Source organism: Cololabis saira, chromosome 2, assembly GCF_033807715.1.
Source record: "Cololabis saira isolate AMF1-May2022 chromosome 2, fColSai1.1, whole genome shotgun sequence".
NCBI classification, from domain to species: domain Eukaryota; kingdom Metazoa; phylum Chordata; class Actinopteri; order Beloniformes; family Belonidae; genus Cololabis; species Cololabis saira.
In genome coordinates this window covers 13,362,922-13,434,716 of record NC_084588.1, presented here as the reverse complement: position 1 = coordinate 13,434,716, position 71,795 = coordinate 13,362,922, and the positions used below count along the sequence as shown (strand labels likewise).

The following is a 71,795-nucleotide window of genomic DNA, read 5'->3' as shown; positions in this document are numbered from 1 at the left end:
TGTCTATAAATCACAGTAAATCACAGACTTCACTTATCCAGCACAAATCTGTGGAACTAATTTCAGATGTCACAGTGTAAATTCAGAATAACTGCAGTTCCAGGGGGCATTTTAGTCCAGTGCAAATAGTACATATGACTGCGTTTGTGTGTCCACATGGACGAGCGGTGGATGAAGCTGTGAAGATGAGGACTGTTTTACTTCTCTTCAGGTACGGGAAGTTACAGATCAGCTGCATTTGAAGCAGCAATATGTTGACTGGTAGTTTCAGTAACTAGTCCAGAAATGCATGTTCCCCTCCTTGCCCCCTCCTGAGTGCCAGTGGTAGGAAACAACGTGGATGTGTCTCCTGGCAGCTCAAGTTTTCATGTAAACAAAGTCACATATGTGACCTGTTGGCTACTGCCGCAGTTGCACTATAAATACAGCGTGGTGGACGAAGTTCAGTCTCAGGATCTGACTGACCTGTGTGACTGACTATCATCCAGGGACTCTCAGAACCATAGGTACTGTTAGGATTTCATGAAATTCTTAAGAGTTCGAAGGGTTTCTAACACTGGTGGTTTTCTCTATATATGCAAAGTAATCTCCTATTCAGCAGTTCAGCTATAGGTCAGCTGCTTTTATCTAGTCACAGAGTCAGCCTCTGTTTATGGCTCTACTGTTTCCTTTAGATGCAAGGGTCAGATAGTTCAAATACACACCATTTGTTAAGAGAACACAATGGGGAGAAACAGATGCTTAGCATTGGGGGGTCTTATCTGTGATCTGGGTTGACACCCCAGGTGGGAGACAATCAAAGGAGATGTGGGGCTGGAGGTGACATGTCCGGGTGTCTTTCTCGTAGCTGGCTCCACCAATGGGGTTCAGGTACAAAGAACACCTCCCTTTTTAGTATACATTCAACTGGATTGATGACGACGGTGTGCATTTCCTCTCTTACTTGCTGTGGTCTGAGAAAAGTGTACCTCTGGCCGGATATATATATATATATATATATATATATATATATATATATATATATATATATATATATATATAATAAAAGCTTGTATTAACTTTGATTCTATTTCACTGGTTTTCTTGTGGTTCGCCAGACAAACGAACATAGGAGCTTTCAGTACCAACATAACTTCTGATCAGTGATTAGATTATTACATGTCTGGACAAGTAAAGAAACAGCAGAAGCCTGTAGATTGCTGTTAAAACTGAAATCTTATTTCCAGGTCGGTACAGTGAGGAATCAGACTGAATCCTGCCTTCAATACAAGATAGTGTCAAATATTTCTGGTGTTGCTGCAATCAAGCCTCTTCTGAGACATGCAAGGTGTTTGTGGAAACTGATATTATAGATGTTTAGGTTTGTAGTGATTTGTTCTATTTCTTCAGCTGCAGTGATGTGCTCTTCTCAATAATGTTTGCTATCGACACATCTGGACAACTGATGAACCAGGGGCTGACGCGAAGCTGTAGATAAACCAAGATAACTGTAATCTGGTTTATGGGATTTCTAACAGGATCCCATAAACATGGGAAGAATCTAAACTTGTTGCAAAATACTGGATACCTTCCCCTGCCTCATCATCATCTCGTCTTGCCTCGACGCGGGGCCCCACGGCTGCTTGAGACCCGGTCGGATCGGAGATTTTTGTAACAAATTTATCAAACGAGCCTTTCAGAGAGGCATTAAACTCTTCCATTTTCTTTAGTTTTTCTTCTTTTTTCATCCCCTGATGGAAATTTCCTAAATCTGTCTCGTTCTCTCGACATTGTGTGACAGTTTGTTCCACACTCCACCCGTCTGGATCAGAGCAGCTTGTGTCAATGTGCTTGGTCAGACACGCGCATCATTGCACATATATTTAATGATATGCACAGACTAGTACACATTTAGGTCTGTAATGAAAAAAAAAAAAAAAAAAAAACGGCCCATAGCGCGAGGCCCCTTGGGGCGCGAGGCCCCGTGCGGTCGCACGGCGGCCCTGCTGGTAGGTAACCATCCTCTTACCTTAACAGAAAACACCCAGAAAATTATCACCGCACTTTGAACATGACCTTTAAAGGAGCTTGAGGCTCCTTTTAAGAAATGAGACTCTCTAGCGCCACCCTTCACCACGACGGCTGTTGGGGGTACTGCAGCCAACAGCGAAGCCGGCACGGGAGAATGGGGAGAACGCACATGCAGCGTCATGTGACGTCACATCCGCAGGACAGCGCGGGAAATTCGGGACCGAATTGCAGCACATTTTGCAGCACACAGCCTGTTCAAGGCAAAGGAGAGATACACTAGAGGGCTCATTCTTTTGGGTTTGGAACGCTTCATCTGACATTATTACTAGAAAATAAAATGTATACGGATTTTTTTCATAAATCCTGCCACAATCCGGCCTCAAGCTCCTTTAATAAATTAAATGTAATTTGCACATGTACAAAAAAGATGGTTCTGATGCCACATATACTTACCTACAGACATATCAACAATCTTATTGATACACAACACAAACACTATTTCAAATAATGAAATTCTCTCTCCCAGATACTGAAGACCCTACAGTAAAAGTTCCTTTGTCTCAAAGACGTGTAGCTCCATGGCAGACCTGCAGAGGATCATTGTTTCCAGGTGGAAGACTAGAAAGGACCTTCCAGTGTGAGGTCTTGGGTTTGTGACTGCAACAAAGCTCCCAACCACCTGTGAGTGCGTGAGAAGTCATGTTTCATGGGGAGAAGGTGGTCTCCAAACACAACAATAACTGTGTAAAAACATGTAAAAGGTAATGAGCCGATCATTGATTTTACATAGTTTATATATGAATATAAATATGTATATATTGTATGCAGACAAAGAATGAACAACAGACTCCTATGAATAGTTGAAATAAATTGAAACTGAACTATCCTGCTTATCGCTTGTTTTGTCTAATGATAAAAGTAAATGTGAAAGTAATAAAGATTTATGTTTTATGACTTTTGATCAAGGTTTGCTTTTTACTCTTCTTCTTATCTTTATGGATTCAGGACAAAGGGAACAACTTATTTTCCAGAAACTTCCACACTGTTGTCGCTTCCCAGCAGTAGATTTTATTGATGGTGAATTCAGCAATGAGATGTCCTATTTTCATCACATTTTCCCTTTATTAAATGTACATATCTTATCTTAACTTCAGTTCATTTAGCTTCAACTTACTATTACATCATCAACAAATTGCAACATCATAGTAACAACAACTGATATAATTCATAACATATGAATTGCACCAACAAAGACTGTGTTTTCCTAACAAACTATCCTGGATCACAGTCACTGGAAAACCACTGCAAACCTGGACCTCCAGACTGCCAGTCAGAGTCCTGTACTATACAGAACCCAAGCATTTGGTTCAAGTCTTCTCTATGTGCGACTCCCACAGTTTAGCTAATATCCTCAATGCTGCCTCACTGCCCTTGGCAAGGTTATTGTCGCAACTACTTATTGTTCCAATTTAGCCCCAGACCTCTCTGCTGTATTTGCAGACCCCCAACTCCAACTCTGGTCCATGACCATGACTCCCTTCCAGTATCAGACTCCATTCCTTCTGTCAGATCCAGATCTGACTCCTGACTCCAACCCAGAATCTGTATTTGCATAGCAGCCTGTATGCAAATTGCACATCAAGGACTATTTTAAATATACAAAGACATGCAAAGTGATATTGCTATTTCAGAAACATGGATAAAAGCCAGCAGGGGAACTGATTCTGAATTAGATGAGTATGAACTTAACGGTGTAAACAGAATGATATGGAGGCCTCCATCCCTAAGACTGAAAAGTTTGATGGGCAGCACGGTGGCTTGGGGGTTAGCATTGTTGCCTCACAGCAAGAAGGTTCCTGGTTTGACCCTCTTGGGCCGGCGGGAGTCTTTCCGTGTGGAGTTTGCATGTTCTCCCTGTGCTTGCGTGGGTTCCCTCCAGGTTCTCCGGCTTCTTCCCACAGTCCAAAAACATCCATGTTAGGTCTATTGAGGATTGTAACTTACCTGTAGGTGTGGGTGTGTGTGTTTATATATGTGGCTCTGTGATAGTACTGGGTGTAGCTCTGCCTCTCCCTTGTAATGAGCTGGGATATGCTCCAGCAGACCCCCATGACCCTGCAAAGGATAAAACAGGTATAGAAAATGTGCGGATAGATTACAAGTTTATCAAAATTCATCCACATTCTTCTGGAGTTTTTTCAGGGATTAATCTTTGTGCTCTTAACTTCTTCTTCTATGACATCCTCCACTTGTTTCTTTAGATTTGTGATGTAGGTCATGAACTTACTGAAGTCTTTCTCTGCTAGTGATGTCAACACATGTTTCTCCAGGTTCAGTCTGTTTCCATTGAATGCTGAGAACTTGAATCTCATTTCTCCAGCAAGATGGATGGCAGTCGTGTTACAGACGGCCTCAACAGCAGAAACCTTCAGTTTTCACAGACCATTGCAGTTGCCTTTGCAGAAGCTCCAGAAAATGTTGCAATATTAATTTTTCTTGCTGTTCAAGTAAGTCTGAGCATCTTTTGCGTGTCTGTATACGTTTTAAGACTTTGCAGTCTGTGAAGGAATCATCTGGTTTTCCAGCAGGACAGTACTAAACAATCTCTGCTACACCGTCCATCAGATGACGAGTTTTGGTGCTGCCTGGACAGTTTTGATGGAAAAACGTGTTGCGGCATTCATTGATCAGCCTGTTCATGAGCTGAGACAATGAACCCAGGCGGATAAGTGTCACCATGGGACTGTTGCTCTTTATTATGACAGTGCTTGAATCCTCACTGATCTTCCATGTTTTATTTATTTGTCTGAAGGCCCACAGAGGACACTCAATATCTGGTCCAGCAGGATCAGGAACAAGTAAAGGTAGAGCTACTGGCACTGAGACAACTTAATGACAGAAGTGTTTAATCCAGGTGCCATAAAGTAAAAATCCTGTCCAGCAGTTGTTCCAACCAATCACTAAACCAGCTTCTCTGCAGATACATGGTAGGTCGTTGGTAAAAACACCTGTTCTAAAGGTAAAGGCTGATCCAGAAACATGGCAGGGTTTTTACTTTATGGCACCTGGATTATACGCCTCTGCTTTCTGATCATGTTTTGCTTAAGGAAGCTGTCTGAACAGTGAAATGCTGCCATCTGAACATGCATTGGATGAACATGAGACTGCTTTGACTGATCTCTGACAATGGTGCTAAAAAAAAAAACACACAACATCCAGTCTAAGATATTTCAATTTCTGTAACAAAATATGTTACAGTGTCAAAGGCTTTTGATATGTCTAAAAAGAATCCTATAGTGTATTCTTTGTTATCATTTGCTCTGTGTAATTCATTAGGGAGGTGGGTAATGGCCATATAAGTAGGGATTTCCTGAAGCCATATTGATGTTTGTATAATATTTCATTATTGTCAAGGAAGCTCAACAATCTATTGCAAGCTAGTTTTTCGAGAATCTTTGAGATAGAGGGTAAGATGGAAATGGTTCTATAGTTAGTAAATATTGCAGGATCTTCAGCCTTGTATATAGGAATACTTTTGGCCATTTTCAATTCCTGTGGCACAATTCCTTTAGTAAAAGGCAAGTTAAATATATGTGTCAGTGGTTTGGCAATGGCATCAGAAACCACTTTAAGTAGTTCTGCACTGACATTGCCTAATATGCTAGTACAGACTTGTCGTAAATTGGAGGGGACTTTCATTGAATACAGGGATTTTAGAGGCCAGTGTTGGTCCAATTTCTGTAAAAAACGGGTTAAAGTTGTGGGCTATAGTTGAAGGATCACTTATGAGTGATCCATTAACTTTAAATTCATTACTGAGGTGGGGTGGGTGACGACATCCACTGCCAATCCAGGAAGCAGGAACACACGGAAACACACGTCATTAACTTTAAATTAATTACTGATTACAGATTACTGTTTTTTCCTTTTATTAAGAATTTTATTAATGATACTCCAAAGTGCCCTCATATTATTTTTACACTTGGAGAGTTTGGTATTAAAGTGGTGTTTCTTTGCCCATCTAATAATATGATTTAATTTGTTGCTGTATTGTATAAATTGCTTACGGTAGAATGGAATGGGTTTAGGTTATTTTTTGTACAGTTTATGTTTATTTCTAAGGGACTTGATCATTCCTGTGGTTATCCATGGCTTTGTTGGTTTAGAATCAGGCTTAGAATTCTTTCTCTTCTCAGGAAAGGCAACATTGTAGGATTTAGTTACTTCATTTATGAATAGGGTATAGGCCTTCTGTGGGTCATGTGAGTCCAAACATTATCCCATGGAAGATGCTCAATCAGCTCTTTAAATTTGTTCATGGTGGACGGGTTGATTAATCTATAAGTAAATGGGTTAGAGTCATTGTCCTTAATAGATAAATGTACAGAATTCATAAGAAAAATTGGAAGATGATCTGATATGTCCATACAAAGGATCCCTGGATTCATTTTTTTATCAAACACATTAGTGAAAATATTATCAATCAGTGTGGCTTAAATATCAGTCACTCTAGTTGGCGTGGAGATCACAGTGTGAAAACAGTGTGAAAACATGTAAAAAAATGAAAGAATCTGAGCATTTTTAACAGAATATATAATATTGATATTAAAATATCCCATTATATAACTGTTAAGAAGGAGGAGGTTCAGAATGAACATTTACCATTGTCATGGGCATTGGTCAGAATGCATCACCCATGGAACTTTACTTTTCAACAAGAGTTTATTTCACCAGATTCAATAATTAGCACAACAAGCAAAAAGGGAAAAGGAAAAAAGTGAGTGAAAGAGTGAGCAGGCTTTAAATAGGGAGTGAACTGGTGAACTCAATCAGGTAGATGAGGAGTGACCAAAAGAGTGAAAAGAACCAGAATCGGTGCTGAGGAAAGGAAGGTAAGTGATGAAGGTGAAGAACAGACGTGTCAAAATAAAAGGAAATAGTAATCTTTACTACAATAACGATCTTTTCTCTCTTTGGATATAATGTCAAGCACATCTGCCAAGTGAGAGTTAAAGTCACTTATACTCAAGCTTGGTGGCTTATAAATACAACCAATGACAGTATGATTATTTTGTTTCAATAAAAACACTCTACAAAGGACATGAATCATTTTTCAATATCATGCCTTTCCTTATACTCTAGACCAGGGGTCGGCAAGTAAGTTTGGCCTCGGGCCAAATTTTTTCAGAGCAACTGAATGGTGGGCCAGAACATCACATCAATCAGGCGAAACACGTTTTTTTTTTCTACTAAACAAAACTTTTTTTCCCTTTATCTAAAGGCCACTAGTATTATTATACTATTATATCTTGTACAAAAAAGTAGTTTAAGAAAGTCATTAGTTTAAATAAAGTAACTTGAATTTGCTACAGACTGTTATTAGTGTGTTATTACTGCTTTAGCTACTCTGTGGCTGTGTTATGAAACCGCTTATAAGTAACTTGGTGATAATAATATTATTTTCTGTCAAGCTACTAACAAATGCAGTCCTTCTTTAAAATACACACGATGCACACGGAGCAGCAGCTCTCTGTCTCCTGAAGCGAGTGAGAGGATATGCAAATGAGGCAGATTTTCCTAGTATTTTTACACATATAATGGACGTTTTACCATTTAAAAGACCAACAGCAAAACTCAAGGTAAGTTATCAGTTGTATTTTTCACAGTTTAAACCACAACAAATCACTTTAAAGCAAGCAAGTACGTCTTACCATTTCAACAGCTTCAGGAGTTTTGCCGGGAGTCTGTGCCTACGTCACTCCTGAATATTTGTGTGCACCTCTAATTAAGGCCCCCCTATGCTACAGGTGACAGGGAACTATACACAATTGTGTGCGTCCGGAATCATGAAGATTCTACTTTTATTTTATTTTATCTTTTCTAAATAAAGGCTTCGAATTCTCTATGAAATTGTCGTTTTTGTGATAGTAAATAATTAAAAAAAAATAAAAATAAAATAAAAATATTTATCAGATTTTCAATTGTCAGTTGGCGGGCCAGATATTATTGGAGACGGGCCAATTTTGGCCCGCGGGCCGCCAGTTGCCGACCACTGCTCTAGACAGTTGTTTACATACTGCGAAGTTCCTCCACCTACTTTATCCTCTCTACATCTATATACATGACTATAATTCTTGATACCATACATATCAGCATTTTCAATATCAGCAAGTTTCTGAGACTCCCACTGCAGAGAAGGTCTGATTTAAATTAAAGAGGCAGAGGGTAAGTAAGTTATAATGTTTTGGTATACTACGTGCGTTAATGTGCAAAGATGAGAGGTCATCTTTTTATTAAATTGATCACTGATATATTTGAAGTCCTCTTCCAAGAGATTACTGCAATCAGACATCAGGGTTTGTTTCATGTCAAATATACAATTCATATCTGGGTCATTGTTAAACAATATATCACTTGAGGGTGAGTCACCTCTGATTAAAACCTCAGCATGTTCAAGGGGGACTATACTGGTTGGCTTGACCTTTGGCTCCTTAGATTGGTGGTCAGACAAAATAAAGTAAAATAAATAATAATAATAAAAGTTAAGCATTATCAACGTGACTAAAAGGAAATGGGTCCTTGTATTCCATGATTGGATAAGTAAAGTCCATCTATTGTAGGAAGATCATCATGTGTCCACATAATGGAAACACGACTGAAGGCCAGAAATTTAAATTTCTGGGTCCACTTGGTTCTTTGGCACTTTGATTCTTGACCCTCTTTGGTTGGACAATCAGGCGGTCATAGCTGTTGATGGCATATTTCCCCTTCTCTCTGGCCTCCTTCATAGCAGGGATAAGCTCTGCTCTCTTCTTGCGGAGAAGGTCGGAGAAGTCCTCACCTTAAAAAGGATGAGATGAGGTAAGTTGGTGTAGGCTGAAAATGACAAGTAATGTGGACCAAACAATACTACATGATAAGCTGGGACTGTGCAGGATACTAGTAGGCAGAATAACAGCTGAACCGATGAGGGTGATGAGGGCACAGTCCATAAGAAGAGAACTGAGGAATGCTGGGAATTGTAGTGTCAGTACCGGTGAGCTGAAGGCTTGCAAGCTGACCGTGGTAGTGTGGGAGGAGCGGACATAACAATATGCTTACCTCTCCAGACTCCTCCCATTGTCTGAATAAAACAGAACTATCCTGCTTATCGCTTGTTTTGTCCAATAATAAGTAATAAGTAAATGTGAAAGTTATAAAGATTTATGTTTTATGATTTTTGATCAAGGTTGGCTTTTGTCTACTTCCTCTCCTTTTGTTGTGTCAAATTTTTTTCACCTCTATCTTATCTGCTTCTTATCTTTATAGTTTCAGGACAAAGTGAACAACTTATTCGCCAAAAGTCTTCAACGCTCCAGCTGCTCCCAAGTATTCAAAATGTTATGCAATCATTCCCAGTAACAGATTTTATTGATGGTGAAAGTTACAAAGTGGGGGAGATGTATGAATGAATGAATGAATGAATCTTTATTTCGGCTTGTAATCACTTTTTTTACAAAACAAGATGAAAAGGTAACATAAACATTTCTTTTGCCGAAAAGGTGTAAGCTGAAGTCGTAGCTTACAGTATAGTGCCTACCCTTTTTATCTTATGATCAGCTTAAATATGAGACATTAGCCTTACTCCGTGGAAACAAACAATACATAATGAAGACAAAAAATAAGTAAGACAAAATATAAAATTGACATTTCACATTCTATAATGTTTTTGATAATATACTTTATAATTATAGTGTTTTATATTTATTTACAGCATTTTCTTTAAAAATTTCCTTAAACTTGAGGATAGAACTGCACATTTTTAGGTCGTTGTCACAACTATTCCAAATTTCTCTAGCCTTAATTGATGTACATCTCTTTTTAATATTTGTTCTTGCTGTCGTCATCTCAAACATGAGTTTCCCCCTCAGATCATAGCCGGTTTCTTTTATTTGGAACATGTCCTGAATGCAGTTTGGAAGCAGTTTCTGCTGGGCTTTAAAGGCAAATAGAACAGTTTTCTGCTCTGCTATATCATGGAGTATTATATTTAATAAAAAGATTATTTGTTGGTTTATAATAGTCAGATCTATTAATTAGGGCCCGAGCACTTGCAGTGCGAAGGCCCTATTGTATCTGTAGGAATTTATGGGGCCCGAGCACCTTCAGTGCGAAGCCCCTATTGTATCTGTAGGAATTTTTTTTCTTTCTTTTTTCTTTTTCTTTCTTCTGACGAAAGGAGGGCCTTTTTGCCCCCCTAAACGTGCCCAAAATGTCACCAAATTTTGCACGCAAGCCAGGCCTGACGAAAAATTTGATATTTAATGGTTTGCATTAATGGGCGTGGTAAAATGGCTCAACAGCGCCCCCCAGAAAACTTTGTGCCTCAAGCCCCACGATACGGTTTGATTTACATGCACGAAAATTGGTACACACCTGTACCATGGCGCAACTTAAAGAAAAGTCTCTTGGCGTCATGCCCGAAACCGAACAGGATGTCGGCCATTTTGAATAAGTCGTGTCATTTTGGCGATATTTATGCCATTCCTTCAGCAGTTAATACGGCCCGAACCATAACGTGCCCCCAAGTGTGTTATACACCAAAATGTGCGTCTCCATTCTCCGACACCACGCTTTACTTTTCTCTTTCAAAAGCGTTACCGTGGCGACGCTAGACGCCAAAAAGCGCGCCCACCCTTCATCTGATTGGCCCATATTTGATAGTTCCTACTTTCTGCCCTAACTTTTGAATGGTTTGACATAAAGACTCGTGGGTGGTGTCATCGGACATGGTATTGAGTCGGATGAGGGGCTGCTCTTCAGGGCAAGAACATCTGACTCATGTGGGGGTTTGTTTGTGCTTGCAACGGTGACATGACAGCACACATCTTGATATCAGCTTGTGGAGACATTTATCACTTGTCAGTTGTTTCAATTAGTCCAGATTGTGTGTGTGTGTGTGTGTGTGTGTGAGTCTATGTGTTTGTTTGTTCTTTGAGCTGACTGTATTGAGCCCACATGGGTTTGAGACACAGCCTTGTCAAGAACTACACACTTCAACCGTATCAGCCAGTGGAACCTGAGATGCTTGGATCACAAGGCTGTAGCGCCATCCAAGGACAGTTTTGATAAATTACATTGCAGTTCAAAGACAGACCATGTTTTGCAAAAATTGATATTGTAAATTATTAAAGGCAAAATCTGCTGTTTATATAAATTGCTAAAATTAAATAATCTAAAACAAATAGATATGCTGTCATGTTAATTGGCAAAAAAAAGTAAATTTATATTGCATCATTACCTTCCACAGCTTCCCCCCCCCTATTCTCTGTTAACCTACTTCAAATACAAATCTGTAAAATACAAAATCTGAAAAATTCAGATTGTAAAAAGAGCTGTGACATTATTATTAATAAGCAAGGCTGTAAAAATGACATTGCCACTAGATGGAGGCAGTACGTCAGGCATAGTCAATATCACAGCAAGCAGTGTCAGCTTTTCTCTTTACAATAGGCTTCCTCAACACTACCAACAGTTTTTAGTTAATAATGATTTAATAATGATAAGGTGTATCTGCAAGCAAATATATAATGCGGCGTAGGCTCTGTGTCCATTTAACGCAGAACCATAATTCAGGTTTTAGGACAGTCCACTAGAAAATAAAGCAATGGAAGTAATTTTGTCGCTGACGCTCGCTTGCGTCACATGCACTTAGGACACGGTGTTATAAACATTTAAAATCTTAAATATATACACATATGTTTTAACAGCATTTAAACAATATTAATATTATTATTTATTGTATATCATAATGACATCTATCTATCAATCTGTACTGCAAGTGAGAAACCTGACAAGTGAAGGAGGTTCTTTCCATTCAGCTGTCTGAAACTCTGGGAACTCAGTTTGAAAGTAAAATACACTTCTTAGGATAATGTGGAAGTAGACGGAGCTAGACCTTAATGGCTTTTTAATGTGAGGACAAGAGTTTTGAATACTATCCTGAATTTAACAGTTAACTAATGAAAATGAGTCGATATTGGATAAAAATAATCTATTTTACTAATCCTCATCAGAACTCTGGTTGCAGCATTTTGAATCCAATGGAGCCAATTCAGAGCCACGAGCAAGCAAGAGATTATATACATTTACTGAGTGAATATTATGAAAGTGAAATATGTATCGCTAGAAATGTAATCAAAACGCATTTCTATGCAGAAATTAACTTTTTTTTAATTTTAACGTCATATTCATTTTATCAGATATATGCAATGAAAAAGCTGGATAAACATCAGCGTCAACCACAGTATTTATGATGTTATTGATTAGATTAAACAAGCTGAAATAAACTCAATTTTGCTCCAGCTTTTGCTTATCAACTCAATGTCCAATAAAGTTTGTTGTATACATTTGAACAATGTTTGTATCTTTTTTGTTTCTTTTTTGTGCGGGAAAAACTTGTGTTTGTACCGTAAACCCTCGGGAGGTCTTTTTTCTTTAGCTCTAAAATATAAATCTAGTTTTTAAATGGTTCTCAAAACCCTGATCTAATATCTGATTTCAAGGTAAGTGTGGAAATACACTCTAATACAATATAGACTTTTTATAGCAACATTTCTTGTCTTTTTAGATAATGCTGTAAATTGGCACAATGCAAAAAAGGATAATTAAATTCACATATTTTGTATCTTAAAACTCCCAGATGACTGAAAATCTAGTATACTTTTCACAGAGCACTTAAGTAAATTGGGATGTAAAAAAATAAGGTTAAGGTTATTTTTCACCTTGAAAAAAGAGCCTGCACTAAACAGCCCAATGGTCCTCAAGTGCAATATAAATTCCAAGCACACAGGTCAATTGTAAGGGTTTCCTGTCCGGACATATGCGTGAGCAAGTAGCCACAGAGCTGTGTGAGGGCAGGAAGGAACCCCATGTATGGCGGGCATCCCAAGCAACCACGCTGATGGATTTTGGAGATCCTGAGCCAGGCCATCTTCCAAATTTGGCCACCCTGAGGCAGAGTCCTGCACTGGGTCGGGTACCTGCGGGTACCCGCAAATCAGCTGTTTTTACGGGTACAGTGCAGGACTCTGCCCTGAGGAAGGCAAAACAAGAAAAGAAAGACTCAGAATTGGGTGACAAAGTTTTTGTGAGGACAGCTCATTAAATCAGTCCCTGGAACATGCAAAATAACTAATACATGCCATCACTGTTGTGGCACTCAGCGGGGCAGAAGGTAATGATAGCTCTGGAGTCCCTCTCACATCAGAGATATGTAAAAAATACCTGAAAGCCCAGATTGCAGAAGAGTCTGTCATCATCCCAGACATAGAGGGGAAAGAACTGGAACAAGCAGAGCCATGTGATCCAATCCAGACTGACCTAAGATGTTGGGTAACAGAAATCTGTGAGGAAAGCAGGTCGCTTGCCGTGGCTAATGGGGATCGAGACAATATCCACTATCTCCCCGAGATCATTCCTCTAATAATAAGACTGGTAAGCTACTTACCTCTGTGGACAGGAGTGATGATCCCTTTCTTCAAAACCAACAATGTCACCTCAAGCTCAGTTGCTGTTGAAGCAGAATTCAAAAACATCAAGCATGGCCTTTTCAAGGATGAAAAACTACCAATACAAGTGGATCGATTCATCGCTTGCCATCTTTCCTAGATTGAAGGTAACATGCGGATTTGTGCTGCAAAACACAAAGGAGAAGAGAATGCAACTTGTGGGACTGTGGCTGAAACAGCAGCCAAACCAGCACCCACGACTACACAAAGTGAAGAAAGAAAAAACTAAAACGATGCTTGTGGAGAGTCTGATGCTGCCTTGAAAGTTGGTTGCACAGATGAAGAACCAGTGGAAAACTGGAGAGGCCTTGCTCTTCCACCCAAAAAAAGAAAAGGACTTCCTACCTCTCCGCTTGTCCTGAATGGCTTCATGCAGATCCATCTGCGAAAGCAAAAAGAGTGAATGTGGGATTATTAAAAAATGTAAAAAACCTACAACCCGTGAAATTTGACAAACTGAGAGTCTGTGTGCTCAACACGTGTGCATATGGTGCTTTTTGGGGGTGCTTGTGTTGTGCGACATGATACAGGTGTGTACCGATTTTTGTGCATGTACGTCAAACCGTATTGTGGGGCTTGAAGCAGGAAGTTTTCTAGGGTGCACTGTTGAGCCATTAGGCCACGCGCATTAATGCAAACCATTAAATATCAAATTTTTCGTCAAGGCCTGGCTTGCGTGCAAAATTTGGTGACTTTTGGGGCACGTTTAGGGGGGCAAAAAGGCACTCATTTCGTCTGAAAAATAAAAAAGAGAAAAAAACAAGAAAAAGAAAAATCCCTAAAAAAAAAATCCCTGACAGTCTTCGCACTGTCAGCGCTCAGGCCCTAAAAAAGAGAACTGAAAAAACAACACGTTTATGTGATTTGCTCCTCAGACATAAACTACATAAAAATATTACATAAATAAAAAGGGGAGTACAGAGTAATCAGCCACATTTAAGGTTGTCTTTTGCATATGAACATTTGAATAGGTGGGCAACTTCTCCATTGGATGGATGGATGGATGGATGGATGGATAGATGGATGGATGGATGGATGGATGGATGGATGGATGGATAGACTGACCACAAGCCAATTAGAAGTGCTGATGATTGATGGAGAGACGAGCACATCTTAAATCAAATCCAACTTTATTTATATAACACTTTTTGTACAATAAAATGCAGCACAAAGTGCTTAACAGTAAAAAAAGAAAATCAGTCTCACCTGTCCCAACAACTACTTCTGCAGCCATGAAGTTGTCGTTTCATGGTGAGCTGATGCTTATTCTTGTGCTCTGGGTTTTTTGTTCCGGTCGTGATCCGAAAACTGAGACCTCCAAATAAAACTTTTTTTTTTTTCTCTGCTTCACTCATCATGAGCTCCTCAATCGGTAAAACTCGATTCCAAACTTCAAATGGACCAGGTGATAAGAGTCCGATGCACATTCCTGCCATACACAGTTTCAGCTGTGAAAATAAATAAAGAGTTTTAGCATCTGCTGCGCTCCGATGGAATATTAGACTCTGGCAGGGAACAATACAGTATCTAATCTGAAGACAAATGACAATTCTCCTCTAAAGAAAATAGAAAATAGAAGAAAAGCGCCTCATGTATTTACTGCTTAGGAATATTTACACCGGCTGTATCGCGTCACATATAATCATTTATTTGTCTCAAAAACCTCTCTGATTCGAAAGCAGCTGCAGCTTTGAGACACTGTCATATTGTGCAAAGCAGATAAAACTTTTTCGCAGCTCTGTTCGTTCATTTTAGAAAGTATATGTTTCTTATAGATACGTTTTCCGTAGGATGCCTTACTGGGTCCTCACATGAACTTCCCTGACTTAATTACTTCAGATAAAAAGGACATCAGAGCTTCTGAAGTGGTTTAAGCGAGGAGGAGGAGACAGATTTATCTCTCACAGAAAACAATAAAGGCATATCTCTCAACAGCAGCAGACAGCTTCTGGCAGATTTAAGTAATCACAGAGGATGAGGAGGGAAGTGAGGAGGACTGCTGCTTCTCCTCGGCACAAATCATAAATAAATGTGTCTGCACTGAGTCCTCTGCAGGTAGTGAAAACAAAGGAAGGAAGAAAGTCACGGGCGTCGAGCACACTCACCAGACATGAGCTCCTCAGAGACATTCTGAAACGTTCCAGGGTTTCCAGGCTCAACTCGAGTGGAGAGATGCAGTTCAGGTGAGCACTCCACCTTTTCAGGCTTGACAAACCGATGGAGAAGCTTCCCTTCAAATCCTCGTTCGCCGTTCCTGATGGTGCAACGCTTCACTGCCGTTTTCCATTTAGTCTGTCTGGTGTATTCAGGAACCCCCCTGGGACAAAAAACCTCCTCATCCCACTGGAGCAAATCATTTTTACTGTTTCACACACCAAAAGAATAAATAAAATAAAATAATCTTTAATATTTCCTTCCTCAATATCTGACTTGCATTTTATTCAAGCTAATTTCCGCTGCTCCTTCTTCAATAATTTTTGGTGTCACTTTACATTAAAAAGTATGAAAATTGAAAAAGTTTTCTTAAAGTTAGTGGTTTAAGTCTGAAGGTTTGTTTTTTTGTGTGTAAAAAAACAGAATAAAACTATTATGATTATAGAGTTCTACTATACAGGGAATAAATAAAGTGCTTTTACAGCCTAACAAGCAGCACCTGCTTGAAACTTACCCTCTTCTATCTTGTGAATCTAATTAAGGGCGTACAAAGTGATGCTCTCTTGAGTTATATTTGCTTTGATCAGATGATTTTGTTTCATGCTTTTGTTATGCAATTAAAAAAAAGGATACACAACGGGGGCGTTACCAGGGGGGGGCAGGGGTGGGCAGTGCCCCCCTACGGACACGCTATGCCCACCCAAGGAAAACTGGATGTGTTGACGGCAGTCTGGGCACGCATGTGATATCATTCATCTATTACTGTGTATGCAGTGGCGCAAAAAGTGGGTACTATAAGCGACGGGGGGAAATTATCTGGAGTGTGCATTTTCAGTATTTAACAGCGTTTATGTGTAATTTATATGATTAATAACAGCAGCACGTCAGTGATTAGGCGCCCCTCTGCTCCTTCACCTCCTCTCCTCTCCTCCCCCCACCTCTCCTCTCCAACACACTGCGCGCCCCCGTGAGCACGCGCTGAGCGCAACTGTTTGAATTGACAGTTAACGCTCCTTCTGTCTCGCCGGTCTGCCCGGTCTCGAGGACGACCCCCCGAGCTGTCTCGCCGGTCTGCCCGGCCTCGTGGGCGACCCCCGGAACTGTCTCGCCGGTCTGCCCGGTCCCAAGGACGGCCCCCGGAACTTTGGCCGTGTGGGCCTGGGTTATATACGTATATATACGTTATAGATAATATTCCGTAGCCTGCTTTTTTCTCTGCCACTGATTAAACCAGAATTACTATTAAAGACTCTGATACCGTGCATCTGCGTCCTGTGTATAAGCCTGGTCGTGACAGTACACACTGGCTAGTATGGAAGCAGCAGTGTCCGAGGAGCTAACTGTGGCTCTCAGGTCACAGGGAGCACGCCTCTTCCGTCCGGAGGAGCAGATGGAAGCGTTGGGCCAGGGAGTCAGTGGCCTCGCCCATAGCCAAGAAGACTTCAAGGTGGTCATTAATGCTCAGATGGGGAATCTCGCGGAGCAGATGAAGCGACTTCTCAGTCATTGAGATCAGACTCAGGCCACCGCGACGGAGCCCACACCCGTTCCCTCCATTTCTAATGCTGGAGCCAGGCTGGCTTCTCCTGAGGGATTCTCAGGGGATCTAGGATAATTTATCATAGACTGTGAGATGCATTTTGAACTTTCACCTCAAACATTCCCCACAGATCGAGCCAAGATTGCCTTCATGATCTCCCATCTGGCGGGGAGGGCGAGAGCGTGGGCCACGGCTGAGTGGGCGAGGGATTCCCCGCTCTGCCACTCGCTTCAGGGTTTCAAGGCTTCATAAGACCTTCGACCCGGTCTCTACAGATCGAGAAAAGGCAAGGGAACTGAGTGGGCTGAGGCAAGGCCGAGTGTCTGTCTGTGACTACGCCATACACTTCCGGACATTGGCCGCAGAGAGTGGCAGGAACGCCGTGGCTCTCTATGACGTCTTCCTGAAGGGGTTGGCCGCTCCTCTTCAAGAGCGACTGTTGCCCTTGGACCTGCCCCCAGATTTGGATTCCCTCATCTCCCTTGCTGTCCAAGAAGCCAGAACGTCAAGCCATGAAGGACTATATTGAGTCGTCACTGAAGGCAGGGCTCATCCGCCAGTCTTCATCACCAGCAGGCGCCAGATTTCTCTTTGTAGCCAAGAAAGACAGGTCTCTAAGACCCTGTATTGATTACAGCGCCCTAAATAACATTACAATAAAGAAACGCTATCCACTCCCTTTAATGTCATCGGTGTTTGATCAGCTTCAGCAGGCCACAGTATTTACTAAACATGATTTACGCAACACTTATCATCTTGTTTGGATTAAGGAGGGGGATGAGTGGAAGACTGGCTTCAATACTCCCAGTGGTCACTACGAGTATGCCATTTGGTCTCACAAATGCGCCTGCCGTCTTCCAGGCCATAATCAATGACGTGCTCAGAGACTTTCTTGACCACTTTGTCTACATTTATCTAGACGACATATTAATTTGCTCATCGGATCTAGACACTCACAAATGTCTGCCAAGTACTTAAACGTCTCTTTGACAACCACCTGTATGTCAAAGCAGAAAAAAGTGAGTTTCATGCCGACACCTTCTCCTTCCAAGGCTTCATCGTAGCCCCTGGAAGGGTACAGATGGATCCAGCTAAAGTGAGCGCTGTGGCCGACGCCGGATAGCCGCAAGAATGTTCAGCAGTTCTCGGGTTTTGCTAACTTCTACAGGCGGTTTATCAGAGGCTATAGCGCAATAGCTGCTCCTCTCCATGCTCTGACCTCCCCCAAAGTTCGATTCAACTGGGTTCCAGAGGCGGAGGAGGCGTTCCAGATCCTCAAGCACCGATTCACCTCTGCACCCATCCTCACCCTGCCAGTTTCACAGCGTCAATTCAGGGTGGAGGTTGACTCATCAAATGAGGGAATCAGGGAAGTCCTATCTCAGCGGTGAGATGAAGATGGCAAGATGCACCCCTGCGCCTTTCTGTCCCGGCGACTTAGTTCCGCGGAAAGGACAACATTGGCAACAGGGAGTTGCTGGCGTTCAAGGTCGCTTTGGAGGAGGGGAGACACTGGCTGGAAGGGGCACAGCAACTGTTCATTGTGTGGACTGATCACAAGAACCTTCAATATATTAAACAAGCCAAGAGACTAAATTCTCGCTAGGCCAGGTGGGCATTGTTTTTTAACCTCTTTGATTTTACATTGTCTTACAGGCCAGGGTCCAGGAATGTCAAATCAGACACCCTGTCACGTATCTACGACCCTGAACCTGTTGCCAAGGAACCAGAACCCATCCTTCCACTGACCCATGCGGTTGGAGTGATACCTGGCCAATAGAAAAAGAAATGGAGCAAGCAAATGGTGAGATGCCTCCACCTAGTGGGTGCCCAGAGCATTGTTTGTTTGTCCCTGCGGATCTGCGCCAACAGGTGATTCATTGGGCTCAAACCTGGCTGCTCATTTGCCATCTGGGAGTCCGGAGAACCATGTTCGACATTTCCCAGCGATTCTGGTGGCCGTCCATGGAATCGGGGGTCCGGAGCATGTTCAGTATGTGCCCGTAACAAGACGGCCTCCGGGTCACACATGGGACTCCTGCAGCCATTTCCCATCCCCTCCAGACCATGGTCGGACATTTCGATGGACCTTGTCACGGGGCTCCCTGTCTGGAAAGGTAACACCACGCTCCTGACCGGGGTGGATCGTTTTTCCAAAATGGCACATTTCATTGCATTACCTAAGCTTCCTTCAGCTAAAGAAACGGCCCTAATAATGATGCAGAATATATTCAGGATCCACGGATTTCCTAAGGACATTGTGTCGGACCGGGGGCCCCAGTTTGTCTCCCGATTCTGGAGGGAGTTCTGCCAACTCATCGGTGCCACAGCAAGTCTGACCTCCGGGTATCACCCGGAGGTCCAAAACCAAAACAACTCCAAAAAAAAATCACACTCACACGAAGAAAAGAGGGCTGGAAGTTCACTACTGCTTCACGAACCAGAACTGGAAATGCGTTGCTACCAAGCAAACCAATCACAGCCTTCTCGGTCTGCGTTGGGTCCGCGTCGCGTCGACGCGTAGTTACATTTTTTGGGAGGTGCACGTCAGGCTACGGCGTAGGCTACGGAGAGACTCCCACGTAGCCGTGTACCCTACGGCATAGGCTCTGCGTTGATTTAACGCAGAACCATAATTCAGCCTTTAGCCGCTAACGGCATGATGACTAACCTCTGTTGAATCTGTTGCTGAGGAGGAGTTTTTAAGACTGGCAGATGGGAGAGATCAGATGGCACGTGAGAGACGAGTATTTCTTTCTTCTTAACTAGCCTTATAAACCAGATGGAGTTATTGGGATAAATCTTGTAGCAAGCACAAAAACATGCTAGAGATCGGCTCCCTGAAGCTCACAAACGGTCTCCTCATTATCAAAACTGTCCCCTGTTCCTTTGTTGTCTCCTGTCCAGTTTTACTCCTCACCGCTGTTTCACACCGGGGTCCAGTTACAGTTTATTTTTAATGCTCCCAGGACACCAGGTATGGACATCCATAAATGATCAATCACTTGTAAGAAACACAAACACTGAGCAGGATGTCCCAGGAAAACAATAGACCACTTCCACTTGCTGTTGAGCATAAAGTGTTTTATTGAACACTTATAGATGATTACAGAGTCATTGATTATTTGACAGAATCTGCTAAGCACACAGCATTTCAAGGATAAACAGGGAGCTAAAATATATGTACAGTACAACGATAACTTAATGATATAGTCAACAAGCGTGCACTTGTACGTTAACATAGTTTTCAGGTATTATTCCTGATTAAGTAGTTCTGTCTGTTATTTATGTAAAACTTTGAGATTTTTTAACAACAAAATATGACAGCATCTTTAGTGTAGTCTGAATTTATGGGGGCAATTGGACTCATGACTGCATAACTTTACAACAAGTTCCTCCATCATGTCCAATTGGGAAAAAGAAAACATCAGCAGCTTAATCTTTTGATTTGTTCCCGCCGTTTCTTCCACCAGTATTGATTTTACTAAAACCTCTCTGATTTAACAGCAAACAAATAAGCACTTTATTAATTAATCATAATCACATCAAAGAAAATAAAAAGGGATGAAATAAAAGATACATGAAGATGTACCAGTACAAGGTCTGACCCCAACAGTTAAGATGTAATACCAGCCTCGTCCAGCAGGATTTTTTTTTAATAGTTAAATCAAACAGTCCTTTGATGGAAGATTCTGAGCTGAAAACACAGATGTGAAAGATTTTCTGCTGCTTGAAAACAAATATTGTTGTTTTCAAACAGATCCGGGCCCTGCTGTAACGCTGACGAGCTGAGGTTTCTGGAGGATGACCCCTTCATGCAACCAAGTTCTGGTTGAGGAACAAATACAAAAGAAGAAGAAGAAATTCAGCAAGTGTGAAGTAACCTAACTGTTATCTTCTCAGAAGCAGTATGACAACAAAACAATCAATGAAAAATAAAGTTTTGCACTCACAACATTTGTAAAGCTTGTTGACACGGGCAATGTCATTGGTGCTCATGTCTCTGGCGTGTCCAAAGATGAGGTTGGGATTGGCCTTGGAGATGATGGTGGGCTGTCCATTTTTGGAGAATGCCGTGCTTTGGGAAGACAGACATGTCACTTGACAATACATAAACTGAGACTATTAAACTAATGAAGAACACTTGATTCAGCAAGAACTAGTTATCATGGCCAACCACACATGGAGAAACTCCCACTTAGAAACTCACTTGCTGTAATGCATGACAGAGTTGAAGTCGTACGGAGTCCCCAGGTTGTTGGTCTGCACCTTGTTGAAGTTGTGTTCTTTGCCTGCAAAGCAATTGAGTTCAGATAAAATCATTTCAAATGTCTATTGTGAAAAACAATGCAGAAATGTGCTTCGTCATCAGCGGCTGTCAAGGCTGTCAAGAAAAAAAACAGAAGTTTTTGTGTGCAAGCTGACCTGGGTCAACGTTCTGGGTGAGGATCTGGACGTAGCTGTCTCTGTCAGAGCGGTTCTGCTCGTGGTGGTAGCCCAGAGCGTGGAGGACCTCGTGTTGGACCGTGCTCTGGTACATACAGCCGTTCCTATTCAGGGAAACACTCTGCTTCCCACCATTACGGCCCAAATACGACCAACATCTGACGCACACAAACACACACAAAGACATCAGATACCGACAACGAGACATTGTTCTGAGATTCACCGTCAAAAATTACATACTTCAACTAAAGGTAGTATTTTTCAGTAACGACAAGATGCATTGAATGAATCTGTTCCCAAAATGTAAAACTTGTGTGATTACAACATAATTCTAAAATTAAATATTAAATATAAACAGCCAGAGTAAAGGTTGATGGAAAAATAGCAAAAAAACATCTGGTCAACTATGGGAGTGCTTATTTCTTGAGAAACAACTGGTGTATGTGCTTACCCATTTCCAGAGTAGATGGAGAGGTAATCACGATGCCACCAACTCTTCCAGACGAAGCGAATGCAGGTGGACCGGTGGAAGGTCAGCAGGCTGTTGACGATTATGTTATGCTCTGCCGCGGCTGCAAAGAAGATGATAGTTTTTTCCCGGGAAAAGTGAACCTGGTCCATCAGCAGCTATACATGCCCACACCATAACACTATCTCTACCATGTTTGAAGTACGATGTTGTCTGCTTTGAATCATGAGCTGTTTCTTTCCTTCTTCAAACTTTTCTTTTCCCATTAGTCTTAATCCTTTTTTAAAACTGTACCAAACTGTTAAATTTGGCGCTCTTATGTAAGGCATAAATGTCATAAATGTTTGCTGTTTTGTCAACCTAATGATGTCCTGAGATCTCGTTAGACTTCATTTTAATAGATCCAGTCACACAGCTGCCATGTGACAACTCAGGAGCAGAAATCAGCTTCCGACTCTTCAGCTGCTTCATCTGTCCCAAAATAATAAATTAATGAACCACACATGGACTATTTCTCAGACATTATCCAAAAAGTCCTGGATTTAACTGCATTAGGACAGATTTTCTGGATATTGAAGAAATATTTTGTCTTGCATTTTACGAAATGAATGTCATCCTAAACTCTTGTAGTTTTCACATGAACCAAGCACATGTCGCTGCTGCTTTCTGGGGTCAAACACCATAGTTGCTTACAGTATGATGAGGAGATTTGGATGGGCACATAGACATAGCGACTGCTTTTACGCCACAAGCATTCTCCGGACGTGCAGGGGGAAGCATTTCTGCGTTTGCTTGGCATAATGTCATCGTACTGCAAAAGTGATTCTGAAGAACAACAAAAACACAAACTTGAATGAAAATTTGAATGAAAACTTCCCATTTCTGATGGTCATTACAATTTCTAGCTTAAAAACCCATGATTAAATCTAACATGTTAAATTTATCCATGTACAGTATGTATTGTCCCTTTTTTCCAGTAATTTTATTAGCAATCAGAAATATGAGCAAAAGACATTAGACAATAATATGACCAGTTCCTCAGATTTTACAAGATAAAAGTACGTATGTGAAACTCATGTCCTACTTGTGTTGGCATTGGCTTTCCTGAGGACATCTGACACGTCCGGAGACTCATCTGATAGAAAGAGATGATACAATTAGGTTAGTTTTAGAACAGATGTCACACCAAAAAGATGATATATTGCACCAGGATCTCAATACATTTTATTATTCTACTCACCAATTATGTTCTTAGCATCGATCGCTGCACTCTGCAACACAATCACATTCATTTTTAATACAGGGTTTTCTGTTGAACCTGACTTTTCCCTGTCTTCTTAAATCTTTCATCCAAACTTCACAGAGTCAGACTTACCAGACATACAGCTGCCATTGAGAGGATGAGGAGGAGGAGGAAAGCTGGAGTCATGGTGGCGTTCCTCTGCGGTCAAACTTCAGACCTAAATAAGTAAAAATCTGAACAGAGTTTATTCGTTAAGATTCATGTCCAACATGTGCCGAATGCTGAAATGAGTGGAGAAAAGACAAGATGAGAAGAGTGTGAGAGGAGTTTACCTGCTGTGCCAGGACTCTGCTGCTGGATGCAACAGGTGCTCACCTCCTCTCTGTATATACTGTAAGCACCTCAAACAGGGAGTGGCTTGGCATGTCTGGAGGCTAGTTTCTTTACATAACTTATTTACATGATGAAGCTGAAAATCCTAACCCAACATGAATTTTCCAGGAAGACAGTATACGAAATAAAAAAAAACTTATGCAGGAGGTTTTATCATATTACTGCCCCTATAAATTCACATCAGTACATTAAAAATGATGTCATTTTTTTTTTTTTATCTCAAACAAAGTTTCAAATAAATAACAGACAGAACTACTTAATCCCTTTAATTAATACTGCGGAAAGGTTTATAAACATAGAGACAGTAAAACACAGTTGTCATGAAAAGGTAACAAATTAATGGTTAATGCATTCAGCTTAAACACTTTTAATTATTTAATTTCCTGTCCTGTTTGAAGGAGGATCTGCTGAAAATATAATACGTGTTACCATTTGTGGATTTTGTGTCTATATGTGTCCCTGTGAGAGACTGGATACCCATACAGGATGCAGAGAGCTGGAAAAGAGTCCAGCAGATCCCTGTCACCCTTAACTAGAAGAAGTGGATGAAGATAATGGAGGGTAGGAAAACTAAATAAAATAAAATATTCTGAAGATGATTTTTCTGCACTGACAGAATGGGGACCTTTATTACCAAAGTACAGTGTGTCTTGTGTCTTTTCTTTTTTTTTTTAAAGGCTCATAAAAAAGCCTTTCCCTGTCAGCATTTACCTGTCTGCATTTAACTCTTAACAGTCAGGACATACTTGAACGGTTCACAAGTATTCACGCCTTATCAAGTCAATCGTCTGGTGGAAAACGTGACATCATCATCACAATAGAAGTGCATGAACAAGTTCTTTGTTTCCCTAGATGGTAAAACCCCTATCTAGGGGCCTTCCTTTATAGAGTTTGTAGTTTCCATGCTTATTTACGTTTTTGTGCAAGTACTCTGGTTTCCTTCCCGATCCAAAAATACGACTGTTGGACAAATAATGATTTTGAAACTGGTGATTGTTAAAGGTATTGTGACATCATTTTTAACATGCTTTTAACACTATTAAAAGTCTTGGCCAACATCCCTCAAATGTGTCTAAAAGAGTGAAACAAGAAAAACTTCACTCTAGTACTCTATTCCTGGCTTTTTATTACAGTGTTTTTTTGCCCCGTGAAAAACGTTTCCTTTCCCCCCTTTCCTGTCAATCATTGCTCCGCTCCTCCTCCAAACCTCCTCCTCCTCCAGCCATACGCTCACAGCGGCGTCGGAGAGTTAAGCGACAGGCGAAGCACAAAAAAGCAGCAGGGAGAACCACAGCAAACAATCATAAAAATAAAGGCATGCAAGCAGCACTGTCCCCTTGTCTTAAGTCCAGTCAGTGGCCGCGGGTCTTCTTAGCAGTTTTCCTCCGGTGATTAGAACAAAAGAGGCTCTAAACAGCCGAGCGCGTCGCCGCGTAACCCTACGCCGTAGGCTCTGCGTCGGTGTAACGCGGAACCATAAATCAGCCTTTATGGTGCACTGGAGAGGAGAGGAGGCAGGGAGCTGGGTGGAGGGGGCGGTGATTTAGCGGGCCCTGACGTCACGGCCCGCCACCAAACCAGGTGCGCCGTTTTTGCATAGTTATGCGGAAAATCCCAGAAAGCACACAATACACTGAATGTTAAAAGTTTGTTGTTTTTTGGGTGTAATTGATGTCAAGACACCCAACAAAACACAAAAAATCAAGAAAAATTTGTTTTTCATGTCACAATACCTTTAACTTAGACATAAAAGTGAATGTGTGTGGTACATACCGTACAAACAGCATAATGATTGCATTGCTTTGCATTGATCTGGCCGTGAGAGGGTTTAGGCCTAAGGAGAGAGCAGTGGGGACAGACTTCCTCTTTGGTAAATTTGGTAAATTCCTCATGAACATTTGGCTTTGAATTGGCCTCTACAGTTATCTAGAGTTGTCTTTACAGTCCCACTGAGTTCTTTATGGAGATTCTTCATGTCTCTCTTGAGCCCAATTCCTTTATTTCTGCTCTTCATCCATGAAGGAAATGTAACTCATCAGGGTTCAGGACCCAGGGGCAGCAAAGAAGGGGCTTTTCACCCTTATCAAGTTTTTCTGTATTTCTTTATTAACACATTCGGATTTATTTATGAACAGTCTTTGAAGAAGAAAGGATGCTACTGCAGTAGTACATTTTTGAAACTGAGGATGCTTTCAAATAACACCTGCCTTTACTTCGTCATCCTGAAATTAATTAAGTCGATGGAAGGGGGTAGGGTGGATGCACAGAACAAACAAACAAAAACAGTCATGGGTTCAAACCATTTGTAAAGTCCACCTAAATGTAGTAATTGCTGCACTTTTCTGATTAGTGAAATATCAAGAAACACTTCACACTGCACACCCATGTTGCAGTGGTTGCGCCTTGATGCTCAGGCTGCACCCTCAGGTAAGGCTTTCACACCATCCATGCGCTCAAAAAACCATGAAAGAATTTTTTTATTGAAATTTATGTTATTATTTGTATTTGCACTATTTATCAAGTTTCTATTTGCACGTTTTATCATGCAGAGCGAGTTTGGGGGGGTTCTGAATCAATTAAATATCAGCAAAATCAAAATAAGCAGCACTTCGCAACAATAACAAGACAAAATCTATAAATCAGGAACTGCATCATAATATATCTATCCTGAACCTCTAATAAAACAAAGCACATTCAAATTAAACTGTGTCAGAAAATTATGCAATTGTGGTAAATCCCGTTCTATCAGCCCATGTCACTATGTACTCAGTATTCTCGTGACATCTAGTAAGAACAAAAAGTATTTGTCAACATGAGTTTGAATCAGGTGTACTTAAATATAATCTTACATAAGTAGTAGGGTGTGAGCTATTATGTTGGCATGAGGAAAACCTTTAAAATAATATTTGTGATGTTTCTTTGAGAACAAAAGCCTCTATCCGTGTGTCAAGAATGTGGATCAGCTGCTTGTGTTTAATTGCACGTGTGATAATTCTGCTCATTGCAGCAGACCGTTAACATACAAGGCTTTATCTTATTGACCCCTAAGATGAATCAAATACTTTCTGTTTCATTTATTTCAAAGAAAAATGCTTAAAAGTATAGGTGTAGAAAAGGACCAAGGACCAGCTTGTACACTTACAGATGTGACCAGAACCAGCAGCACAGAGCAGCAGCAGAACCTATTTGGTTCATTTTTTGCAGTTTTTGATCTCACTGCGGTCAAAAATTCTTCTCTTATTCACCGCTGGTTTATGACAAGTGGTGCTTGATGATTTATGGCAGTGGATTGTGAATTTTAAATGTGATTTTTGGTGGATTGGAACTAGGCCTGTCATCCCTGGTGGCAGATTAGTCAACAGCCTTAGCTGTAGCCACCACCTGGCGTTGGCAGCTTCCACCACCAGGCCTCAGAAGCTACTAGGCCGCAGCACCTTCCACCACCTGGCCTCAGCAGCTCCCATCACCTGGCCTCAGCAGCTCAGCAGCTCTCCAGGCCCTGCAGCAGCCACCACCAGGCCCAGGACCAGCTCTCCAGGCCCAGTAGCTGCTAACTCCAGGCCCCAAACCAGCTACCTCCAGGCCCTATTCAAACAGATCACCTAATTATTCTCAAAATAGGTCCGAAAAAAAACAACATGGATTCAAAAGAAGAGAAAACGGAAGATGACTAGGTCTGATTTGTTCAGGTAAAGGAGCTGCTCCAACAGCAGAAAGACATGTTTTTTGCACTCTTACAGCAGCAATCGCTGCTTCCACCTGCCCAGAAAGAGGTCGATGACATAAAAACTAATAATGCATCACAGTTTGCACGGGGTGACCCCATGCAAACAGACATCATGAAGATCTGCGACAGCATGTTAGTTGTCACAGATAAAATGGAGTATTTAGAAAGACAATAAAGAAGGAACAACTTGGTTTTTGCTGGCATCACTGAGGAACATGGGAAGACCTGGAACGACAGGGAGCAAAAAGTGAGGGATATCCTTGTGGAAAAGCTCAAGCTACAGAGGGACATTGAAGTCAAACCGTTACCAGGCAGCAGCAGACCCAGACCCATTGTGGTTAATTTTTCAAGATACAAGGACAGATCAACAGTTCTGGAGAGAGCAAAAAATCTGAAAATCTGAAAAAGAAATCAATGAGGACTACACCGATGATGTTCGAATGAAAAGAAAAGAACTTCCAGTCAGAAGCTCGTGGACCGTTACCCAAAACGTTTGACCCAAGTCCTGCAGTTCGAAGGCAACATTACTAAATACTAAGGAAATGTATGTAAACTTTTGACCTCGAAGAAAGTAATATAAAATTCTCTAAGAAATTCTCTTTAATGGTATTTAGCTAAATAAAATACTTTTGGTAATCCAACCTGAAACAGGAGAAGTTTAGTCTGATTTATCAACTTTCATGTATTTTTGCACAGTGTATGTAAACTTCAGGTTTCAACTGTAGGTGTGTGGTGGCAAAAATTGTTGTTCAAAAAGAATGTCAGGACACCTCAGCTGTCTTTCGGCAGATTTAATGAAAAGAGGACAAACATTCAATTGAACGGAGCCACACAGTCCAACCGGTAACATGAACCGTCAGTCCTGAGTGCGCTGAAGAAGATTAGAGACAGGTTATTTTATATCTTGGGAGCTGGAAAAGACAAAACATCACCCATCACCCTGGCAACCGTGCCATGCTCTGTGTCAAAGGAACATGACCTCGGCATAGGAATGAAAACAGGCAACAGACAGTGTTATACCAAAATTTTCCATTACATTCCACCCCTTTTAGCATTGTATGCTAAACCATATATATAAATAAAGTAGCTCTGGATCCTCCATGGAAGGAGGAACCCACTCATCATTGTGGTCGATCTCCTGGGCAAACCGTCCAGGTGCGGTGGGAATGGCAGAAGCTACTAGTTTCTTCACCCATGGCAACAATAAAACACAGAAAAACACACAAACCCAAAAGAATAGTCAGTTCAGGGGCAAAGAGGTTGAACAGTGCAGTTTCCCACCCTGAAATGGAAAACCAGGACCTCCTCAGCAAATGCAACAATTAAGTCAGGTGTCCGACAACATGTGTCACATCGATCTCGTTGGTCAGCTGCCTCGTCACAGTGGTCATGGTACGGAACCATATGTTGTCCTGTAGCTGCAACGCCGTGTTGGTCGTGTTGTTCGTGTAAACAGCAGCCCTTCTCACCAGCCAAAGAGGGGTAGGTGCCGCCTCAGAATCGTGGTCAGGGGGAGGTGAGATTGTCGTGCAGTTGGTCTGTGACGTGTGATCGTGCAGGCTCTCCAACAGCAGCAGAAGCAACCTCACCCCTATGGAGACGACCAGCAGGACGCTGGTCGCCACCCTTAGGCCGCATCCGAACTGCCTAAGGGGATGGTACGGCCGTGGCCTCTCGATCAGGTGCATGACGTGCGCGTGGATCAGGAACCCGTCGGCAGTGGCTGGCGTGGATCCACGTGTTACGTCTCTCTGCAACCTCGACTGCTGTCTCCGTCACCAGAAGCACTTGGAACGGTCTGTCCCACCTCCGAGCTTTCCAGTGTTTACGTCTGAAGTCTTTGACCACGATGTAGTCTCCACTCCGAGGTCATGGAGTTTCGTCTCTGCCAGTTTGGGGAGGGCTGTCTTAACCTGCTTGTTGATATCAGACAAAACAGACGACAAGGTTGCACAATATCGTAACATTTCGTCTTCACAAAGGCCAGTTTCTTGCTGCTGCCTCTTAAACAGGCCCAATCCCTGTTTAAAGGTCTCTTGAAAGAGGATTTCAAAGGGGCTCAGGCCATTTTTGCTTCTCTGGCGCGCCACATTAGCACCACATTAAGCTGGGTGGTAGGCGCAATGTTGTCGTATATCTACGCCCATGTACTCACCGACCTGTTTCAGTGCCGTGCTCACAAACGGAGCGCCATTGTCTGAACTGATTTTTCGCCAGAATCCCCCGGTAATCCCTGGGAATTATCAGGTGCATCAAAGCCTTGGCCACTGCGGCGGAGTCCTGTCTTGTTGTGGGAAAAGCTTCAATCCATTTAGAAAACATGCAAATGATAACCAAAACAAACTTTTTGCCTTCACTGGGTGTAAGTTCAATGAAATCCATCTGCAAATGTTGAAACGTCTGTCTGGTGGGGGCGAGTTGTGTCTTCATATTCACTCCTATTGCGTATTTCACTCACCATCCCCCACCCCTTGACACATGAAACCGTGTGTCAATTAAGCAAAGTGAGGGAAAAAATTCTTGGGGAGACATGGCCGGCCGTCGGGCCCCATTCAAACCCTGTTAATTACCCTGCAGTTCGCATCCTCCCAGGACCATATTTCAGTGTGCAAAGCCCTTAGTTACAATTCACCAATCTCAACCGAGGTCACAGCCGAGGACGGAAGTAGCAGGGAGACAGATCGTACTTTGAGAGACAAGGGTTGTTTGGACGCAGTATCTTTTGCAGCTGCGTCAGCTTGAACATTTCATTGAGAGACAAAATCAGATTGTTAGTGTGATCATCACATTTACACACAGCAATTTGTGTAGGCAGGAACATTGTATCCACGTGATGCGCTATGGGTCTACCTGTGGAAAAATAAAAAACGTATCGTGGACAAAAGCCCCATAAAGCAAAACCTGCAATGTTAACTCACGTAGCAGGAGGCCTGGAAGCAGAGCCAACAACAAAAAAGATCAAAGTCAGCATTGTCAATTGCAACATCACTCAAATTCAGGTCTTGGGGAACAAAGACAACATCATTACAACAGCATCATCACTCAAATTCAGGTCTTGGGGAACAAATGGATGTTAGCGTTGCGAGTGGTTCTCCATCATCCGCTGTTGGCAAAAGGGTAAGGGTTAAGAACTTGCTGTAGCAAGTCCACAGTCTGGGCTAAAAGTCGTGAACAGTCAGGCAGTCCAGGTAGTGGAGGCGTCTGTAACGTCAGTTTCAGGTCAGTGAAGGCGTCGTCAGCCTCGTCAGTCCAGGTACCAGGGTCTGATGCTTGTAGGCCTTCTCCATGGGCAATTGCTGCCAATGGTGCCTCAATTTCCGCATAATGCGAGACCCACTGTCGACAATAACTGGTGGAGCCCAGAATTTACATAATTTGTTTCTTAATGACCAGTTCTGGCGTTTCTCCTTTTGAATGGCCTTAATTCTGCCAGGTGAGAGGGATCTGCCCTCCCCCGAAATGACATGACCCAGAAACGCAACCCTTGTGGCAACAAACTGCAGTTCGGACAGGCCGGCTTGATGCCCCTCAGAGCCAATGACAGTAGGCTCATGAACACTATATGGGTCAACGACATGGCATGCATATTTTGGTGTCTGGGTGCATTATTTCCCTTTAAAATAATTTTAATCAATTTATGACATATATCACTCTATTCTATAAAACCTATTTAGTTTGAATACCTTTCAGGTACATTCAGATAATATATGTTACTTTACATTTTGGCATCTCAAACCCCCAAAATGTCAAACGGTACAACCAATGTAAAACTAGGAAAATGTGATTTTATCATAAAACTCCCTATTCTATTTAAAAATGATATGTATGAACTTGACAGCCAAGGTAGCCAATACAGGTGTCCAAGTAGAAGCCCGTCTAATTTAAAATTAGCTCACTGTTTCTTCAGAGTCGGGACAAAACATGTGCACTGTAGAAAAGTCTAATTCAAATAAAAAGTAAAGAAATGTGTAACAATTGGCATGCTTACAAAGTTAGATCAAGAGGAATTCTGAATGCTGATGATAAGTTTAAGCCTTAAAAAAAATTTTTTTTGATGGTATTTGTTCAAATGTATGACTAGTAGTAAGCTCACCCATGTTAATTATTTTGTCACAGTCAAGGGGTCTCAGTATTCAATTATTAAAAAAAACTTCAAAAACCTCTTAAATTGTGAGAAAATTCATATTAAGTTAAAGATAAGGGTTAAAAGTATTTAAGACAACATAGAGTTTTAACATAAAAAAAGATTTTCCATAAAAATATGGCCATCGAAGTTGTGTCACACTTTTTGTCAACTCCATCATCGTTTTCATTAACCTCATTTAAATCAGATAATAGCATGGTCAGCTATTTCCCTGAGGACCCCTTTTCATTTTCCTGGCTGTGGTGAATGCAGCAGTAGCACACATGCTCTGGTAAGTTTTACATTTTTTGATATTTTAAACAAACAATGTTAATTTTTCTATGGTCACAGCCAGAAAATATCAACTCTGTGTATCCATTGTGAAAGTTTTAAAAAACATTAGTGGATTAAATTTAAGTATTTTAGTGAAGACATGTTGACAGCTAGCAACTGACAAAAAAGTAGCTAGCTAGCTGCAGTGTATTTTTGCGCAGAGGAAAAAAACATGCCATTTCGTCAACTCCGTCATCGTCAACTCCGTCACTTTTTATCGATGACGGAGTTGACATATCATTTTATTGTAACGTTAATGACAGTTGTTATGACTCAAGATGTATGTTCAAGCAGGAGGAGTAATACTCTGTTCAGTAAAGTAGGTAGCATATCCTCAATAAATTTTAAAAGATAAATTGTTCTCCTTTGTCAACTCCGTCATTTTTTGTCAACTCCGTCATCACGAAATCAGCACAATGAAATGTATATTTTTGTTATTTTTTGGCGGGAATCAAATTCGCTTTTCAGATTTTTGTTGGTACAGTAATAAAGTATCATCAGATAAACATGTTGTTTTGTCTTATTTACTTTTAGAATGTTTTCAAATACTATTAAAATCAAATATGAAGTATGAAAATGCAAATATTTGGGAATTCCTGTACGAAGAACCCTGTGTAATTAAGCCAGAAGTATTTATATTGTATTTTCCTGCCTATTTCAGTGACTTAACACTATAAGAACACAAATCAGAATGTTAGATTCTTGTTGGGATGGAATAATAGTAATTAAACACTTTTTAGTGTCAGTGACGGAGTTGATAAAAATCAAGGCATGGTATATATGTGAATTTGTCAAAAATACATAAATACATACAGCCTGCACCTTTATTTGGTTAAATAGCTCACATCTTGATCTTCCTGAATATACAACTCATATGAACATAAGGACAATTTTCAAAAAAACAATTTCAGAATGCATTTTGTCCCGACTCTGAAGAAACAGTGAGCTGTAAAAGTCAGGTGGCACAACTGATGTCAGGTGGTGCGACCACATAAAACATTCATTTAAACCAATAAATAATAGGTTAAAGTGAACAAATGGTTGACAACTATGATGTGAATAGATATTGTATTAAACGCATTCATTTGTATATTTGTATAATTATTATTCCGTCTTTAAATGTAAAATTGGACGCTAAAGATACTAAATACCTGGCCACTGGAATGCAATAATCTTAAAATATTGTAGATACAACAGAGTTCTTTTAAAAATACCTTCTGCGGAAGCCTTATTTGTCATTGACCCATATCCAAAAAAAAAACACAGGGCACTCATTTTACGGGACGAAACCCACCCCTGATGAAACCGTCAATCATCAGTATGTGACTTCACGACAGACAAAATAAAGGAAAATGATTGATATGTAACATGCTTTTCACAATCCACACAATCATACACAGCTCAACGGCAAGAATCCCATTTCCATACAACAAAAACCAGGGTCGTTGCCGTATAGATGTAGGTTTAAAAACACTAAAATACCTTTGTTTGAAGCTTTCACATACATGTACGTGTACACTACATTTCAAATGTTTGGAAAATGGCCAAAAAATACCTTTATTTTAAGTATTTTAAAAATGGGCTACTCAAAGGCCTTATACGTCCTTGACCCACAATCCGGTTCAAATACAGTATCACAAAAGTCACCTGCAACCATTCGAACGGTAAATCAACCCAATTCTGACAATTCCACATCATCAATTCCCCACACAGGGAAAAGAACGAGTAAAAAACTATTTTACTTGTATCAATTTAACAAAAAAATGTCAACAGAAAGGAAAATGAGATAACATCTCTCTCCCTTCCACGCAGCCTCACGTGAACGCTCCCTGCGTGAACGCGCAGTCAGACAAGCGACACGGAGCACACCCACGCGTTTACACACGCACACACAGAGCGCAGGCGCATCAGCAGTTAATGCTGAATTTCACATACATTTCACAATCTCAACATCTAAGGGCCCGATTTACTAAGATCCTAAATAAAGAGTACTAAATTGCGTGTGCACTGAAAAAGTTTGCGCGTGCTGTTGTTGCGTGGTTTGCGGGTGATCAACTAAGATTGCGTGCGCAATTGATAACAGGTGCAAACAGCAGTATTTAAATGAGGTGTTGCGTGTCTTAAGGTTTGCGAGCGCAAACTCTGCGCCATGGAGAGTCTGGATGGAATGCACAGTCACAAGTCACAAGCGCAAAATGAAATTTGACGAGTTGGAGTTAGAGATATTAGTGGAAGAGGCAAATAAACACATTCATGAACTACAGCAAAGAAATTTAAACATTACCAAAAGAAACGCAATATCGGAGAAAACCTGCGATAGAATAAATGCAGTTGGTAACACAAAAAACGGAAAAACGTCTGGTTTTTCATATTTCAATTTTAGGCACAGATCAAAAATACGAAATAGAAAAACGGGCCACAGGACTGAATTTGATTTTAATATTGAATTGGTCGGGATTGCGTGACCCGGCAGTGCTCGGCATGATCTGAGGAGAAAAAGACATCAGACACAGAGCTGGAGAGCGCTTTGATTCAATCTATTTATGAGTTAAGTTTTTATTCAGATGTCCACAGTATATTGCAAATATTATATATTATATAGCAAACACTGACAGTAAATGTGTGACAGACGGGACCATCATATGGCAAGAAGAGAAGAGAAGTGTTTTTCACGTGTTTTTCTCCATGAAAACACGTGATTTATTTATTATCACAAATAAAAAAAATTAAGATGCCTCCTGTGGCAACCTTTTGCTGAATAATACTCGATTTAACATTCAAATAAAATATTTCTCCTTTTGCATGTGGAGAATCCTCACCACAATAGTAATGCTGTGCAGATTAGCACCTTCCTTTGGAACGTATTAAATACAGACGCAATCACAATACGTGCAAAAACTTTCAGGCTTGGTAAATTTCATTGCGCGTGGTAAATGGAGATATTTGCATCTTCCCCTCCCAGTATTTAGCGCGTTCTGGTGGGTATGCCCCATATTGATTATACATCAGGGCAAAAGTACTAAATGAATATTCTTTGCAAGCTGTTAGTAGATCAGCTGGCACCTTGGTTTGCGGGTGCTGTCAAGTTTGCACAGGTTTTTACACACGCAAACCTTTAGTAAATCAGGCCCCTAAGTTTCTCTGGCAATTTAAATCCCTAGCTAAAAAAGGGGGGGGTCCCAGACCCCCGAAGGTCCCTGACCTTCAAACCAACCCCCTCAGTGGGACTCAAACCCACTTTAATGCATTTACAGGAATCCCCAATTCAATAAACAGTTTCAGTCATGAACACTAGACAAAAAATATTGGACAGGACAACCATTAGCCAAAACAGGCAAACAAAAGTTCCCATTCCCCTAGATCCATCCAGAGGAGTGTCTCTTACGTCAGCTACCCCTCCTCCTTGCAGGTCACCGGGTCTCCCAGACTCCTGCTGGTCACTGGGTCTCTTGACCCCCGGTCGAGCCAACCCCACACGAGTGAACGTAAAACATATTACCATCAAAACAAACGTGTAACAGTTTACCATCAAAACAACAGCAAACAAAATTGACTGTTAGGATGGACTGGAATGCCGAGGAAAAAATAAATAAAACTAAAACGTTCTACCGGAACCTGACAGAAAAGTGTGTGAATTCAGGTCTAATCCATTTCGCTTCTAGTCCATTTATATCACCTCATCTTATTTGTACCTCATTTTTAATTAACCGGGAATGAGGCGTTCCAGTCTAGCATGTGATGCAAGAGTTTTCCTGCTGCAGAATAAACAAAAAGTCCCCTGCAACAATGTTCTAACAGCCGAAAGTATTATAATGAAGCCCTTAACTCACTAACAGTTCGGCATGAGTAAAATTACCGATACTTATTTAATTTTACTATTGCATTCATGTAACTTGAAGTTCTTTATTCATTAATAACCACGTCTGAGAAGATACTAATCACCGGCAAGCAGCTACAACAGCATTGGGGTGTGTACCCACACGTCATGAATAACCTCTCCTGACACAATACTCAATTCCAACGTCTATTAATAAATTACGTTATAATCTTAAATCATAATCTAATCTTAAACAGACAAGTGTGCTGATTTCCCTTCCCTTCGGACATTAAACATAAATTCAGACCTATTAAATGAAAAACAAGGTTCTTGTGTGTATGTGTATTAGTATTTAGGTGCTCACGTGTTCTGCAGACCCCACAGCCGGCCTCCGCGTGTCCACCGGACACCTCACCGGCTCTCCTCGCCACCCCTAGACAGTCCGGCCCCCCTTTTCGCGTGGGCCCTCACTGTGTTCTGCCCCTCCCGTTGCACTCTTTCAGCCTTTGCAGCAATAGTCTCACCCTTTTCATGGCGAAACGCAGGCTTTCTGCCAGTCAAAAATGTCTTTCCAGCACTTTTCCTCATCTCTCCGATGGGTGAAACGGGTGAAGATGAGGGAGGGGTGCTCCCACGGGTGGAGTTGGGGGCAGTGGGGGGCAAACGGACGCAGCTGGTTGAAGTCCAGGTGCTGGTGAGCTCTGCCTGAGGTCCCGGCGCTAGTTGGGGGGGCGGGTGGGGCGGGGGGCGCAGAGTCCAGACCGGGTCCAGCTTCACACACTGGGGCACAGTCTGTTTGGGTGTCTGCCTCACTCAGCAACATTCCAATCTATCTAAATTTGTTTTTCATTTTTCTTTTTAGCGAGTGATAACTGGTCTAACCTGCAAAGCCTCCAGCTGCTTAACGCTCAGGCTTCCTATGTCTTGTGTTTTCTTTATTTTGGGAATTTAAGTTGTCTGACCCACAGTTCCGACAAAGGTTGTGAGTTATATTCTTTTCCATAATTAACTATCATATAACTCACATTTAGTGCTGAAAAATCTGGTCCTTCGGAAAAATTACTCCCAGAAGGCTTGTTGAAAAACTGGCCTCCACAACTGATTATTTGATCCTCTCAGACGTGTTGCGAGTCTAAATTTTCAGAAGGAGAGGAAAAAAAAAACACAATGGCTAACCAAGGTCTTCCGCTTATCAGGGTTTGTGACGTCACAACAGCCGGAACACTCGCGCAGCTCTCTGACGGAGATAGTTGAAATAGTCAAAAAGAATGTCAGGACACCTCAGCTGTCTTTCGGAAGATTTAATGAAAAGAGGACAAACATTCAATTGAACGGAGCCACACAGTCCAACCGGTCACATGAACCGTCAGTCCTGAGTGCGCTGAAGAAGATTAGAGACAGGTTATTTTATATCTTGGGAGCTGGAAAAGACAAAACATCACCCATCACCCTGGCAACCGTGCCATGCTCTGTGTCAAAGGAACATGACCTCGGCATAGGAATGAAAACAGGCAACAGACAGTGTTATACCAAAATTTTCCATTACAGGTGTTTGGTAAGGATGCCTCCTGGGGAAGTGTTTCCGGTGTGTCCAGCCAGTAGAAGGCTCCAAAGGCAGGCCCAGGACAGGCTGGAGAGATTATATTTCTTGGATGGCCAGGAATCACCTTGTTGGTGGTCTGCTGCAGTCGTGGAAGGTGCCTAGGTAGAGGGAGGTCTCTGCTTCTCTGCTTAAGGGGTTGCCTGAAACCTAGGGATGGGAATTGTTAAGAATTTAGCAATTCCAGTTCCATTATCGATATCGCTTATCGATTCGGTTCCTCGTCAGTTCTCTTATCAATCCTCATCCAGTTACATATAGTACATTTAGTATAACTGGACTATACTATATAGTACAGATATAGTACAAATGACTTGCATTAACAATTTAATTTCCAGTATGAACCACTATTTTCAAATGGACATTGTGACATAAATACAATCATGAAACACAATGATTAACTTTTGCACATTATCAAAGCTCTGCAAAGCAGCAATAAAGACACGAGCACTGTTCATCATCCAGATTGCGTCTGTATTGAAACATACATCGAAAAACTATTACAAACACATTTCTCTGAATGTCAGTCCCTGTATTGGCCCTTTACAAATGTACATGGGTAACTGTGGGGTGGTAGTCTAGTGGCTACAGAGGTCAGCTTTGGTCTGGCGGAATGGCAACCAAGATTAACCACCTTGGGCCTGAGCAAGGCTCTTAACCCCAAATACTGGTATGGTTTTTGCTCAGATGTACAGTAAGTCGCTTTGGATAAAAGCGTCTGCTAAATCAGGGGTTCTTAACCTTTCTGACCTTGGGGCCCAATTTTTTCAGTACAGAGTGGCCCGGGGCCCATTAAATATAAACACTGTATAGCAGGGGTATTCAACTAAAACTTTAAGAGGTCCATTTAGAGAAAATTTACTCAAGCGAAGGTCCAGAACATCATAATATATATATATATATATATATATATATATATATATATATATATATATATATATATATATATATATATATATATATATATATGTGTGTGTGTGTGTGTGTGTGTGTGTGTGTGTGTGTGTGTGTATATATATATATATATATACATATATATATATATATATATATATATATATATATATATATGTGTGTGTGTGTGTGTGTGTGTGTGTGTGTGTGTGTGTGTATATATTCAAGTAGCCTCATAGTTGTATCAACATCTGCATCTGACTGTTATATTAAAAAAAGTACATATTTGCCAATTAACATGTTTAACTTGAATTAAACATATTTTTTCTCTTAAAAATAAAGTAGATTTTATTTTATTTTTCAAATGCTATCTTATTTTATTTCTCTAACAGCAGTTTGAATTTCCCCTTTTCTTTGTTAATTGTCTCAACACATTTTTATACTAAATTAATACAAACACATCTTAACAATTTAACAGTTTTGCAGTTTTTCTTTCTTCCCCTCTTTTAATCTTATGCCCCCACTTTCTGTTGTTCAGTGAGAGAACTGAGCTCTAACTTCTCCTGTCAGGACTTTAAATCTGGGCTGGATGGTGTCAGGTTCTCATATGCATGTGGAGGTGCTCATTGATGAGCCTGAAACGATATTTAGTTTTAATTATGTTCACTGTGGAGAAAGCTGCTTCACAGCTGTATCTGGACCCAGACATGGGCAGGATGTTTTAAGATGCTCAGTTTATTTTTTTGTGAATTCAGTTCAGACTTGAGTGGATATGTTTGATGAAAAACTTTGTGTTTTGTTTCAGTGGCGTTTCACTTTCGCACTTTGAACGCCACGGTCTCTGAACGTATGAGACACTGGTTTTGTCCCAGTGGGAAGACTGAACAGGATGAATTTGTCCATTCCGGGTTGCATATTTAAAAATACAGCGAGGACAAAACTTAGTTTGATTTTACTTTAAGTTATTTACATTAATAAGTTGTCAGGACTCAGTGTGTCGGGTTCATCCGAGCCTGATCAGCTGCACAGCCCGCACCGCAGCTCTCTGGTCGCGCTGCAGCAGTTACTTTCCAATGCTTTTTCGAAAGCCCGAACAGTCCAGTCCAGCAGACACGACAGCCCACGCATCTACATCTACCATCCTTCAGCAGTAACGACGGAGCCCACCGCCCGAGCGGCAGCCTCAGCCGACCTCCCCGGCCGCGGGGACGCGTCAGGATAAATGATCACGCCGCGCTCGCTTGCTCTGGGCGCAGACCCAAGTAATCGATCCCTGATCCTGGCGGATCTAAACCTACTCTGTGCAAAATGAAGGATTTTCTCTGTAAATACACACCATTTCTCTTACTATTACACGTACAGCTAGCTGAGTGTCTTCTTCTCCTCATTTGGTTGGGAGTTGCTATGCAGTCCCGCGGCCCCCGCGGCCCACACGTACAAAACTGAATTTTTTTGGCGGCCCACTAGATGGCGCTCGCGGCCCAAGTGTGGGCCGCGGCCCTATGGTTAAGAATCACTGTGCTAAATGGCAGTAGTAGTAGTAACTTAAGTGCAATAAATGTCCCTCAAATCTGGCAATTTGGCAATGGCATCTCACAAAATACATTCACTTTCCCCATGTTATTAATTACCCTGTTTGGTTGGGTAATGTATTTAGTGTATCAAGCACCATTCTAATACACTCAATCACATAAATATCTGTGACCCAGGCCAACTATAATAACGTGGAGCAAGTTCAACAGCAGTAAACTGTACTTTAACAGTAGCTACACATTAATTGCTGTGGCTCTGGACTCATGCACTTAGTGTCAGCATAACTTTCACTCTTGGAGAAATAACAACATAATCTCTATGTCAGACACCAACCTTTTCAACATTAAACTGTATGTTATTTGATATCAACCGTTAGCACATTTGGAGGTGGTCTTAGTATTTGCTTATCCAGCACTTAAAATGTAGTCTTAACTTTCCTCACCAGGGGCCTCATTTAAAATGGACTGCGTAGGAGTCATACTAAAAGTGCACGTACACCCAAAAGCCGAAAATGCCGGGCGCAAAAAAAAATCTGGATCAATAAAACCATGTGCATGCACACCTGCACGCAATGTTCGCTTTATAAATCACAGTCCCGCTGGAAGGTTGCTAAGCTGAATCCGCCTAATATCCCGCCCTCTACACGCCCACTTCATACCAAAAATGGTATGTTTTTGCATATGAATGAGCCTGCTGAGCATGCGCAGTGGCTTCCTGAAGCCTGTTTGGCTTCAGGATGAATGAGAAGTATCCAGCCACCGTGCCACTGAATTTCACTGAGATCTGAGATCAAGATGTTGAGGATGAAGTGGAGGACAGGAAAACATTATTTTGTGGTCACAGTAAAAGTAGAAAAATAAATAGTATAAAATACAGCGAGTGAGTGGCAGCACGCCGTTGCTGCGCGGAACGCCGTGAGTGCCCCGGCGCAACAGTGGGGACATGCCCCCCCGTCTTTTCAAAATCATGTTTTTATCCCCCCCACTTTTTACAGTTTAAAAACTAACGGTAGGATCAGCCATTAATTGCAAATCATCGACACACCCTGTGCGAAGACGATGCGAGAACGGCCCGGCAGCCCCGCTTCACCCCCCGCTCCCCCTCCTCCTCTCCCGTCTCTCCTCAGAGCTCCTCAGGGCTGATTTATGGTTCCGCGTCACCAACGCAGAGCCTACGGCGTAGGTGCGCGTCACCGCGTACGAAACAACTGTATCGATTTAGCCCCTGAATCAGAACAAAACAAACGGGCCCCAGATGTGAAAGCACCCTAAGAGTCAGAACCAGTCAACATCTTTAAGATTACCATGACCTGGACAACTGAGAATGTACTCCAAGGTGAAAATGCTCACTTGTAATGTTGACTGCTTATCAAGATACTATATGTCTTTAAGAGGATAAAAAACACCAGCATTCTAGCTAGTTAAAAAACTGGCTTTGGAGGCAATCCTTTAACAGACTGAAAAATTATCAGAGGTTGTTATGTAAGTTGCAGTAACTTTAAGTTTAAAAGGAATGGACATTAAAAGGAATGTACTTCCTCTACTGAAAGAATAACACGAACATTGAGATGACATAATCCACATTAATCCTTCTACCTTTCATAGTAATCACTGTACCTTAAAAAAATCTACCACCCTGTACCTACCACCCAGTTGCACTCTTGTATTCTCACAAAGTCCTTTTACTAGTATTTCCTGCACCATCTTAAGACCTGCCATTCCCCTCACCTGCAACCCTCGCCTGTTCATTTACAGAGTGGAAGAATCCAAACAGGATTACATTTTCACTGGGACACCTGAAAATGTAGGTGGATTTCCAGAATCAGAATCAAAATTAGAAGCAGAATGACTTTATTGCCAATGTCTGTGAGTCATAGATGGAAGGTGCTCTGAGTGAAAATAAAATAAAAATAATTAGGAGGGAATGCATGATTAGGATAAAGTAAAATAAAACAGATATACTAAGGGCCTGATTTACTAAAGGTTTGCGTGCGTAAAAACGTGTGCAAACTTGACATCACCCGCAAACCAATGTGCAAGCTGATCTACTAACAGCATCTTTGCAGTATTTAGGTTTTGTGCAATTGTAGTGGTAATAGAAACTCACTCAATTGAGAGTGCAGCATTAGGAAGCCTATAGGATGCCCACTTAATGCCTATAGCTCAGTCTTTAACACCACTATGTTCAGACCAAATTGGGGCCCTATGCGAAATGTTATTTGGAGGCCCCCCGTCCAATACCATCACACCTCTCCCCATCCCAAATGTATCATAGGTACTTTGACCGTATAACAACATGCCATTTAATTTGACAACCTTTATCAATGATAACAAATGTACTGTAAGTATAGATACAGTAGTATGACTGTATCAGTCAAATAAAATGAAATACAAATTCAACCTGAAATAGATAAATAAAAAAATAAAACCTTCAACCTGAAATAATAAATACATATTAGATAATATTTAAAACTGAAATAAATAAACAAATCCAAGTCACAAATAGCCATCAATTAGCCTACTCAAAGGAAAGTTACCTAAATCCCCCACAAAAACTTCAAAGCATAGCAGGTCTGAAATCAGAGCTAAACATGCATGTGCGCCTTTTACAGATGCATGTCTCTATTTTCTTGATGCAAACTCATCAAAGGGGTTGAAAACTTCTTAAATTGATATAAAACTATAGCCAATATGTTATATAGGTATTGGCTGACGTTTATAGCTTATATACAACAACTGGTCATTTTACCACTCTTTTTCAACAGAGGTGAGTGCATAGGGCGTTGAACAGCCCGACAAACCATCTCCAATCACGCTGTTTTCTTTACCGGGATCACAAGAAAAGCAGAACAGTGATCTCCTCTCCATCCTGTTTCTTTATCTTTTATCTCCTGTTGCTGTTTATTTATCTTTACTCCACCTATTCTGCCCTTACTAGGACGTAGAGATGATTCCTAGCTTGGCAGATAGCTAAACAGGTTCTTAAATAAACATCCAGGAGACAGCAGGGACGTTTAGGATGTTTACTGTCAGAAGCACTGTGAAACTGCAATACAGAAAAATAAGAAAAAATAAAGTGTGACAATCTGTATTGTATTTGACCCTTTCTTAAACATCAACAAATGCTATGCCATTAATTATTATGTACAACACAAATAAACATAAACATTTACTGAAATTATAACTGATAACTGATAAACCGCTATGAACAACTAGCGGTTAGCTTAATGCTAACGTAACATGGAAAATCCCATTGACATGCTAACGCATTAGCATCGCTCCCGTTTTCCTCTCAAACTATCATCTATTTCCGAGTATTACTCACAGACATATGCTCTTTAGGGTTCAGCAGAGAAAAAACAAGTTTAGGGAAAAATAACGTCTATATGAGATGGTGCGTTATCCTGCTGGAAGTAGCATCAGAAGATGGTACACTGTGGTCATAAAGGGATGGACATATGGTCACACTCAGGTAGGCTGTGGCGTTGACACGATGCTTAGTTGGTATTAATGGGTCCAAAGTTAGCCAGGAAAATATCCCCAACCCCATTACACCACCAGCACCAGCCTGAACCGTTGATACATGGCAGGATGGATCCATGCTTTCATGTTGTTGAGGCCAAAATCTGACCTTACCATCCGAATGTGGCAGAAGAAATCCAGACTCATCAGACCAGGCAACGTTTTTCCATCTTCTGTTGTCCAGTTTTGGTGAGTCTGTGTGAATTGGAGCCTCAGTTTCCTGTTCTTAGCCGACAGGAGTGACATCAGGTGTGGTCTTCTGCTGCTGCAGCCCATCCGCCTCAAGGTTCCACTTGTTGAGTTACTGTTGCCTTTCTATCAGCTCAAACCAGTCTGGCCGTTGTGCTCTGACCTCTGGCATCCGAAAGGCATTTGCGCCCACAGAACTGACGCTGGATATTTTCTCTTCTTCGAATCATTCTCTGTAAACCCTAGAGATGGTTGTGTGTGAAAATCCCATTAAATCAGCAGTTTCTGAAATACGGTACTCAGACCAGCCCGTCCGGCACCAACAACCATGCCACGTTCAAAGTCACTTAAATCACCTTTCTTCCCCATTCTGATGCTGGTTTGAACTGCAGCAGATCGTCTTGATCATGTCTACACGCCTAAATGCATTGAGTGGCTGCCATGTGATTGGCTGATTAGAAATTTGCAGTGTATTTCCAATGTAGACTGTGTTTAAAAGCATTTCTAAGTGTTGTATTTGAGTTTTATTGTTGAATGATTGTATATATGTTAAAAAGCATCCCAGTAAAGCACTGAATGAGTGAACACACGTACTCACGTTGTGATTCTTTCCCCCCTTTTTCAGGGGTATTACACATCCACATTAACACAGATTGGGATCCCCATCCCTTGTTCAGAGGCTGACCAATATGAGGTTATCTATGGTCACTGCCAATTATTATAAAAAATAGAAAATAAAAAAAAAACAACTACAACATGGTTGGAATGGCGAGCAGTTGAAGAACTGAGTGGGACTATCTGGGACAGCACTTACCTGGTTGGAGTCCTATCTAATAAACGAGGACTATTTTGTGTCTTTAGGTAACTACAAATCAGAGCTAATAAAAATAACAAGTGGATTCCCTCAAGGTTCTATTCTGGGTCAATTTAAATGTAACATCTATATGCTCCCACTTGCTAAAATTATGAAAAAGAGCTAAATGTTTTACCGTAACTACACAGATGACACGCAATTTATATAACCATCTCACCAGGAGATTATAATCCAATTCAAACGTTCGTCAAATGTATGGATCAGATTGAGAGTGGATGGCCCAGAATTTTGTTCAGTTAGATGAAGACAAAACAGAAATAATGGAGTTTGGAGTCTAGGAAGAAAGATCAAGAGTCAAAGTTAGAAATCTGAGAGTGGTTCTGGACTCAGACCTGAATTGTTCAGCCACATTAAGACAGTAGTGAAGTCAGCCTATTACTGTACCACCTAACATATCGAGGATTAAAGGCCTGATGTCTCAGCAGGAATTGGAAAAACTTGTCCATGCTTTTATCTTCAGTTGGTTTATAAATCTCTAGAGCCAAAATACATATCTGATCTTCTGGTCCATTATTATCCATATAGAACCCTATGGTCATCAGGGTCACACCTACTTTCTATACCGAGTGTAGTAGCTATTTGTTGGCAATAACAACACCAAAAGGCGACTGAGAGGCACCAGGTAAACGTTTCTTACACAGATCAGACAGGAACCACAGGATGGAATGACACAGCCATAAATCAATCCATAGAAACCTCTTTCACTCTGACGTACTTACAAAACTTAATTCTTCACAAAAACAGGCTGGACTGGTTGATAAAAAGCAGGATGCCTCACAGTGAATCACTCCATCATATGATTATTGTGTACTTGGGGAGTCCTGTCAAAACAGATCTGGTTTCAATTTTAAAGCCACTATAAATATCATAATCCTTTGTCTCGTCAGACAATGTCAACAAAATGAACCCGACAGGATTAGAGGATTGCTGTCTCCTGTCAAACAAGTTGTCTGATGCTTTTGTCACAGTTGTCAACTGTAAAAAAACATATCACAAATGTACACAATGACTCAGCATGTTGAGATTCAAAGACGGACATTTGAAACCAGTTACCTTCAACTCCTTTAAAACCATTAATACTTTATACTCATGCATCAGTATTTTCACCTTCCACATTGTTTCCTTTGCTTCCTTCAACCCTTGATATTTCTCCAAACGCTCATGTTCCTTCTTCTTAATGTTGTTGTAGCTGCTTTCCTATGGAGTTTGTTAATTATCACAATGTCCGGTCACCTAGCCATCACCGGTTTATCTGGATTTGGATTTGAAAGTCCTACAACAGGGGTGTCCAAAGTCTAACATCCAAGTCCAACATTTAAAACCTGAAGGACACTGGCCCTCGAGGACCGACTTTCGACAGCCCTGTGCTACAGGCTCTTTAGATGTCTTAATGTCAGCCACTTCTTCAGTCATATGATGGTATATGCCATACATTGGCTTCTTTTTTCCATGATAGTACCACCTCGTTGTTCTTTTCCACTGCCTGGGACATTCTCTTAACAGTTTATTGTCAGGGGCTATTTTTGGACCTATTTCTGGATTTTTTTTTTGTTTCATCCTGGTTGATGGCTTTGATGCTCATTAATCTCCAGCCTCCCTCCGTCTGTTTCATGTAGAGTCACATGCTGAAGGACTTAGAGGTGAAATCTTTGCATCATGAGGGGCTTTCTTGTCTTGACACCAGTGGCATGCCCAGATTATCTCTGTATGTCTTTATTTTATTTATTGTATCTGTAGAAGTTTTTGATTTTGTTTTAGTTTTTAGGGTCCGAGCACTTACAGTGCGAAGGCCCTATTGTATCTGTAGGAATTTTTTATTTTTTTTCCTCTTTATTTTCCTTCTTCCGACGAAATGATGGCCTTTTTACCCCCCGAAACGTGCCCCAAAAGTCACCAAATTTTGCATGCTAGCCAGGCCTGGTAAAAAAGTTGATATTTAATGGTTTGCATTAATGGGCATGGCCTAATAGCTTAACAGCGCCCCCTAGAAAACTTTGTGCCTCAAGCCCCACAATACGGTTTGACGTACATGCACGAAAATCGGTACACACCTGTATCATGTCGCAACTCAAAGAAAAGTCTCCTGGCGCCATGGCCGAAACCGAACAGGAAGTCGGCCATTTTTAATTAATCGTGTAAGTTTGCCGCAATTTATGCCATTCCTTCGGCAGTTAATGCGGCCCGAACCTTAACATGCACCCAGGTGTGTTATACATCAAAATATGCGTCTCCATCCTGCGACGATGCGCATTACTTTTCTCCGTCAAAAGCGTTACCGTGGCGACGATAGGCGCCAAAGAGCGCGCCCCCCCCTTCATCTGATTGGTCCATATTTGATAGTTCCTACTTTCTGCCATAACTTTTGAATGGTTTGACATAAAGACTCGTGGGTGGTGTCATCGGACATGGTATTGAGTCGGATGAGGGGCTGCTCTTCAGGGCAAGAACATCTGACTCATGTGGGGGTTTGTTTGTGCTTGCAACGGTGACATGACAGCACACATCTTGATATCAGCTTGTGGAGACATTTATCACTTGTCAGTTGTTTCATTTAGTCCAGATTGTGTGTGTGTGTGAGTCTATGTGTTTCTGTTTGTTCTTTGAGCTGACTGTATTGAGCCCACATGGGTTTGAGACACAGCCTTGTCAAGAACTACACACTTCAACCGTATCAGCCAGTGGAACCTGAGATGCTTGGATCACAAGGCTGTAGCGCCATCCAAGGACAGTTTTGATAAATTACATTGCAGTTCAAAGACAGGCCATGTTTTGCAAAAATTTATATTGTAAATTATTAAAGGCAAAATCTGCTATTTATATATATTGCTACAATTAAATAATCTAAAACAAATAGATATGCTGTCATGTTAATTGACAAAAAAAAGTAAATTTATATTGCATCATTACCTTCCACAGCTTTCCCCCCCTATTATCTGTTAGCCTACTTCAAATAAAAAATCTGTAAAATACAAAATCTGAAAAATCCAGATTGCAAAAAGAGCTGTGATATTATTATTAATTAGCAAGGCTGTAAAAATGACATTGCCACTAGATGGAGGCAGTACGTCAGGCATAGTTAATATCACAGCAAGTGGTGTCAGCTTTTCTCTTTACAATAGGTTTCCTCAACACTACCAACAGTTTTTAGTTAATAATGATTTAATAATGATAAGGTCTATCTGCAAGCAAATATATAATGCGGCGTAGGCTCTGCGTCGATTTAACGCAGAACCATAATTCAGGCTTTAGGACAGTCCACTAGAAAATAAAGCAATGGAAGTAATTTTGTCGCTGACGCTCGCTCGCGTCGCATGCACTTAGGACACGGTGTTATAAACATTTAAAATCTTAAATATATACACATATGTTTCAACAGCATCTAAACAATTTTAATATTATTATTTATTGTATATCATAATGACATCTATCTATCAATCTGTACTGCAAGTGAGGAGCCTGATAAGGGAAGGAGGTTCTTTCCATTCAGCTGTCTGAAACTCTGGGAACTCAGTTTGAAAGTAAAATACACTTCTTAGGATATTGTGGAAGTAGACGGAGCTAGACCTTAATGGCTTTTTAATCTGAGGACAAGAATTTTGAATTCTAACCCGGAATTTAACAGGTAGCTAATGAAAAGGAGTCAATATTGGATACAAATAATCTATTTTACTAATCCTCATCAGAACTCTGGTTGCAGCCTTTTGGATCCAATGGAGCCAATTCAGAGTCATTTCTGGACAAGCTACCAGCAGTACTCTAAACTTGATCTAACAATTGCATGGACTAGTTTTCCTGCATCACTCTGAAATAGAATTTTCCATATTTTCTATAATATAACAAACAGGAAACCTTCTTCATGTGTGATTTGAAAGATAAATCCTTGTCCAGAAAAGGTCTAAGGTCCTTCACAGGTACCTTACTCCCAGAACTCCCAGTCTTATCTAATCTTAGTAGCAGGGAATTATCAGTCATTCAGATGTTTATGTCTATTAGGACAAGATTAATGTGCATTTAGTTTACAGATTTAATTTGGCTTCAAGGAGAGCTGAATCTCATCTGCGAAACAATTAAAGTGTTTGCCATAATTCATAATAGGAATAGTACCTTAAAGGAACCATATATGAAGTAAAAAGAAACGGCCAAAGTACAGAGCCCTGTGGAACACAATAATCAGCTCTAATGCATACGGAAGATTCCTTGTTCACGTCAACAAACTGGAATATGACTTAAACCAAGCCACTGCACTTCCTTTAATCCTAATAATATGAAACACACCTTGTGTGGGTAGAAACAAAACTTTCAATTCAATTCAATTTTATTTATATAGCGTCCATTACAACAGAAGTTGTCTCTAAGCGCTTTCCAGAGAACTAGACCATGACCCCCGGTCAATTATTACATAAACATAACATACAAGGTAAAACCTCCCCTAGTGGGAGAAAAACCTTAAGCTTAACAGTGGCAAGGAAAACCTCCCCTTTAGGAGGGAAGAAACCTTGAGCAGGACCTGGGGCCTCATTTATAAAAGAGTGTGTAGGATTCATACTAAAAGTGCACGTAAACCCAAAAGCCGAAAATGGCGGGCGCAAAAAAAAATCCGGATTTATAAAACCGTGTGCACTCACACTTGCACGAAATGTTTGCTTTATAAATCACAGTCCAGCTGAGAGGTTGCGCAGGTGAATTCGCCTCATATCCCGCCCTCTACACGCCCACTTCATACCATAAATGGGCAATGCAAAGTAGTTCATGACTGTATTTGTATATAAATGAGCCTGCTGAGCATGCACTCATTTGTTCTGTCCTCAGTCACTCTACGGTTGTCTCGGTGAGTGAAGAGGAGGTTCCCGGCGCATCCTGGCACTGCGGCTGCAGCAGCAGCAGCTGAGCGTCCTGACTGACGCTGTGCTTCAAACAAAGAGGGACACGATCAGCGCTATTATATTGTAAGTCTGATATGTGATGACATTAAAAGTATGACATGAATCTGGCTTCATTTCACCCCCTCACCTCCTGCGTCGCCAGTTCCCCATATCTTCAGACTGTTCGTGCGCGAGGGTCAGGGTTGGCGTAAGGATACGCACATTTTTCGGTTAGTTTTTTCCTTTTTAAATCCCAACCGTTGCGTAGAAGGTGGCTTGCGCATCTTTCAAGCCCTGTTTTGTGCGCAAGCGAGCTTTATAAATGAGGCCTTTACAGTCTTTGTTCCCAAGGCTTATTTCTTTTAGCTGTTTCTAAAGTCAGAACCAAGATGGGGAAGAAGGAATTTGAACATGCGGCTTCCTATGCTTGGAATCAGCTTCAAATTCACTTGAACCTCAAGGATCTGGGGCCTCATTTTACACAAAGTACCATCTTTTTTGTTAACAAGCAGAGGAAATCGTATATCCTTTTGCCAAAACAATCTTTGACAACCCTCTTTAAAACCCATATTCAAAAATGACCATATTAGTACTTTCAACGAGAGAACCAACCTGCTAAAGCTATATGTTCTTAAACAGCTCAGTGTCTCTTTGATCATCTGTTTTGAGTCTTTATACTGTAAATTACCTCTGAATTGTATAGGGCCGTCATAATCTTTCATTATAGCTGGAATAGCAATTTTACATAGTAGTGTATACTGTATATAGTTACATAGGTTGTCCATTGAATTCAGTTTATTTCAAATTGTAAAAGTAAAACAAACAAAATAAATAGATGTTACACACATTTCAACACATTAAATACACCGATTCATCATAAAAACATGCAATTTTAGTTCAGTGCAAACCATAATTGTATTTTCAGATTCACAAAAATACAACACAAATGACATCAAAACCACAGAGATGGACGTTGCACACAACGCCATGTGATGTGGAGGCTGATTCAGATTTGACAGAAGTATCCAAGATCCTTTGTAATGACTCCATTCAAATGCACTTTAATCATTTTCGTAGGCCATCTTTGGATTATCTGTTAACAATAAATCCAAACAAAAAACGTGGTGTGAAGTGGTTTGAATCGAGCTGGAAGGATGAGTCATACGAACACACATGACCTCTCAGGTCAGTTATGACGCATGCATATTAACACACAATCATCCATTTAGCGCTTGTTTCTTACTCTGAGCACTTCTGGATCAGAACTGTTGAAAGTGTATTTGCAAATAACTTCTGTCATTCTGCTGAAATATATATATTTTTTTCTAGAGATGATAAAGACATGAGACAGTAAAAAAAGAAGATTTACACATTTAAAGAATAACAACAACAGAGACTGCAAACTAAAAGCTGCATATTAGGAAAAATCAGAACTGTTCTTTCCCTCATATATTAACTTGTAAACTGAAATAAAGAGTCTAAGTTTTTGCAAACAGAGTTTAACACAAATTTGACTTGGATGCGTTGATCCAGGGACTCAAAATGTGAAAGACCATAAAGTGTACCATAGATGGTATAGAAATTTCTATTTTAAATCTGTCCAAATCTTTTATTCTGATATTTGCACTATTTATTATTTGCACTTTTATTTTCTTCCTGTAATAAGGCTGATAGCCTTTATATGTATCTATGGATAGACCTGCAGAGGACCGCCGTGTTCTGCCAATTTCTGCTACCTGCCGAGAAATGCTACTTTGTGGTTCTGCGCACGCGCACAGTCGATTTTCAGTTTGATTGCCACGCCCATAATTTAATATGTGATGTTGAGTATTTGATCCTTCAAAATACACTGTAACCCATGACATGAATTGCATTACACTTTGTGAACATTATACGATAAAGAGGAAGAAAAAAAAAACAATTCTATCGCTTTATTTGATATTCATTCAGTCATTTGCCTTTATTTAACCAGGCAAGTCATTAAGAACACATTCTTATTTACAATGACGGCCTGGCAAGCGACAAGGACCACTTGGGGGCAAAGGAAGTGGGCTAGGGAGTAAAACACAGCAAAATTGTAGCTCTACAAAGGTAAGTAACCATTAGGCAGCATTTGGCAAAGCAGCAAAAGATGTCAGAGCACCGGTCAGGTGACTGATCAGATGACGGTCACGTGTCCAGTCAGCTGACTCTAGCGGAGCTGCGAACCTGCCTGACGGTAGCCAGGATGCCTTTCTCCGAGCTCTATTTTAACGTTGATAATGGCTACCTGGAGGGGCTGGTCAGGGGATTTAAAGCTGGAATACTGTCCCAGGCGGATTATTTAAACCTCGTCCAGTGTGAGACCCTGGAAGGTGAGTTATAAACGAGTTAGCCGCCGCTAGCTCCACTAGCATTGACGAGCTGTCAGCCCCAAAGCTTAGCTTAGCGTAGCATACCATGCGAATAAAATGTAGAAATAACTAGATTTAACTGCAACAAAATACTCTACTTTATGTTTTAGAAAATCACTTCATTTTTTTAAGCCTAATAGATAAGTTTGATAGATGGATAAAGGGAAGCTAACGTTTGAAATAGTATTTCTTTAAGCTCTTTGCCCTCTGAATGTCAGCTAGCTGCCCAAATGTGAGTGAAAACATCCATGTTTGTCCAACACTGGTCAGTAAAGGCTTTAGGGGAAGCAGAATTACAGCAGCTTTGTCTAATGAGTCTGTGTTGTGTTTTATTATGACGATGCCACCCTCTCGCTTTATACGGCCATAAAAGATGTGCTGCCATAATCCTGAAATGACGTGTAAGTTTAGGATGGTAAACATAATAAATAAACATTACAGCTTCTTAAGCAGAGTGCTAACCAGTACAGTAATATGCAGAAGGTAGGAGACCCTCTTCTGGTTCTCTGTGTTTGTGTGTGTATATAAAAACATTAATAAACATTGTAGTGGGTCACTAGACACATACATTTACAAACAAACAACAGATAAACATTTTTCCACTATGGGATTATTAAATATTTAATAAAAATTAAGCCAAAAGGAAGAAATCATGTGGGCAGTATCTCCATGAGTAATCATCTTGTAGATCCAATTTTAGCATCAATAAGTTGAAGCACTCATTTCCTGCATTAATTTTCCAGTCTCACACATTGTTTTAGAGAAATTTAGATTTTTTTTTTAATATATTGTAGCTTTAATTCATTAAAGTTCATTTCTTAAGGTCTGATAACATCAATTTCAATTGGGTTTACTTTGACCAACCTATTCCAAAAACTTTTATTTTTATTTTATTTTATTTTTTAATTAAAGTTAAGATAAGATAAGAAATAAGAAATCCTTTAATAGAAGGTTAAAAAGTTAAAAGGTAAAGTTAGGTTTGGTGGTACAATTCAGATCATTATTCAGTCACTGAGACTATTTTTGAACAAGCTTTAGTCATCAGACAAACAGTCTCATAATTATTTCTAGAATACTCGGGCATACAGGGAAGGTAATGGTTGACTCAATGACCACCAGGTCCTGTGGCTGTAAAACAACCCCAAACATCGCCCCTCCACTACTGTGCTTGATAATTACATCACCAAATCAGGTGATTCTCCTGATTTGGTGATGTTTTTGTCTTTTCTTCTTCCAAGCATAATGGTGGACGTTAAGATAAAACAACTCCACTTTTGTGCCATTTGTCCACAGGACATTGCTCTTGAAGTCTTGTGGTTTGTTTAGATGCAGTATTTTGAACCTTAGCTGTGCTTGTGCGCTTGTAGTCAGAAGCGGTAGGGAGTAGGGTTCTTCTGGCAACCATTCTGAACAAAACACACTTGTTTAGTCTTTTTCTAATTATGCTGTCATAGACTTCATCATTTAACGCCCTCAGTGAGGCCCACAGGGTCTGAGAGGTAGCCCCCTATTTTTGTATTTCTTTTAACATTTAACTGTCTGATCTAGGGGAAAATTTGCTGGGCTGTCCACTCGCGGTACCACTGTTGAATGTCTTCCCCTTGTGAATAATCTTTTTTTCTGTTAAACTCCAAATTGTTAGGAAATGGTTTCATAACCCTTTTCCAGATTGATGTACTAACCACACTTGTTTTTGTGAGACTATTGCTTGTGTATTTATTTCCTTGCATTGTGTTCTTACAGCCCTAGTGCCAGAGACCAGTGAATAAAATCTGCTTTTATACCTGGCTGCAAATTAATCTCTTATGGAAATCAAACGGATGCAAAAAGGGGGTGTTTGGGATTGCAATGGCCCCGTTTTGTTAGTCTTTTTTGTTAAAAGGAGAACAACATTTTTTGTGTGTGTGTGACTCGGATCTACTGCAATCAGATCATTAAAAAAAAAAAAATTTCACAAATATACAAAGGAGTAGGTATAAACTTTAAGGTAAATTTACATTGTAAAGTTAAACTTTTGGATTTTTTTTTTCTTTTTAAGTCTGGACCACTCTTGCAAGTTAAATAAATAATAGGTATTTCTAGTAAACACCAATGAGAGGCTCTCTAATTGTTTGTTTGTTCATGTTATTTTCCTGCAGACCTGAAGCTCCACCTGCAGAGTACTGACTATGGCAGCTTCCTGGCAAATGAGGCTTCCCCTCTCACTGTGTCTGTAATTGACGACAAGCTGAAGGAGAAGATGGTGGTGGAGTTTCGCCACATGAGGAACCAGTCATATGAACCGCTGGCCAGTTTCATGGATTTTATCACGTAAGCCAACACTGTGAAGTTGAAATGAGCTGTAAATTCTTGAATTGCATCATTCGACAGAGAAAGCTTACAAACGACAGCTCTGCAATTAGCTGAGAAACATTAAGAACGCTGTCTGATTGAAGCTACCACTAACCACTGAGAAGACATTTTCTAATCAAGTGGAAAAGAGTCCCTGATGGATCTGCACAAGGAAGTTTTGAACTTAAATAATAAAATAAATAATAAACTTAGTATGTAGACCTTAAGCAAATTAAATGTATCTTGACAAGTCTTGGAATATTATTCAGGTTTTAATGTACAATACAGACTAATTAAATACCTGATAGTATTTTTTTAGAATGACAATTGTTTTTCGCTCTTGTGCATTCGTTTTTTTTATTTGGTTCATGGCCTGCTATCATTAGAAACGTTTTCATATAAAACCCATAATGATCTCGCCCACTTTTCTGAATAAAATAGTTACATAAATCCATTTTCAACTGATTTCTAACCACAGCAAATGATAATAGTTGCCTAGCAATTGGTTTTCAGGTTGCTAGGAGTTACATACCGGCGTCTACGATAGTTTGAATAAGACCTAAGTAACTGGCAGCAGGCTGCTAATTCTCAGATGACAGTTATTGGTGCATTTACTGTTGCTGTCATCTGAAAATCATAAATGTAGGTGCAAAGAAAGAAAAGAAAAGGTTGAGCTTGGTTAACATTAGCTTTATTTTAAATACTATTGAATTTAAAGTTTAACATAAAAGATCATTACAAATATACAAAAATTATGTTCCTAGTTTTTCACTTGGGGATCTTTGAAGAAGTCTAGATTATTAAAAGGAACTTACTGATGTGTTTATGACATTTATCCATTTTATTAACATGTTTTGTGTTGTAATTAATCAACAAACTAAAGGAGGGAAATTATCAAATTAATCCTGCTTCCACCTAGAGAGTTCAGATGGAACTGAAGTTGATGCTTTGTCCTGACACTTCCCTCCTTCTGGCGGCCTCAGGTACAGCTACATGATTGATAACGTCATCCTGCTGATCACCGGTACTCTGCACCAGCGTGCCATCTCTGAGCTGGTGCCAAAATGTCACCCACTGGGCAGCTTCGAGCAGATGGAGGCAGTGAACATTGCCCAGACCCCTGCTGAGCTTTACAACGCCATCCTGGTGGACACACCGCTGGGTATGTCCCTCCACATGACCCGCCTCTCCCACAACTGATCAGTGATGTCTCGGGTTGAACTAGAGGTGGCGCCAAAGATGATGGAGTTTAAAATCAGCTGTTGGTTTGATGTCCTTCTCTCCTTTTATCAACAGCTGCGTTCTTCCAGGATTGTATCTCTGAGCAGGACTTGGATGAGATGAACATTGAAATCATCCGTAATACACTTTATAAGGTGAAGTATATTCTTGAATCAAATCTTTTTTTTTTCATATGCTTTTTAACCCAGTGGGACAGAAAGAAACATGCCTACTTACATCTTTCAAGTCTGTCATTATTTGAAGATACATGAAAAACAGTTCAGAGGTAGAACTCTATATATTTTTGATTCTATAATTAAAACCTAATTTTACTTTATTATGTTTTGAACTGATTGGTTTTTGCATTGGTTTTCTTGTAATATCTCTTCTAATCCCCCCCCCCCTCCCCTCTATTTTCTTTTTCTCTCAGGCTTATTTAGAGGCTTTCTACAAGTTTTGCTCCAACTTAGGAGGAACGACGGCCGATACCATGTGTCCTATTCTGGAGGTGAGTCATTACAAAGAGTAATATTACAGAGATTATTCTTGTATCTTCAGGTCGACTTTCTTCATTCACATAAACGCATTTAGCAGTTGTGTTATCAGTTTTAGTTGCATCATCTTTCGTGTGTCTGCTGCAGTTTGAGGCCGACCGGAGAGCCTTCATCATCACCATCAACTCGTTTGGCACCGAGCTGTCCAAAGAAGACCGTGCTAAGCTCTTCCCCCACTGCGGCAAGCTTTACCCAGAAGGCCTTGCCCAGTTGGCCCGTGCAGACGACTATGAGCAAGTCAAAGCTGTGGCCGATTTTTATCCTGTAAGTCCAAAACTCTGCGGCCCGCAGATGTTGCAGCAAAGGCAAATGTCCCTCCAGTTTTTCAGCTTAATGCCTTTTTCCTTTCACTCTTTCTGTCCCAGGGTCTTCGACTTTTTATATGTTGATAATGCAGTCTTTGGATTTATTCAAGAGCTTGTAATTCCGTCTGAGTATTAGTTTCTTCTTTTTTGTCTCCTCAGGAGTACAAGCTTCTGTTTGAGGGTGCCGGCAGCAACCCCGGAGATAAAACACTGGAGGACCGTTTCTTTGAGCACGAGGTGAGTTGCATCACCTCACACATTATATATATATCGTCACACTGAAGCTAACATACACTCAAGATTTCATAGTTAACCTTTCGCAAACACGGGTCAAAAAATATTCCATCCATCCATTTTCATCCACTTATCCCGGGGTCCAAAAAAAAAAAAAGAATTTTAAATTGACATGCCAATCATGCCAGAAAAATGGGTTTTAATATATTTCATAGATGTCTTTTTGAAACACAAGAACATGGTTTAAAAACAAAAAGACGTCAGCAGATTGTTGAGTTGGCTCCCACTAAACAAATGATGGTGCATCAATTAATATTGAATTTCTTTGTTTATTTTCCAAAAACATCAGATCAGTAGCAGTATGTGGTAGATATAGGCTCAAAATGTAATATATCAGCTTATGTACCACATCTGCCATAATTAGACTGGGAAAGAGGCTGAAAAGAAGACGCAGGGAAATAATATTTGGGAGAAAAAAAAAAAGAATAAAGATTCCTGCACTTCCACTAATGAATGATGTGCATTTGCATGCGATTAAAATGATCTCATTACGGTGTTTTTCACTGAAATAGGGTAAGTAATTTAAGGTGTAATATTTGCTTTCCAGATCACAAAAATGCAGCACTCACTGGGTTAAAATCACAAACGTCTTACATAATTATTACAAACCTCTGGTCCCTCAAATGTTCATCTTGTGTGAATCAGACATTAGTGTTTAAATCAACAGACCAGATGCAAGATCACTTTTGGAACATGAATGCGATGACGTGATGCAGTGATTCATTAATGCATCTCAGACATGCAGTGCATGTAACATACGGAGGATTCGTGGCCTTTGTTGTTTGTCATGCAGGACAGCGGATGTGAAAAATGTACGATTTTACCAAACGTGTTACCCTTTTCCTTTTCATCTTCCTTCCTCCTTTTAGGTGAAGCTGAACAAGTTGGCTTTCCTCAATCAGTTCCACTTCAGCGTGTTCTACGCCTACGTCAAGCTGAAGGAGCAGGAATGCAGGAACATTGTCTGGATCGCTGAGTGCATTGCCCAGCGGCACCGCGCCAAAATTGATAACTACATTCCCATCTTTTGAGCGTCCTCTGTCTGAACTCCCCTTCTCCTTTCCATCATCATTTCTTTCATTCTTCTGTCTGCAGTCACAGCAAGATGGTAAAGATTCTGGTGGTTTGATGTGAAACTCTCCATCCTTCAGTCGTTAAGTGTGAAATGGTTCTTTACAACAGAAGTTCTTGTGAGTTTAAGTTTATATTGTTTTCTAAAAGTGAAACAGTCAAATGCAGAAGGATCACATGCGCAAAGGTTATCGGGGCTTCTTTGGACCCATTTGACTGTCAAACACTGGTCTGTGATTTCTAGAGCTTGGTGCACTGTTGACTCAGCACCACCTGTCCTGACGTGTCACTTAAAATAAACTCCAGCAGGAATTTGCAAATTTATAAGAGCATGAATGAAGCCGACAGTCAGCAAGACAGAGAAGCTTTTTTCTGCAGAACTTCAACGATGGCAAACCACAACCATCTTCCTTTTTTGTGATAATCTGCTTCACCACAGACGTATCTGCAAATATCTGTCAACAGATTTCCCGAATCTTAACATCTGAACCTCATTTAGTTCAGCTCCAAGCAGACAGACGTGAAAACATTCCTCTGCTCTTCAGACAAGTATTCGTTTCTGTTCTAGTTCTTCTCATGTCTGGTAATTGTTGTTCTTTTGTCCTTAACTAAAAAGTGACATGTACGAGCTTCTTCTTTTTAAAAAATTGTTTCGACTCACTAGATTGATGTTGAATATTAAAAACCCAGCAGCTGAGCAGGAGCATCCAGTCCCTCCATCCCTGCTCTTGTGACCGTTCTGTACATGAACATACCAGAATGAAGCAAAATCGAGTCGCTATATGAAAGAGTTAATGTTAAACTATACAAAGATATATAGATATTTAAAGATGAGTGTATGATTTTTGTTTTCTCATGCTGTAAAATTTATTTCTGTTTTTGATCTGTTGTTGTGAATGTGTGTGTTGTATATGCATCAAAGAATAAACTGCCATTGAGCAGGTCTGAGGAAACTGAATGGCTCTTTATGATGTTTTTGGCGGACGCTGATTGTGTTCATCCTCTTTAGCCTGATAGTGGCTAATGGCTTTCGCAGGCTGAAATTATCACTGCTCTTCCACATATTTAGACAGAGAAAACATACTTTGACCTGATAATTACCAATTTTACTATTCCTCCCATGAACAGTGATGTAACTGTTACTCTTATGATTTGTTCTCTGTTGCTTCCTTCACATTTCATTGGATCTTTGCTGCTTTGGATTAACTGTAAATGCCAACCTTGTGTTTTTATTCCAGAAATGTTCCCTTTTAAAAAAAAATAATTTAGTACTTAACTATTGATTTCTCTTCAAACTTTAGTTCAGAACTGGTTTAGATTGACAACCCAATAAATACAAAATGATCTAAAGTTACCAAGTGCAAGCCAAGCCGCCCCCTGTTAGGCCTAATTGAGTCCAATCAGGCGGTTCTGCTCCAGCTGCTAAATCAACAGCCTGCAGGCCTCAGTTTTCCTCTTCTCATCAGCGCAGGAGGAAGCGAACCTCTGGAGTAGATCCAGCTATGACTTTCCAGCTGAAAACCAGAGCTCATTTCTTTGACCTGCACGGCTCTTTCGGTCTGAAGGATTGGGACATGGACAAAGAGCTGAAACTGGCAAAAACCACTGACCAGTTTGACCACGGTGAAACATTTTTGTCTGATTTTCTTTTTTTTAAATATTTTTTCCCCTCACTGCAGGTGACATAAAAACACTCTTTCGTTCCCATTGATTGCAAATGGCTCAGAGAAACATTGAGGGCGTTTACAACGTGGAGGTATCGCGTGCAGGAACACTGAATATCAGGAACAGTATCTCCTTGTTTCAGTCCAAAGTTTGTAATGTGTCTATTTTTGACAGATAACAAGCTAAGTGATCAATATGTGGCCCAGACACCTATAACGAGAGCCTCCAGAGGAAAAGGTGAGTTAATTTGGTACGCCAAACCCGAGGTGAGTTCAGGGCTGAAGTTTTAGCGGATGAATTTCCTGCATTTGAATGGTTCAGTTAATTGGAGCTTTCAACACTTCTGTGCACTGAACATTTTTGAGGATTAATGCAGCCAGTGCTGCCAGGTATGGAAACTAGTGATGTTCGATGCCACCGATTTCCTTTCCGATATTGAATAAAATTCAGGCTGGTATCGGCAATACTGATACATTATGCAAATACACCTAATGTGCCCGGTAAATCTATATCATAGCTTAAGAATACAAGATGTCACAGTCACTTATTTAGCTATTTATTTTAAAGTCAGAAGTGTACTGAGGTAGCAGCCTCATTCACAATATAGCCAAGCTATAACAACAGAAAAAACAGTGTTTGAAAAAGGTGTTTCCATCGCTTAAAAAAGATCCTTTAGTAAAATAATAAAACTATTAAAATAAATAAGAGAATATTGAACAAAAATAAGAACTACTATACGAATGAAAGTAGTTCCTTCCAGCAACATGTCATTTAGACAAAATCTGAATAGTTTAGTTACAGTAGGATCCACCATATTCTTGTTAATGATACATTACCACAAATGACTGACGTATCAAAAGTATCTATTTTCATTTGAGAATCGATTTTTAGAGCATTCAGATCTGGTACCGGAAGTATCGATATTTCAGTATTGATCTGCACATCACTAATGGAAACCAGGTGATCGTACGTAGAGCTTCCCTGTTTTGCATGAGATTATCGTACGCTACAACAACAGTGAATAACAAACAAGTGTCTGCTGGCGGCATGGGGCTAAGGAGGTGTCTGTGTGAGAGTGAAATAAAATAATGCTGAAGAAACGGATCAATTACGTACTGTTGAATCACACTAATGTTAAATAACAGTTGTGGAAGAAAAAAAAACTTTTTTTTTATTTTTGTTGAGGGGGATTATGAAATTATTGTACTCTTCACCCTATAGATCATGCGGATGTCAAAATGATCATGCAAATACGATAATTATCGTACTTCTGGTAGCACTGACTGGAACGAATGTGGGAAATGTGCTTTTCAGATTAACATTTCCAGTGACGATTCACGTTCATGACTGCGCATGTAATGGGACATGCATGTGCATTTGGTGTCATTTCTATTAACGGCAGTGAGAATTGTGTCTGAGGCCCATGAGGTGACCTAATCTAACGTTCTTTATGAAGCACTTTAAAACAACCAGTTGTCCAAAGTGTTGTAGAGAGAAATTAATATAAACATACCAGATAATGGAAGGAAAGAAAATAATACATTTTATTTTTTTCAAGCTGAGGGCCTTCCAAACCTCTTGTTATACTTTTTATTAAATCAAAGTAATTATTGAAGTAGTCTTCATGATTTCAGTTTCTTCAGAAGTTGACTGTAGAAGGTTATTGGTGTGGCAGGAAGGATCTGACTGACGCTGGTGCTGACTGACTGTGTTGTAGGATGCTCAGGTTGGTTTATCTTCATTTTATTAAGTATCCTCTTTTGCACCATCGGCTACAGAACAGAGCCAGCCTTTATCAGTTTGCTTAGTTTCTTTTAAGACGCTGCCTCTGATGCCGCACCCCCAGCAGATGACTGCCTACATGACTGAACTTTCCAATAGATTTCTAGAAGATATACATCATCTTGCTGCAAACGCTGAAGGACTTGAGCTTAAGAAGTAAAATGTGCTCCGTCCATTCTTATAAACAGCACCAGTCTTGCCTCTCACATCCAGTTGAACACTGAAGTATTTTTTACTCTTCCACCACCTGCACTTTTCCCAAGATGGAAAATCTCTCCATCTGTTTTCTATACCCGATTAATCCTGCCCAGGGTCTCGGGGGTTTGCTGGAGCCTCTCGCAGGCAAAAGGCAGGTGTACACCCTGGACCGGTCACGCATTTTGGATGGAAAATCTATTCGACTTAATCCTGGCTCTAAGATCTACAATCATCTCCTTTTTGTTTTGTTCACATTATGGATGTGATGATTGTTCCCGCACCATGCCAGGAAATGGTTCACCAGTTCTTTGTACTCGCTCTCTTGTTAATCATTGAGTCACCCTACAACTTCAGTCATCTGAGTATTTCAGCAGTACAGTCCCTTGTGGTACTTCTGTGCTGCTGACAACAGAGTTGTCAGCAGACTTGATGGATGGGTGGAATATATTTGACGTCAGACACACAACCGCTCAGTTTCAAGACACTAGAGCAGCAGATTCATCCTTTACTGTGGGGTGTATGTCATAAAGGAGGACCGGAGGACGGTGCCTGACCAGGACTCTTGAGTTGTGTGTGGCATTTTCTCGCCTGTTTTTGTTGAGAATGGATGCGTTTGCTTCATCGACAATATTAGGAAAGTATGTATATTGTACATATTTTACACAATCTGTTTGAAGAATACTTTGAGATTAAGTATCGTCTGAAACAATTTTTTTTCTTTTCTTTTTTTGCCTGCAATGTTGCAGTATTTACAGAAAGCTGAACATTTGTCGGACGCTCTGCTTCTATTTTCTTCCTGTCGCTCGTGTTGAAAGCCGGTTGAAAGTGCCGTAGGAAACGGTCATGGATGAGGAACGGCTGATCCAGTTAGTTGAAATGAGAAGTTATCTCTATGATTCCTCCTCATTTCACTACAAAAACCTCAATAAAGTGGCAGCTGCTGGAGGGAGATGGACAGAGAGCGTCCGATGTCACGCAGTGCTACGCAATAGTCGGACGCTCATGCAGTTACACGGTTTTATAGTTGTGGGCGTGGTTTGCATTTTGGTTACGTAACGAAAATCAGCAGAATCCGAACGGCTCGTAGAAACAACATCACACTGGACATCTGGGCGGCTGTACAGACACTGCAGAATTTGGTTGCTTTCCTCCTTCTGAGTTGGCAGGCTGAGGGGAGACCACTTTATATATGTTAAAGCAAGAAAAAAAAACGTGTTTTTCATAATAGGTCCCCTTTAAACAAAACTCCATCAGCTGTCTCTAACACAGCTTTAACTTTGCAACTGAAATTGAGAACAGGTTTGTTTTTAAAAATGACTAAATGTATCCCTACCGAATTTCTTTTATCAAATCCCTCTGGCAACCACTTCCCAACACTAAGCTGATCATTGTTGCAGCTGGATGTCACACCATGCATTGGTTTCTGTCCGTCAGATACCGTGATCAGGCCAAACCTGTGGCTGCTGGTGAATCCCAACATCGTCTGTCCGATGCCGTACGTTGACGCCGCGGCTGATTTGCAGCCTACATGTGAACCTGCTGAAGATATCCAAATGCATCTACAGGAGTCTGCAGAAGCCCAACGTCCAGCTCCTGCAGAGGTTCACAGGTTCCGGCCCCAGGAGAAATGGCTGCACTCTGTTCCCACGTCGTCTGCATACACGGTAGTCACTCCTCATGAGATGGATGTTATAATGTCTCTGACTGTAACTGAAATGTCATTGATTGGACATCCGTGTAAAGTGCCTTGAGAACTGACAGGGTATATCCACCTCAAAGTTAAAAGTTGTATGCAAGATAAAAGTGCAACATGGAACTTTTTAAAGATGTCACACATGTTGGGATTCAGTGCACTGATTGAAATGACCTTAAACTGGTGTTTCCATCCTTGACTTTCAGCTCAAGCATGAAGATGTCACCAGTCAGCCAGCTAGGAACAGACGCAAGGGGAGAACCACAAAGGTCATGGTGAGGATGCCAGCTTTGGCCCAACTGCTTTCCTTCGGCGCGCTCTTTATTAAAGACCCAAAAATCCCCAGTTTTCTGTTTTTAAGAGTGGTGGGCTTTTACCTGCAGAATGGTTTTAGTGGTGTTTTCCTGTGTAGGAAGTAGGTTCTCACCCCCCCCACACCCCCTTTCTCTCCATCACCCACCAGGAAACCACCACCCTGAAGCCTGGCTGCTGGCCTCGGCCCCCTGTCAATTACTGCATCCTCATCTCCTTGGCGCTCAAAGGCACCCTCGTTGGGGGGCTTAAAGTCCAGCAGATTTACAACTTTGTCAGGTCAGAATTTGATAGTTTGGAAAAACCTCCACCTGGTTTGTGTAACATTTAATGACCTACATACTGAGATGACTTGACCCCAGCCAGCTTTTCTTTACCTCAGTCTCTCGTGTCCTCTTCCAGAGAACACTTTCCCTTCTTTCAGACGGCTCCGGATGGCTGGAAGAACACCATCCGACACAACTTGTGCTTCAACAGCAGCTTCCGTAAGACTTTCAACCAGCTCTGCAGAGATGGCAAGAGAAAGTCGTGTTTTTGGCACCTGACTCCGGACGGCCACCGCAGACTAAAAGACGAGCTGCAAATGTTGGTGGGAGAAGCCTTAAAGCAGCTGCAGAGGAGCATGTCTCACCCAGGTGGGTGAGATAAAAACTCTGTCTGCAGCTTCGGCTAACTGAACTGGTTGCTGATTTAGTCAGTAATTTACTGTGTGAATCAGAAACAAATGTTTTATTTCTGCTGTTTCATACTAAGAAAGCAGATTCATTTGATACTAATATAAAACATGAATTATGTTGACCCACTTAATTTCTTCACTTGATACTAACTGCATTTTTTTTTCTTTCAGATATGATTTGGCGTTCACTTGAAATGTGATTGCAGTTATAAAATAAAAATGAAGGCTTAGCTATGCTTCTGTAAAGCTCAGTGTTTTCAAATGTTTTGTCCTTAAGATTTTCTAAATATTCTGGCATTCCTAAATATATTCTTGGATTTACTTTGTACTTAAAAATGTACTTATAACCAAATAAATAAAAAAAAAAAATATATATATATATAACATATACACACACACAAAACTGATTAAAACTGGCCACTGCAGCGATAGTCTGTCCTTTCCAACATGAATCTCTTTGCCGCCTTAGTAATTATTTTATAGTAGTTTAAAAAAACCTGAGCTGAGCCCTTATCCAGCTTTCCAACCTGACAAATTCAAAGGTCCTGAAATCTGCAGCTCCTCAAATGACCACTGGGGCAAGTTGATCTTCATTTAAACACCTTTTAGGTTAAAGTGTCCAAATTTGCAGCAAGTATCTCCAAGTATTCATGGGTTCCAGGAATGTCTGTTACCTCCATCAAATAACAGAGATTTGCCAGATGCAGCAAATCTTGACCAACTGTTTGCGCTTTGCCCTTTTCTTTTACAACATCCTTTACAGTATATCAAAATCCTGACTTAAATTCACATTTAACTAAATCAAACATGTCGGCGGATTAAAAATCCAAAATCAAACCAATTGTGGCACCAAGAAATATCAGAAGTTCTTCTGGCTGATGAGATAAGGAGAAATCTCCTAAGTGGTAATTTAATCCCAGTAGTGTGAGTGATTAATTTGAAGGATGCCCAGTGGAGTGTTTGGCCACTTGAGGGTGCGTTTTCACCATATGACCCCGACACTCCTAATTACATTTATCAAACTAAGGTTCCGGGCCAAGGTCAATCCAGACTTTGGTCAATACTTCTGACAGCGTGAGAAATGCAGACAATGGGGGTCAGAAAGAGAAAATAGTAATTTTAGTAACTGTTTGATTGCGTGAGAGTTGACAGCTTTGAAACTTAGTGCCGTGACCTTCACCTGACACTATCGGGTTGCAAAATTTCATCACTTTATTTTACTCTAACTCACTTTAGCCTGATTATTCTGAACACCCTTAGTGTTCTGTCTTTCACTCTCAAATACCCCACAAACTATTATTTATTAGCTTACATTGATATGTAAAGCAGTATTTGTGCTGCCTTCCTCAAAATGTTTTTATGCTTGTAGGTAAATCTTCCTCATTTGCCAGCAGTCAAATGGTTTCTAAAAAAGCAAACACAAGGTGTGGCTCATAGTTATTTTATGTGTCTCGTAGTCAAATCAATATTCTAATATACTGAACTCAAAATAAGCGCACATGTATTTGGACATAGGTGGCTCATCAAGCAGCAAGTGTTTCTCACATCTCAGAGAGAGAAGGGACAATGATGCATCAGGACAGGTAACTGTTAAACATGAAGTTGAATTATCGGGTAGCTATCTGATCTCTTCATGAGATGGTTTTCTGTCATGATCAATGCTGATAATCTGCCTGCATAATTTAAAAACCATTTGTTTATTCATTGCGTGTCAGGTCACAGCATTAATCCAGTTTGTTTTTGTATAACAGGGTTGTGATGAGGAGAGGACTCTCCGTAGCCTTTCTCCTCCTCCTCTGCAGCATCACTGTGTCCGGACTGGGATCAGTGGTGCGGAGCCATCACAGATACATTGAAAAATTCAATACCTGGGAGAAGGCACAAGAGTTCTGCAAGCAGTGAAGTTTCATTTTGATGAATCTTTTTCTTAGCTCTAATGTTGATTAAAGATGAGCGTGAGGAAGGCATTGTTTAGTAAAAATCTGTATTGTTCTCGACTGTATTGGCCAGCAACTGTTACTGTAATGTTAAACATCGTGAGTTAAAAGTGGGAGCTCCTCTTTACCCTCCAGGACTGACAGGTTTTTATTTGATTCATTTATTTGGTTGGTTTATGCAGGAAACGTAGCTGAGGCCAATTTTGACGGATAGTACTGCAGCTCCAGGCTGGGCTGACTGTCTGAACGCCACTTTGGCACATTCACAAAAAAAATCTGCTCTCCATCAGCTCGCTGCTCATCTTCTAGCTTATTATGGACGTGTTATAATCAAAGGTCTGCTTTTTACTGCAGACTTTTTCTTTAATCTTGTAATTGACAACAAAAATCTGCTTAGTTTTGTGATTAAACATAATTGTAAGATTGAATTCCCTCCATCAGGTTCAGTTGTGCCGTGAGCCATTTAATCGCGACAGTCTGAAGCTAAAAGTTCAGCTTCCATCACTTTTTCCCTGCGGATCTTAATTATTTTTCTTCTTTATAAGTGAATATCTGAACTCCAATAGGGGGACTGTAGATGATGTAAACATCTTCAGACATTTGCTCATCATGCTACCAACAAAATCCCTCATATTTACGTTCCTGATTTGGGGTTTGGTGATGCATTTCTCAAAATAAGATGAAATAAACTTTTATCAAGGGGGGAAAATGGCGTTAAATTAACAGTTTCGGTCATAGCTGTTGTCTGCTTCCATAGATTTGCCTGTTTACTCACATTTTTTACTATTATATGTGTTCTACTTCCGTAATAGTTTTCTTAATTAGAGTGCAACTGCCATAAATACAGCTGCAACACATCGAGTGAGTTGAACCTCAGATCACAGAGTCGCTTGTATGACGACTCCTTAAATGAGTTTCTGTCCCAACAGCCACTACACTGACTTGGCCACCATCTACTCAGAATCGGATGCGAGCAGCCTGAATATGAAGGGATATCACGCCTGGATCGGCCTACACAAAGACAAATCTATCTTACAACATGGCTGGGTCTGGTCTGATGGAGAAGAGCACACGTTTCCTTCCTGGTCCCAAAATCAGCCACACTACAATGAAGAATGTGCTGTGTTAAGCTATAACAAAAAGTAAGGGACTAAGCTTTTGTAAGACAATATGATTTTCCCACATGTGTTTTAAGTGGATTTTAATTGTGATTATTGTTTGTGTACCTTTTGATCATCCTGACGTGTGTTATATTTGGTACCCTCTGAGTCAATTCTGTACCCGCTTATACATCCCTACCGCAATGTTGCTTGTGATGAGGCTTGTAAGTATTTCTCTTCAATGGGCCTCAGTTTTTAAAGATGTATAGGAACATTCCAGAGTTAAAACAAGGAGTGTAAACTTTTGTTAGATACTACAGCAGTGTGAATTTAAGCAATTTTGAATGAGAATGGACCAACAGTTGCACCTGGGTCGACGTATTGTAAAAAAAAAAAAAAGCTATTTTAAGCCTCTGACAAGAATCAAAAACCTCATTCCACTTCTGTGATATAAGGGATAGAGTCCTACAAAGTAATTTCAACTTTATAAAGGTACAGAGAGTGTATAAAAAAATGACTTTTTGTTCAGGCAGAGCTCTGTCAAACTGTTATCAATATCAGCAAAAGGAGGACATTTCTTGGCTTTTATTTCCACAGCAGGGGTTAAGTAAATTAAATCATTCAAATATTTGGGGAAAAACACAGAAGCAGAAGTCATGAACTGCTGGCTAGCTCAACTAGGACTTAGTGTTAATCAGCTGATTATAATAATTAATTATTATACATTTCTGATTATAATAATTAATTATTATACATTTCTGCTCCAATAAGGACTTTACAAATACTATGTTGTATTTTTTTTAAAGGAGCTTGAGGCCGGATTGTGGCAAGATTTATGAAAAAAATCCGTATACATTTTAAGTTTTCTAGTGATAATGTCAGATGAAGTGTTCCAAACCCAAAAGAATGAGCCCTCTAGTGTATCTCTCCTTTGCCTTGAACAGGCTGTGTGCTACAAAATGTGCTGCAATTCGGTCCCGAATTTCCCGCGCTGGGCTGTGGATGTGACATCACATGACGCTGCATGTGCGTTCTCCCCGTTCTCCCGTGCCGGCTTCACTGTTGGCTGCAGTACCCCCAACAGCCGTCGTGGTGAAGGGTGGCGCTAGAGAGTCTAATTTCTTAAAAGGAGCCTCAAGCTCCTTTAAGTCATACCTGATTAAAATACACCCCACTGCCACTTTTTGTTTTGTATTGTTTTGATTTTCTTCTTGACTAATTGAATGGTGTTAGACGTTTGAAGTGGGTGAAGGATTTGCAGGATGTCCTACCTGGTGTTTTACCTCCGGCCACAGAGGAGCCCATTTTCATCTTCAACACTAACTCACTTCACATTGTGGAGCCGTTTTACGAAACAATGTATGCTTAAAACTCTCCTTTGTGTTTCTTTTCTCATCCCATCAAAGGCTTTATGGCAAGTCTTGTTCAGGGTATTGTTTCTTCTTCTGTCATAAGATTGAAGGAACCAGTACAAGCTACACATTCTTCAACGAGTCAAAGACGTGGGCCGAGGCTAAGGAGTACTGCAACGCTGACGGCCAATACCTGGCAGGTATTGGAAAGGAGGATCTGGGCACGGCTTTGGGGGAAAAGGATTTTCCCGTCTGGATTGGAAAGCACAAAAATGGTAAATCACAAAATCCAGTTCACAGCTGACGACAGGAAGACGATGGCCTGAGCCGCCATCCTGATTACTGTCCACCTCATGAAAAGAATTAGTCTGGTTCTTCTGGATTTGACCTTGATTTCCGGGGGGGCGGTATGAGCGGATACAGGATTTAGCCATTAAGTCACACATAAAACAAGTTTTTGGACATGCACTCTTTCACACTCCCACCTCAGGATAACGCCCACAAATCTTTTTCATGCATTTGTTACTTCTGGTGTTGATGGTGTAGTGTCCTAAAACTGACCGTGGATTTCTGATGAGGATTAGCAGGAGATATAGTGTTTCTCCAACCTCAGCTTCATTTCACTGGCTTCCTGTTAAATTCAGCAGCTTCCCTTAAGAGCCAAGCTCCCTCTTATCTTAGGGAAGTTATGGTTCCATATCAGCCCAGTTGAGCACGTTCCTCTGACTGCACACAAAGGTAAAATGGGATGCAGAACCTTCATTTATCAGGTTCTTCTCTTGTGAAACTATCTAAGTTAGTGCTCAAGATGCAGATTAGACTTAAAACGTTTCTAATAGTTGGGGATAAGTTCATTGATGATGCACACTCTTCTTGTATGTCATCATTATTGACCGGACGAGAAGTGTTCCCGCATCTCAAGCCCCCGGTATCCAGGTGGCTGTCCTCCCCAAGTTTAGTTCTGATGGAGATTTTCATTTTATTTATTTTTTTTAGCTCTGTTAACAAGGTATTTTCCTCTCCGCTGACGCCTCATGCCTCAGTTATAAGGACTTGGGTTATGTCAGAATAACAATGAATTGGACTGAAGGGGAAAATACATTGAATTGAAATTAATTATTAAATAAGAAATCAAATAAGAAATCCTTTAATAGTCCCCCAGAGGGGACATTTTTATTTGTATCTATCTTTTGTATCTATCTTTGCAAACTGTGTTGTCTGAGTAAAGTGCTTAGTAGTTTTTTTTCCATTTTGTCTTAAAACCTGATCCAAGGTGTTGTTAACTATAAATTCAGCAGTCATCTTGGTTATTTTGTGTCGTACATCTTGCACGATTGTATTTCGAGAGCTTTTTCATGATGCAATGCAGTTCAAGGTTGCAAATCCAGATCATGGCTGAATTATATTGCCATCTCATCTTTATTTACGCCCAATTTCACATCATCCAGCATTTGCTCTTCCTCTGCAGTGGGTAGTGCAAGGTCAATGTTTGGGTGGACAAGGCCTAACATGTCTCCTTTAATAAAAATATTCAGTTTACATTGAAGTAGATGAAGGAGATAAGTTTGTCATGCTTATTTAGCCTCTCAGTCAAATATTCCCTTTTCCCTTGCTTTTCTTGGCTCATTAGAGTTCAGTCTGTCTTCAGCCAGAAGCAGATGGTGTAAGGGTTCCTTTACGTTTTTATAGATGGTAAGCAGACTGTCAGCTCATCTGTGAGGCTGAAACTTGCACATCTGTTCTGCAGGTGACACATGGAAGTGGAGCACAGGCATGTCAGACTACACAAACTGGAAAACAGGAATGCCAGACAATAGTGGGGATTGTGTCTCCATTTCCTCTTTAAATAAAAAGATGGCTACTCAAAACTGCAGCGACAGGTTGCCGTTCCTCTGCTTCTTGGAGAACGTAATCCTGGTAAAAGAGAACAAGACCTGGGAGGAGGCGCTGGAGTACTGCAGAGGTCTCTTATCTCCCGCCTCTCGTTATGATCTGCTCAGCGTGCAGCCTGGAGATGAGCAGTATGTGATGAACAAAGTCCTGGCGGCCAGCACCGAGGAGGTGGGTATCAGAAACATTAAACTGAGTGGAGTTCAAACGAGGATATAGAAATAGAAATAAACAACCATCTTCGCAGTCATGTTCTCAGCATGCACACACAGGGAAATGCACATGCAATATGTATTTAATGTGTTATAGGCTACGTAATTGTTCAGGTTTAGAAAATACTAAGTTACATTCAGGTTGTCTTAACCTGCCTTCACAAATCTCTTTCTGCAGGTGTGGACTGGCCTACGTTTCCTGGCTGGTGAATGGTTGTGGATGAATGGGGCAGATATTTTATATGACCTGCCACTCTGCCCCGTGTATGGGCACCATTGTGGCGCCATGAGCAAGAGCGACACTGGCAGCGTGGAGCCCAGAGATTGTTCAGAGAAAAAAAACTTTCTTTGTTACAGTTGATAGCACCATCACTGGTCTTTGTTTGAGTGACCCTGAAGCTAAAATCAACTGCTTATCCACATTTTCTTGCAGATTTTTGCTCTATTGTTTTATGTTTTAGATGCCACATTGAAATATAATATGGCTTTGAAATATTAGCTCTAACAAAAAGAAGCACAAGTCTGCATTTACTAAATGAATTTGCGGTGTGTGAAAATAGATTTTTTTTCTTTTAATGTGCCAGGATAGCAAAAAAAAACAACCCAAAAGAACAAGCAACATTTGTCCCTAATTTGGCCCACATTTGGCTTTGACTGACAGCGTTGTCTCTAGTTACTGGTGTCACTTATCCACCAGAATTGATCCATTTCTTCCTTTTCTTTGGGCCTCTTGGTCACACCTGGTCCTCGTAACACAACCTCCAGTGTATCATTTATAATTTGTTTGGTTTTTCATTTGATGAAACTTGAGTTTTCTTAATACAGAAAGAAGAAAATCCTAAAACGTAATTTTTTTAAAAACTTTTTTTTGTTTGTTTTTATTTCGTTGTGTGAAGAGACATACTTTTAACATCAGAAACCTTTTCAAAACATGCAACCAACAATGGCCCGGTTTCCCAGATCAGTTAAGTAGTTCTTAACAGCGAAAGACTTCTTTCAAACCATCTTAAGGAGCCTGTGAAAGAAGTCTTTCGCTGTTAAGAACTACTTAACTGATCTGGGAAACCGGGCCAATGGCAGTAACTGCATTGACGATGCTGTTTTAGTGCAAAATATTTCAAAAGTAGAAACTTTTTGCACACCGGTTATGCAGAAAGGTGTGTCGGAGGAGGAAAGCTGCAGCCAATTTTAAAAAGAAAAGGAGATACATACTGACTGTACTTCAGTATGTGACCTTGTTTGAAGGTGCTCAGGTGTAGGTGTGGCGGCACCTGATTGGACCACATAGGCCTACCAGCCTATAATAAGTTGTGGTTCTGATCTGTTTGATGCCTTGAGAAAGGTCGATGATTGAAACGTTGGCCCAATAAAATTGTAGTTTGGTGAGAAGACCGTGTGCGGGAGTTTTCTTAAAGTTTCAATTAAGTGCAAAATATTTTGAAATGTCAATAAAACCCATAAAGCTTGAGCAATGACTGTGTTTGCATTAAAAGTAGGGTAAGAAATTTCTGGGTGGCTGCTCGTCCTTCCTC

At 40.7% G+C, this 71,795-nt stretch overlaps 4 protein-coding genes across 4 annotated transcripts; 3 read left to right on the top strand and 1 right to left on the bottom strand.

Annotated features, from left to right (window-relative positions):
* Positions 1-20,320: 20,320 nt before the first annotated feature.
* LOC133458444 (high choriolytic enzyme 1-like) lies at positions 20,321-23,846 on the bottom strand. Its single transcript, XM_061738332.1, has 10 exons — positions 23,744-23,846; positions 23,544-23,644; positions 23,409-23,439; positions 23,253-23,303; positions 22,862-22,993; positions 22,151-22,271; positions 21,679-21,857; positions 21,464-21,545; positions 21,207-21,331; positions 20,321-21,081 (listed from the first exon to the last, which is right to left on the bottom strand). Coding segments are annotated over exons 2-10 (777 nt in total). The 5' UTR covers positions 23,598-23,644; positions 23,744-23,846; the 3' UTR covers positions 20,321-21,079.
* Positions 23,847-51,440: 27,594 nt separating this feature from the next.
* On the top strand, positions 51,441-58,399 carry LOC133458435 (V-type proton ATPase subunit d 1). Its single transcript, XM_061738320.1, has 8 exons — positions 51,441-51,631; positions 53,809-53,980; positions 54,985-55,163; positions 55,298-55,377; positions 55,653-55,730; positions 55,864-56,040; positions 56,241-56,318; positions 57,245-58,399. Exons 1-8 carry the CDS (start codon positions 51,505-51,507, stop codon positions 57,404-57,406), a joined length of 1,053 nt encoding a protein of 350 aa, XP_061594304.1. The 5' UTR covers positions 51,441-51,504; the 3' UTR covers positions 57,407-58,399.
* A 549-nt stretch (positions 58,400-58,948) lies between these two features.
* Positions 58,949-63,739, top strand: foxr1 (forkhead box R1). Its single transcript, XM_061734718.1, has 6 exons — positions 58,949-59,069; positions 59,286-59,371; positions 62,519-62,758; positions 62,997-63,059; positions 63,248-63,375; positions 63,499-63,739. The coding sequence occupies exons 1-6, from the start codon at positions 58,949-58,951 to the stop codon at positions 63,737-63,739; spliced, it is 879 nt and encodes a 292-aa protein (XP_061590702.1).
* Positions 63,740-65,290: 1,551 nt separating this feature from the next.
* On the top strand, positions 65,291-71,206 carry LOC133419612 (C-type mannose receptor 2-like). Its single transcript, XM_061708885.1, has 6 exons — positions 65,291-65,355; positions 65,524-65,670; positions 66,639-66,851; positions 68,216-68,436; positions 69,909-70,222; positions 70,442-71,206. Exons 1-6 carry the CDS (start codon positions 65,339-65,341, stop codon positions 70,622-70,624), a joined length of 1,095 nt encoding a protein of 364 aa, XP_061564869.1. The 5' UTR covers positions 65,291-65,338; the 3' UTR covers positions 70,625-71,206.
* Positions 71,207-71,795: the final 589 nt, after the last annotated feature.

Bases quoted from the DNA above. Each gene is read 5' to 3' on its own strand.
- LOC133458444 (XM_061738332.1), bottom strand. From the start codon at position 23,597: ATGACTCCAGCTTTCCTCCTCCTCCTCATCCTCTCAATGGCAGCTGTA. The intron at 23,440-23,543 runs GTAAGTCTGACT...ATTGTGTTGCAG, and splicing joins CAATGGCAGCTGTATGTCTG to AGTGCAGCGATCGATGCTAA. The intron at 21,546-21,678 runs GTCAGCTTGCAC...ATTGCTTTGCAG, and splicing joins CACCCAGAACGTTGACCCAG to GCAAAGAACACAACTTCAAC.
- LOC133458435 (XM_061738320.1), top strand. From the start codon at position 51,505: ATGCCTTTCTCCGAGCTCTATTTTAACGTTGATAATGGCTACCTGGAG. The intron at 51,632-53,808 runs GTGAGTTATAAA...ATTTTCCTGCAG, and splicing joins CCAGTGTGAGACCCTGGAAG to ACCTGAAGCTCCACCTGCAG. The intron at 56,319-57,244 runs GTGAGTTGCATC...TCCTCCTTTTAG, and splicing joins ACCGTTTCTTTGAGCACGAG to GTGAAGCTGAACAAGTTGGC.
- foxr1 (XM_061734718.1), top strand. From the start codon at position 58,949: ATGACTTTCCAGCTGAAAACCAGAGCTCATTTCTTTGACCTGCACGGC. The intron at 59,070-59,285 runs GTGAAACATTTT...TATTTTTGACAG, and splicing joins CACTGACCAGTTTGACCACG to ATAACAAGCTAAGTGATCAA. The intron at 62,759-62,996 runs GTCACTCCTCAT...TTTCAGCTCAAG, and splicing joins CGTCGTCTGCATACACGGTA to CATGAAGATGTCACCAGTCA.
- LOC133419612 (XM_061708885.1), top strand. The intron at 65,671-66,638 runs GTGAAGTTTCAT...CTGTCCCAACAG, and splicing joins GCACAAGAGTTCTGCAAGCA to CCACTACACTGACTTGGCCA. The intron at 66,852-68,215 runs GTAAGGGACTAA...ATCCCATCAAAG, and splicing joins GTGTTAAGCTATAACAAAAA to GCTTTATGGCAAGTCTTGTT.